The sequence below is a fragment of the Eurosta solidaginis genome, chromosome X, assembly GCF_040869045.1.
Source record: "Eurosta solidaginis isolate ZX-2024a chromosome X, ASM4086904v1, whole genome shotgun sequence".
Taxonomy (NCBI): domain Eukaryota; kingdom Metazoa; phylum Arthropoda; class Insecta; order Diptera; family Tephritidae; genus Eurosta; species Eurosta solidaginis.
Window position 1 is genome coordinate 65,408,961 of NC_090324.1, and position 72,089 is coordinate 65,481,049.

A 72,089-nucleotide genomic window follows, 5' to 3' on the forward strand; every position below is an offset into this window, starting at 1 on the left:
TGGACAGAAAAAATACCGCATGTGTGTCGATTTTAGGGCAGTTAATAAAAAACTAATAGCCGACAAATTCCCGCTAGCACGCGTGGATGACATTTTAGATAACCTTGGTAGAGCAAAATATTTTTCTACTTTGGACTTATACTCAGGTTTCCACCAAATGCCGTTACATAAAGATTCGAGAGACATCACCTCTTTCAGCACTGATCGTGGTGCTTTCCGTTGGAAGGTTTTACCCTTCGGTTTAAATGTCGCGCCTAACTCGTTTTCACGAATGATGTCCATTGCTTTTTCCGGTATTTCCCTAAGCCAAGGCTCTTTGATACGTAGACGATGTAATAGTCTTAGGGTGTAGCGAGTCTCACCACCTCAACAATTTGGCGAAGGTCTTTCAAACATGTAAAAAGTTTAACTTGCGTTTAAATCCCAAAAAATGCAATTTCATGCGCTCAGAAGTCACATTTCTAGGGCATAAATGCTCGTCCGAAGGACTGCTACCGGATGATTCGAAAATAGTTGCAATTAAGAAATATCCCAAACCGTGATAAAGACGCGGTACGAAGATTTGTTGCATTCGCTAACTACTACAGACGATTCATACCCAATTTCGCATCAATAGCAGCACCTTTGAACAGACTGAGCAGAAAGAAAGTAGAATTTAAATGGGATGACCAATGTGAAAGTGCGTTTGAAAAACTCCACAAATCTCTCATTTCCCCTCAAATACTGCAATATCCGTACTTCACAAAGGAATTTACCATTACAGTTGATGCGTCGAAGATCGGTTGCGGTGCCATTTTGAGCCAAAATCACAATGGCAACGACTTACCAATCTGTTTTGCTTCAAAATCATTTAATAATGCAGAACAAAAAAAGGCAATAATCGAACTGGAACTTTTAGCTATATATTTTGATATCAAACAATTTCGACCCTATGTCTATGGTACGCATTTTAACGTAAAATCAGATCATCGTCCTTTAGTTTATTTGTTTAACATGAAAGACCCCTCTTCAAAACTTTCACGCATAAGACTAGAACTATCGGAATACAATTTCACTATAGAATATATAAAAGGAAAATCTAATGTCGGTGCAGATGCATTATCTCGAATTTCAATTGATGAACTTAAAAACTCAACAAATCAAATTTTAGCGGTACAAACACGGGCAATGTCGAAACAAAACAAACAACAGCAACAAAAACATGAAGACATGGACGAAGAAATAAAATTACAAGTATACGACAAATTTTCATACAACTTTTCAAAGAAAATCCCGAGGATAAAAAGCCAGATAAAAAATAAAAAAACAATAAAATTTCGAATATAAATTTATACGCACATTTAAAGCATAAAAAACTCGAGTTAATAAATATTGCGCCTACTAGCAAAATAATTCATCTCGATGAATTCCTTTTGAAGCTAGAAAAAGAAGCTAGTATAAGCGGTATTAAACAAGTAGAATGGCAAAAAAATGATAATTTTTCAAATATTTTTCGATATCGAATCTAAAAGTTACCGGGAACAAAATTCTAAAACATTTAGAAATTATATTGACTGACCCCGTAGAAACAGTGACCGATAACGACAAAAAACTTAAACTGATGACAATCTACCATAACGATCCGATAACAGGTGGACATTTTGGAAGCAAAAAACTATACGCGAAATTACGTACTAAATATTATTGGAAGAATATGACACGTGAAATTGCAAAATTCGCAAAAAATTGTGAAAAATGCTTGGTAAACAAAATAAAACCAAAAAATAAAGAAAGAATGGTACTTACGCCAACTCCCTGCAAGCCTTTCGATATCGTCGTTATGGACACTATAGGACCATTACCTGATAATAAGTTCGCAGTTACCATTATATGTGACTTAACAAAATATTTAGTAACAATACTAATACCCGATAAAAGCGCTAAAACTGTCGCTTCTGCCATTTTCGAATGTTTTATTTTGATATACGGCACTATGAAATCAATAAAAACCGACCTTGGCACAGAATTCAAAAACGAAATATTTTCAGAATTAACAAAACTTTTAAAAATTACACATAATTTTTCTACACCATATCACCACGAAACAGTTGGCATGGTTGAAAGAAACCACCGAGTTTTTAATGAGTATTTACGGGCTTATTTAAAAGACAATTTCGATGATTGGGACGTTTATTTACGTTATTTCACTTTTTTGCATAATACAACGACAAACACTGTATTCGATAATAAGCTAACACCGTGTGAATTAATATTCGGAAAAAAGGCAAATTTGCCACTCGAAATGCAAAAAGATGAAATTGACCCAATCTACAATATTGAAAATTACGCGAAAGAAGTAAAATATCGTTTTCAAAAAACAAACTCACTCGCGGAAAAATACGTTAAAAAGCACAAGGTTCAAAACGAAACCGGATACAACCGCGACTCGCAGCCAATATCGGTTAAAGTTCATGACAAGGTTTTATTACAAAAAGAACCTCGCGATAAACATGCTAGCATTTACCAGGGTCCACACGTCGTAACAAAAATCGACGGCGTTAACATAACATATTTTGATAAAACAAAGAACAAAGAAAACACAGTACATAAAAATAGGATACGAAAAATTGTAACCTAAATAGCTTGAGAATACAAAAATCAATATTTTATTTTTTCAAATAAATAGTATTTTTCTAAACATACATTATAAACGAAATACATAACATTTACCTTGCAACAAAAAAAAAATATATATCTTAACTTTACTAGTTAGTATTAAACTCATACAATTTAATAAGTAGCTAGTAATAACAACCTACCTTAAAACGTAGAAATTTAAGTTATTTTAAGATGTGAACTTTATTTTGAATTATATCAAGTGTTTTGAACGAGCGAAATCGAGGAATGGATTCAGTAAAACATAAATTCGCTCATTCAAGGCAATTTACATCATCTGGGTCAAGAAGAGTTGGTCAAGATTGATCACCTTGACAAACTCTTCTTTTCCAAAGGGGAATGATGTAATGGAACCATGCAAATATATTTAAAACCTACATAGCATAATAGGGCCCTTAGGATATAAATAGTAATAGAACTAGCTTTAATGACATTCGCCGCAGCGCAACCGCAACCAAGTTAACGTGCTTTAAAAAGCTCTACGATAGGTAGAGACAAAAAAAATGAAAAAGAAAAAAGTCAAGTCAATTGGAGTGGTTCACGCGCGTCGGATGCCAATTTAGCTACTCAGCTAAAAGTCGTGATTAAAAGTTATAAGGTTTGAGAAATTAATATATATTTATAAATAAAAGAAAGGAGATTAATCATCAAACCTCCTTAAAGGAAATAAATTTAAAGTTTTTAATTAGTGCGTTTATGAGTATAAATGGCGCGTGGCCATTGCCCACAATCACACCGAGCTAAAGTGCAAGGTTCCAAGATGGAGCCTTTTCAGGTCTACCCTTCCCCCATGTCTTGAAGGGTGGACCGCAAATTATCTGGGTGGTCGGCAGGCATCGGTGCAATTCAGAAACGAAATATCAAAGCCAAGAAGAATCAAACAAGGCGTGCCTCAGGGTGGTGTCCTATCCCCACTTGTGCTCAATTTTTACATATCAAAACTACCTTCCAGAAGGAGTTACTATCGTTTCTTGCGCCGATGACTGCACAATAATAGCACAAGAGGCTATAATACGAATATTGTAAAGGAGTACCTATTAGGTAAAAAAGATATACATTTTATAACTCAAAATTAATTATGCAAAATCCAAAGACTGTATAATGTATAAATTTGATCTCATAGATTTAATCAAGACTGTAATAAATAAAATAACTAACTAACTAACAGGCCCGGGCTCAAAGATCGATGAGCATTGCAACAAAATAAACGGCTACCTCCCTGATCTCTCCAGTTTTTTCGCCTCGCGAAACCTGGCATTATAACAGCTAAATCATCCGCGACCCTATTTACAACTTGGACGTCCCAAATGTCGACCGTTTTGAACATCCACGTCGATGGCACTACGCACCCGACATTTTGGTGAGCACGCAGCCGCAATTGTTCCGAAAATCCAGAGCCGTAATAAAATCCTCAAATCCCTTGCTGGCAGTACTTGGGGAAAAGACAAAGAAACGCTCATTACCACATACAAAGCAATTGGCCAGCCGTTTTCGTGCTACGCGTCCCCTATTTGGTCGCCAAGCCTAAAAACTACCCACTAAAAGAAGCGACAGGCCTGCCAAAATACTGCGCTCAGAACCGCCGCGGGCTGTCTTCTTAGGTCCCCAGAACACCATCTACATAATGAAGCGAGAATAATCCCCATCAGGGAGAGAAATGAGATGCTAACCAAACAGTTCCTGTTGAATACCCGGAAACCTGGGCATCCCAACAGACATCTGATTGATGAGCCAGCACCGCCTAGGGATTTAAGGAGTCATCTCCGAAAGCATTTTGATGAAATACGGCACCTGAGCACTCAGCCGTATCAAGCAAAAAAACACAAGCAGGTCTTTGGTGAACTCCACAAACAGGCGTCGGACCTTTATGCCGGGAATTGCCCGGTGAATCCAGTACTCGGGGAACAGTACCCAAAACTTGCGGAAGAGGAACGCATACTCCCCAGGGAAACGCGAGTCACTCTGGCTCAACTTCGTTCTGGATACTGTAATAGGTTAAACTCTTACATATCCAGGATCAACCCCCACATACAAAATGTATGCCCCGCTTGCAATGTGTCCCCACATGACACCAACATTCTCTTTAATTGTAATGTGGAACCAACACCTCTAACGCCCCTGTCATTATGGTCCACCCCTGTCGAAACAGCAAGTTTCCTTGGACTCCCGTTAGAGGATATTGATGACAATTTATAATCGGTCGCGGCTATTAGGTGGGACGAAAAATTGCTACAACAACAGGTTCGTGCATTTCAAAATTCGATCTGCATGTGCTTATATGAAGCGGTTGAAAATGTCTAGATGGTCGAAAGGGAACATTAAATAAAATTTCACCGAGCAGAAAAGGGCTATTTACTATCCTTCTAATTAGTTTTACTACAAATAACACACCCACCATCTCTCTACGACTCCGTAACGTAGGGAGCTGAATAAGTTTTAAACAGCAGGAGTAGGGAGGCAGAATCCTCGAGAGGTCCCATCGTAAGTCCCTTAGCGCAAAAATCAGGAATTGCTTTTGAACCGACTCCAATTTGTCGCAGTGCGTCTGATAACGAGGGTTCCAGATTATCGAAGAGTATTCTAATATTGGCCGCATATATGGATAATCGAATTCTTTAGACCATCGTTTGACGAACGCCAAAGTCCCTTTGGTCCTGTTTACGCAACCTTCTATGTGCAATTTAAAGTCGAGTTTAGGGTCCATCGTAACCATAAGGCCTACAAAACTAATGACTTGGTTAATTGTGTAATCATCAATCTTATACTCGTAGGATTGGTGTGATTTCCTTGTAACGCACATTAACTTGCACTTCGGCAGGTTTAGTGAAATAACATTTACACTACACCATTCGACTAGGCTATTCTGATCCGATTGTATATTTGATCTATCCACAGGTGAGCGGATAAGTATAAGAAGTTTGACATCATCAGCGTACATCAAGTCAGTGATTGGGGATACCCTATTATCTAGTTGCTTTGTGACGATCGATTGAAAAAGTTTGGGTATAGCACTAACCTTTGCTAATCCTCGATAATTTAAAACGCATGATCTATTCCCATTTTTTTTAAAGTGTTATTATAAAACACTCTTTCCACTTTCTGGGAAATATCCCTTGCTTTAGGGATGCGTTAAAAAGACATGTAAGAGGTTTATAGAGAAATTCAGCACACGTTTTTAGCAGAAGAGATGGAATTTCATCAGGTCCGCTAGAATAGGAAATTTTTAGGCCCTCCATGTCTTAGTAAGTCTTCCGTATGAATATGCGGAACAAATGCTGAATTAAGCGAGGACAGTTTGAATGGATAGTTCAATGGCGCGGAGTCATAGGCAGTGGAGTAATTGATTTAAAGAAGGTGGCAAACATATTGGCAATCTCATTGTCATCATTAGAACTTAGATCGTTAAACTTCATTACGGTTGGAGACCTCTTAATTTTTCTTAATCTTTATTAAGTAATCCGCATAACATCTTCTCTGTAGTCTATTGTGCCTGTGGCGCAGAATTGAGTATGCCGCATAGTCAGTTTGCAGTTGAAGTTGGCGATTTTCATGTGGTTGTTGTTGTGTTTGTACCCACACAAAAAATTGTGCATCACCGTGGCGGTAGCCACGGTTATACCACACACCCGGACTTGGCATGGCGTAGCCCAGGGTTATTTTTGGTAATAGTCTAGTTGAGGGGTCGAATGCTTATACGCTACCAAAATATCGAAAGAGGTGTCAAACGACGCGTCTTGACATAAGTATTAATAATCCGAAGGCGGAAAATAAAAATTTTAAATCGTTCAAAAGATATTAACGAAAAACCGAAAAAAAGACCCGCGGGTACCTCCGAAACCGGGAGTGCGATGCATAGTATTTTTGCGCAGAACACCTTTCTGCGTTGGCGGCCTTCGGCTGCGCTTATATAAAATAACCCTGGGCTTCGCCTTGCCAAGTCCGGGTGTGTGGTATAACCGTGGCTACCGCCACGGCGATGCACGATTTTTTTTGTGGGTACCAACACAACAACAACCCGACAAATAAGATTTTAACCATGATAGGAAAACAGAGTGAAATGCAATGCATTCCAGTTTAAATAGTAAGATTTTATGAGAAACTTTATCGAAAGCCTTCGTGAAATCGGTGTATAGAGTATCTACCTGGCAACCGTTCTGAAATGCAGATGCAGAAATCAGAAAACGACACTAGGTTCGTAACAGTCGAGCGGCCAGCCACAAACCCATGTTGGCACGGCTCAATGACGCTTTTGATGACAAAAGTTAGCTTCTCTTTTATAATTTTTTCAAAAAGCTTCGAGCAAACTGTTAATTTGGCGATATGCCTATAATTAGCGACGTCATTTTTAATGCCAGCTTTAAAGATTGGACAAATGGACCTTTTTTTATACCTATCTATAAAAGTTCCGGAAGACAGGGATAAATTGAATATATGCCGAAGAGGTATGCACAAAGATAAACTACAGAACTTCAGGAAAAAGGCACAGAGGCCGTCACTGTCACATTTTAACGAGGGTTTAAGGGAGGACATAGCATTGCTGACGTCATCGCCGGAGATCACGAGGGAGCCAAAATCTAGGCGATCATAGAGCGCGGATCGCGAATAAGAGTCATTCAGATCTACAGTAGCATCATCAAAGTTTGATTTAAAGAAATCAGCAAACAGCTCAACTGTTTCTGGTAGGGAATGGGAGCTTACACCATTAAAGCTCATGCAGATCGGGATATTCGTCGAACCACGTTTGGAGCGGATAAAGTTCCAAAAGGCTTTAGGATTTTCTTTAAGCTCATTTTCGAGCCTACCCTTATAGCGATTGTAAAGGAATTTGTCAAGGACCTTAAATTGACGCACACTGGTAGTGAACTGTTCTCTGAGAAGGATATTATCTGAATCTGCCTTGAATAAGTTATTGAGTTTGTTACGCTTATTTTTCAACCTCTTAATAGTTTTATTATACCATGGTAATTTATGAAGCCTGGGCCCAAAACGAGGCAATATACTTTGAAATGTTTCAGTCAAATTCGATAAGAAAATATCATAACAAACACTGACGTCATTAGAGGGAAATATGTTTTCCTAGTTAATTTCAAATAATACATTGTTTAGCTCGCCGAAATCAGTAGATCGAAAGTTGAAAGAGGAATTATCTAAAGCAGGGATAGCATCAAAGTTATGTAGATGATAGCTATCGGTATATGATGGATAGACATACAGGAAAAGTACTCTCAGAGAGTTGATATATTAAATTCTCGTCGACGAATATAAGATCAAGTAACCTCGAGAGAGTATTAAATAAATTATTGATTTGAATCAGATTACAACTTAAGGTATTATCTATAAGGCTAATTTCATTAGAACGCGTGACATTGGTAGGTGTCAAAATTCAATTATTTTGAAAATCTGACCATACAATATCTGACAGATTGAAGTCTCCAAGTATACAAAAGTTGGCATCAGTATGAGTTTCGCATAAATTAACGATGTTCTCCACATGAGCATTATATAAGCCATCACCACTATTGGGCGGTATATACGAGCAACAAATGAAAGTAGAGCCAGACGAACTGGAAACACAGACACACAGCTGATCGAGCAACGTATCCTGATTATGTAGTTGAAACTTTAATGAATGCAGGCTTCTGTTAACTGCAATTAGGACACCACCACCTTTCTTTTGACCGGTGTTCGCGGAGTCTCTGTCTTTACGGAAAGTTAGGAATAACTTAGGGTCAAAGTACTCTTCATCAAAGAAGTCTTCGTTGAGCCACGTTTCAACGATGACGTATGCGTCGTAGTCCAAACGAGACGTAGATAAAAGAAAGTCTTTAGATTTGGTGCGCATGCCGCCAACATTCTGAAAGTAGACTCTCAGAGATGCACCCGAGACGAAGTTTGGGATGTCATAAGTGTTGCAATACATAGCACTAGGTAACCTTACGACACTATTTGGTTTCCTCCGTTTTTTGGAAAAAAAAAACGAAAAGGCTTTACAGTGACGTTAGAGGGCCACAAAGCAGCGTCGAATAGCTTGTTATAATCAGCTGATAAAACGCGCACTTTAAAAGAAACCCTGACAAAGGAGTTGATGTTAGCATCCCGCGTCACCAACTTAAAACAAGCCAAAGCAGAAGCATCAATTTTAATGTGTTCAGAGATGTATTTGACAATTTCCTCCTCTGTAACTGAAAGCTTGAATGAAGATAAATGAATCCACTTGTATGGTACAAAGATATCTAACTCAGCATTATTGTTATTGCCACTAACTACTGCTGAATACACTACTTTTTCTTTTGGTGCATTTATTCTAGGCTTCATTGTAAGGTGGGCATTTGATTGCAGAGGTGATTTATTAAGAGCGCTGGCAGCAGCATTGGCGTATGATGTAGCGGAAGAAGAGGCCAGAGTGCTAGTATTTGGTACCGCACTGTTAGTGGCAGTCATCGGATTGCTTGAATTTTCCATTTCTTCTCTGCTTGGAGTTGGCAGTAGACTTTACCCAATGTACAGGTAGAAGTAGAAATGTTATTAGTGCGGTACTTTGATGATTGTGTTTGTTCGTTTGTATGTGTAGGAGTGGATGGATGTTGAGAGATTAAAACAGTAGATTGATTATTTGAGAAAGCGTTTAGCATATCTGATTCATTAGAATAAGTAGATGTAGACGAAGAAGAAAATTTAGGCAGAGTACGACTATTGTTGGAAGAAAGACCGTTTGATATTTGCAGAGGATTTTATTGCAAACTGGCGACACATGAGTTGTTGTTGTGTATGATAGGACTAGACGGGGAAGTTGACGCATTGTTTTTGTTGTTGACATTCGGAGAACTTTCAGCAACGTTCAGATTGTTGTTGGATGATTGCAACGATTTCATTAACAATTCTTTGGGATAATCAAATTGTTTTGAAAAATTAAAAAATTTGTTATCAATAGCACTTGAGATGAGTTGAGCAGATAGCACAGAGTCAAGTGATTTGCAGAGCTTATCCGGCATATGAACGCACTCCTCACACAAGTAGAGCAAGTGACGATTAGATTTGATTAGTCTCACATCATATTCCGAGATATTTTTGCAACATGCACGATGAAATATTCTTTTGCAAAAACCATTACACGGCACGATATTCGAGTCAGATTTCGAAAAGCATTTATTGCACTTGGCACAACAATCGTCCATTATGACAAAATAAAATAGAAAGTAAAGAAAATAAAACGGGAGCGTGGTAAGAAACACGTCCGCACACAACGACGACTCGTTTTTAGTTTTAGTAACATATGGATCATCGAATTCTTTAGACCATCGTTTGACGAACGCCAAACACCCCAGCGGGTTAGGGGATCAGAATATACCCGCGGTAGGTATGCCTGTCGTAAGAGGCGACTAAAATACCAGATTCAAGGGGCTGTCTAGCGCAACCTTTCAGGTTTCCAGCGCAATATATAGCTTCTCCAAACCCAATTGTTAATCTCACCTATACGCGGCAAATCCTGTTTCACTAACAGACGAGGCTCTGGCGACCCCAAACTCCTCATGGAACTTGGGGGTAGGGAGGGAGGGAATGGCCTGAAGGTTTAATGTGGCCACATAAATCGTTCCCGAGATGGTCGGGCTAGCACCTTAATGGTGCTATGGTACCGGAGTGTACCGGATTTGTATCCGGCAAAGGACCATCACATCGATAACACTCCCCAAAGCCTTCGGGGAGCAACCTTATCGCTACAACAACAACAACAACGAACGCCAAAGTCCCTTTGGCCCTGTTCACGCAACCTTCTATGTGCAATTTAAAGTCTAGTTTAGGGTCCATCGTAACCCCAAGGCCTACAAAAGTAATGAATTGGTTAATTGTGTAATTATCAATCTTATACTCGTAGGATTGGTGTGATTTCCTTGTAAAGCACATGAAATTGCACTTCGGCAGGTTTATTGACATAACATTTACACTACACCATTCGACTAGGCTATTCTGATCCGATTGTAGATTTGATCTATCCACAGGTGAGCGGATAGGTATAAGAAGTTTGACATCATCAGCGTACATTAGCGGCTTGCAGTACTTCAAAACATTTGGAAGGTCTTTAATGAACAGCAGAAACAGCACTGGGCCAAGGAACACCAGAAGCAACATTTATAGCGTCTGACGTACAGTTATTAAATATAACTGTTTGTAATCCAAGATAGAAACAAAGGCGGGAAGCCAAAACGATCGAGTTTGAACAGAAGAAGTGAATGGGAAACTTTATCAAAAGCTTTACTAAAATCCGTATAAATTACATCAATTTTGCTATTAACCTTAAATCCGTTCATCACATGAGTTGTGAACTCAAGCAAGTTAGTCACGGTAGATTTACCCGAGCAAAAACCATGTTGAGACAAGTAAGTGATTGGGGATACCCTATGATCTAGTTGCTTTGTGACGATCGATTGAAAAAGTTTGTGTATAGCACTAAGCTTTGCTATTCCTCGATAATTTAAAACACATGATTTATTCCCATTTTTATAAAGTGGTATTATAAAACACTCTTTCCACTTTCTGGGAAATATCCCTTGCTTCAGGGATGCGTTAAAAAGACATGTAAGAGGTTTATACAGGAATTCAGCTCACACTTTTAGCAGAAGAGATGGAATTTCATCAGGTCCGTTAGAATAGGAAATTTTTACGCCTTCCAGATGTCTTAGTACGCCTTCCGTATGAATATGCGGAACAAATGCTGAATTAAGCGAGGACAGTTTGAATGGATAGTTCAATGGCGCGGAGTCATAGGCAGTGGAGTATTTAGATTTAAAGAAGGTGGCAAACATATTGGCAATCTCATTGTCATCATTAGAACTTAGATCGTTAAACTTCATTACGGTTGGAAACCTCTTAATTTTTCTTTTCGAGTTGACGAACTAATAAAACGACTTTCGATTAGAGGAAATTTTATGCTTAATCTAAGTAATTATTTTATTTATTTAAGTAATCCGCATAACATCTTCTCTGTTATGTGCCTGTGGCGCAGAATAGAGTATGCCGCATAGTCACTTTGCAGTTGAAGTTGAAGTTGGCGATTTTCATGTGGTTGTTGTTGTGTTTGTACCCACAAAAAAAATTGTGCAACACCGTGGCGTAGCTCAGGTAGTTTTGGTAATAGTCTACTTGAGGGGTCGAATGCTAATACGCTACCAAAATATCGAAAGAGGTGTCAAACGACGCGTCTTGACATAATTATTAATAATCCGAAAGCGGAAAATAAAAATTTTAACTCGTTCAAAAGATATTAACGAAATACCGCAAAAAGACCCGCGGGTACCTCCGAAACCTAGGGTGCAATCCATAGTATTTTTGTGCAGAACACCTTTCTGCGTTGGCGGCCTTCGGCCGCGCTTATAAAAAATAACCCTGGGCTTAGCCTTGCCCAGTCCGGGTGTGTAGTATAACCGTGGCTACCGCCACGCTGATGCACAATTTTTTTTGTGGGTACAAATACAACAACAACCACATGAAAATCACCAACTTCAACTGCAAATATATCCGGACAGAGATAAAATTTTTATTTTCCGCCTTCAGTTTATTGTTCTCGAGATTAATACGCGTCTTTTGACACCTCTCGATATTTTTGGTAGCGTATTAGCAGTCAACCCCCTATCCCGCTGGAGTAAACCGGGTCTTTTGACACCTCTCTCGATATGTTTTTACGCGTATTAGAAGTGTCATGCTGTCGTAAAGAATTACCGCTAAAGCTCGTCCCTAACAATTACCAAAAATTACCTTGGGTGGGTCCAACACCGGTTTGGAGACCAAAACTATATCCGCACAATATAATTATTTTCACAATTTTTTTTTATGGGTACAACAACAACCACATGACAATCGCCAACTTCAACTGCAAATATCTCCGGACAGAGATACAATTTTTCTTTTCCGCCTTCGGATTATTGTTGTCGAGGTCAACGCGGTCTTTTGCCACCTCTATCGATATGTTTGGTAGCGTATTAGCAGTCGACCCCTCAACTAGACTTTTACCAATGATCTGAAGGATTGCTTCATATGCATTTGAATATTTATTTATTTATTAGTCTACAAATTTAACAATTAATCAGACTAAATATAGTACGGATTACAGATAAATTACAGAAGCATACAAATTGAACTAAATTATATTATAAAATATGTATATACATTATTAAATCAGTTGTCGGGATGTCGAGAAACGGGAATTGATTATTAGTTCTGCCGGAATGGACGTGATTTCGAGCAGCTCATGTATATTTGACACATAACAAGTAGGGCTGCGATGTGTGGGAGGTTGGAAAGGACATGATTCCAAGCCACCCGCACAAAGTTATTGGAGCTGGTGATAAGGCGTGATTTCGAGCAGCTGATGTATATTTGACACACAACAAGTAGGGCTACGATGTGTGGGAGGTTGGAAGGACGTGATTCCAAGCCACCCGCCCAAAGTTACTGGAGCTCGTGATAAGAGTGTGAGGTTGGAAAGGACGTGACTCCAAGCCACCCACCGAAATCCAAACCAAAATTGCGTATTTAATGTAGTCAGCAGATATTTTTTTATTACGTAGAGTGTGTCACACGTATCAATGTTTTTGCAGTGCTTATTGAAGTCAGTACACAGGCAACGAAGAGGTTCGTGCATTTCGAAGCAATTTAGATTATATTTCGCTTCCCAAGGACGTCGGTTCTATGTACCGGAGCGACTCGGGATTTTTCCCCACCAAGGACTGCCATTTCAGTGTAACCCCATTTAATTTGTTGCTCTTTTGTGGCTCCTTGCTGTTCACATCCTCGGTCGTCCCGTAGTCTGAGCCTCACCCGTCACTTACTCCCAGATTGACGACGTCTCCCCCTATGCACTTCAGAATTCTGCAGTTAAACTGTAATGTATTAACTGGGAAGATCACGGAGATAGTCGACTTCATGAAGCGGCACAACATCCGCACTGCTGCGATTCAAGAGACTAAACTCACAGCAAGATCTGCATTGCAGACCTGTTCTGGGTATAATGTCCACAGAAAAGATCGCGAGAGCGGAAACGTGCAATATCATATATTTGATCCCGAAATCGACCGCAAGGACAGTGTCTTAGAACGTCAAGGATTATCTGTCCGGTCATGCTATTGAAATCTAGAAATCATCAACATCTACATCCCTCCTGTCACCTGTTGCCCCAGTGGATACCGCCCTGATATCAGCGGCGTACTCACTGGAAACAATTGCATTATCTTAGGCGATTTCAATGCCCATCATGATCTATGGCATTCAAACTTGCGGGTGGACAGTAGGGGCGCATCAAATAGAAGAAACGACGTTCTGCACTATAAACGGAGAAGCCCCCACACGTATGGTAGGAAGCTGTCACAGTTCGCCGAATATTTCAATCGTGAGCGCAGAACTCGTAAACTGCATCAACTGGCAGCCGATGGTAACATTGGCATCCGACCACCTGCCTATACTCATTCCGCTCGAGCGTCCCGCCGACTTCATCGGAGCAGAAAAACGCACTTTCTTTAACTTTAAAAAAGGAAAGTGGGACGAATACAATTCCTTTACAGACAGCCTTTTTGCTGCCCTCCCTATCCCAACTGATGCCCGACAAGGGGAGCGTGCTTTCCGCAAGGTCATTGAATCCGCCTCGGCTCGTTTCAATCCCGCCCGTAGAAATCCCGAAATTCGGCCCCACTTCCCGGCGGAGGCCGCAAGTTTAGCGAGAGAACGTGACCTTATAGGACAGCTCGATCCCGGCGACCCCCAAATAAGGGATATAAACCAACGCATCACATTGTTTATGGATGAACACAAACGGGCGAAATGGGAGGAGCACCTAAGCGGTGTAACCTCTCTGCCGGTGTAGGTAAGCTTTGGTCCACTGTAAAGTCCCTATCGAATCCGTCTAGGCACAATGATAATGTTTCCATCGCCTTTGGCGACAAAGTGCTGTCGGATTCGAAAAAATGCGCGAGCGCTTTCTGCCGACAATACATAATGCATTCTACGGTCGACAAGAATAGACGGAGGGCCAACAGACACGCACGTAAACATAAGTTCAGCACGTCACCAATTACCATCACCGCCAAAGAGGTTGAGGATGCCATCGGTCATGCTAAACCATCCAAAGCAGTGGGCCCAGACGGCATAGCCATGCCGATGCTTATAAGCCTAGGGACAGAGGGTTTCAAATATTTAGCACATGTCTTCAACCTGTCTCTTTCCACCCTTGCCATACCCGAAAAATGGAAAATGGCCAAGGTGGTACCGCTACTAAAGCCTGGGAACCCAGCTAACATAGGAGAGTCATATCGCCCGATATCTCTCCTATCGCCAGTAGCCAAGACGCTTGAAGCCATTTTGCTCGCCCACTTCAAACCAAATTTGCAGCTAGCCCGTCATCAGCATGACTTTAGAAAACTCCATAGCACCACCACCGCGCTGAATGCCATTAGCACCCAGATAAATTGTGGTTTAAATCAGAAGCCCCACCATAGAACAGTACTCGTAGCGCTAGACCTATCAAAAGCTTTTGATCCGGTCAACCATGGCATGTTACTGCAAGACTTGGAAGGGTCTACCCTTCCCCCATGTCTTAAAGGGTGGACCACAAATTATCTGGGTGGTCGGCAGGCATCGGTGCAATTCAGAAACGAAATATCAAAGCCAGGAAGAATCAAACAAGGGGTGCCTCAGGGTGGTGTCCTATCCCCACTTGTGCTTAATTTTTACATATCAAAACTACCTTCGCCACCTGAAGGATTTACGATCGTTTCTTGCGCCGATGACTGCACAATAGTAGCACAAGAGGCTATTATACGAATATTGTAAAGGAGTACCTATTAGGTAAAAAAGAAATAAATTTTATTACTCAAAATTAATTATGCAAAATCCAAGGGCTGTATAATGTATAAATGTGATCTCATAGATTTAATCTAAGTCTAAAGACTGTAATAAATAAAATAACTAACTAAACGGTCCGGGCCCAAAGATCGATGCGCTATGCAGTGATCAGGATCTACATTTTGGTGAGCACGCAGCCGCAATTGTTCCGAGAATTCAGAGCCGTAACAAAATCATCAAATCCCTCGCTGGCAGTACTTGGGGAAAAGATAAAGAAACGCTCATGACTACATACAAAGCAATTAGCCAGCCGATTACGTGCTACGCGTCACCCATATGGTCGCCAAGCCTAAAAATCACCCACTGGAAGAAACTATAGGCCTGCCAAAATACTGTTCTCAGAATCGCCACGGGCTGTCTTCTTATGTCCCCAGAACACCATCTGCATAATGAGGTGAGAATACTCCCCATCAGGGAGAAATGAGATGCTGACCAAACAGTTCCTGTTGAATACCCAGAAACCTGGGCATCCCAACAGACATCTGATTGATGAACCATCACCGCCTAGGGGCTTAAGGAACCATCTCCGTAAGCATTTTGAGGAAATAAGGCACCTGAGAACCCAGCCGTATGAAGTGAAAAAACACAAGCAGGTCCTTGGTGAACTTCATAAACAGGCGTCGGACCTTTATGCCGGGAATTGCCCAGTGAATCCAGTACTCGGAGGAACTTGCGAAAGAGGAACGCATACTACCCAGGGAAACGCGTGTCACTATGGCTCAACTTCGTTTTGGATTCTGTAATAGGTTAAACTCTTACATATCCAGGATCAACCCCCACATACAAAATGTATGCCCCGCTTGCAATGTGTCCCCACATGACACCAACCATCTCTTCAATTGTAGGGTGGAACCAACGCCTCTAACACCCCTTTCCTTATGGTCCACCCCTGTTGAAACGGCAAGTTTACTTGGACTCCCGTTAGAGGATATTGATGACAATTTGTGATCGGTCGCGGCTATTAGGTGGGGCGAGCATTGCTACAACAACAACAACTTGGCAAGGCGAAGCCCAGGGTTAATTTTTTATAAGCGCGGCCGGAGGCCGCCAACGCAGAAAGGTGTTCTGCGAAAAAATACTATGGATCCCACCCACGGTTTCGGAGGTACCCGCGGGTCTTTTTTCGGTGTTTCGTTAATATCTTTCGAACGAGTTAAAATTTTTATTTTCCACCTTCGGATTATTAATACTGATGTCAAGACGCGCCGTTTGACACCTATCTCGATATTTTTCGTAGCGTATTAGCAGTCGACCCTTCAACTAGATTGTTACCAAAAATAACCCTGGGCTACACCATGCCAAGTCCGGGTGTGTGGTATAACAATGCACAATTTTTTTTTGTGGATACAACACAACAACAACCACATGAAAATCACCAAATTCAACAGCAAATATCTCCGGACAGAAATAAAATTATTGTTCTCGAGATTAATACGCGTCTTTTGACACCTCTCTCGATATTTTTGGTAGCGTATTAGCAGTCGACCCCTCAACTAGACTATTACCACATCTTTTGAACGACTTAAATTTTTTATTTTCCGCCTTCTGATTATGGTTATAGTCTAGTTGAGGGGTCGACTGCTAATACGCGTCAAAAAATATCGAGAGAGGTGTCAAAAGACGCGTATTAATCTCGAGAACAATAATCCGAAGGCAGAAAAAAAATTGTATCTCTGTCCGGAGATATTTGCAGTTGGAGTTGGCGATTTTCACGTGGTTGTTGTTGTGTTAGTACCCACAAAAAAAATTGTACATCACCGTGGCGGTAGCCACGGTTATACCACACACCCGAACAGAAATAGATAAGCAAAACATTTTTACAAAGGGCTAAAGGGTTACAACGAGCTCCCATTGGAAATTAAAAACTACAATGAAATCTTAGTTTTTAAGGCAAAATTATATGAATTTTGTAAAACTCTACCTATAGGATAGAATAGTACTATTTGTATCTTGATATTTAAAATTTATTGTGAAATCAAAAAATATGTAAACATATTAATAATAAATATCAATCTATCTATCTATCTATATATCTTGAACTAGGCTTTAAGCCGTAATAAATAAATAACTAACTAGTCTAGTTGGGGGGTCGACTGCTAATACGCTACTAAAAATATCGAGAGAGATTTCAAACGGCGCGTCTTGACACCAGTACTAATAATCCGCAGGCGGAAAATAAATATTTTAACTCGTTCAAAGGATATTAACGAAAAACCGAAAAAAGACCCGCTGGTACCTCCGAAACCGGGGGTGGGATCCATAGTATTTTTGCGCAGAACACCTTTCGCCAACTTCAACTGCAAATATCTCCGGACAGAGATAACATTTTTCTTTTCCGCCTTCGGTATTGTTCTGGAGATTAATACACCTTTTTACACGTCTCGATGCTTTTTGACGCGTATTAGCAGTCGACCCCTCAACTAGACTTCTACCCTGCACCCACCCAGGGTAATTTTTTAGAAAAACGTTTTAAAGAAAAACTTTATCCGTAAAACTGTCCGGAGATATTTGCAGTTGAAGATGGCGACTTTCATGTGGTTGTTGTAATGTTGGTGTACCACAAAAAAAATTGTGAATATGTGTTTTGCGTGGATATAGTTTTGGTCTCCAAATCGGTGTTGGACGCACCCTGGGTAATCGTCTAGTTGAGGGGTCGATTGCTAATACGCTACCAAAATATCGAGTGAAGTGTCAAAAGACGCGTATTAATCTCTGGAACAATAATCCGAAGGCTGAAAAGAAAAATTTAATCTCTCCCGGAGATATTTGCAGTTGAAGTTGGCGATTACCATGTGGTTGTTGTTGTCTTCGTACCCACAAAAAAATTTGTGCATCACCGTGGCGGTAGCCACGGTTATACCACACACCCGGACACGGCATGGCGTAGCCCAGGGTTATTTTTTAAAAGCCAGGCCGGATGCCGCCAACGCAGAAGTGTTCTGCGCAAAAATACTATGGATCCAACCCGCCACGGTGATGCACAATATTTTTGGGGGTTCTAACACAACAAACAACAACATGAAAATCGCCAACTTCAACTGAAAATATCTCCGGAAAGACAAAATTTTTCTTTTCCGCCTTCGGATTATTGTTCCCGAGATTAATACGCCTTTTTACACCTCTCTCGATATTTTTTGACGCATATTAGCAGTCGACCCCTCCACTAGACTATTGCCTTTTTATTTTCCGCTGTCGGATTATTAATACTGATGTCAAGGCGCGTCGTTTGACACCTCTCTCGATATTTTTGGTAGCGTATTAGCAGCCGACCCCTCAACTAGACTATTACCCCGCGGCCGAAGGCCGGCAACCCAGGAAAGTGTTCTGGGCGAAAATACTATGGATCCCACCCTCGGTTTCGGAGGTAGCCACGGGTCTTTTTTAGGTTTTTCGTTAATCTTTCTTAATTTTAGTTTTCCGCCTTCGGATTATTAATACTGATATCAAGACGCGTCATTTGACACCTCACTCGATATTTTTGGACACGTATTAGCAGTCGGGGTAATAGTCTAGTTGAGGGGTCGACTGCTAATACGCTACCAAAAATATCGAGAGAGGTGTCAAACGACGCGTATTAGTCTCGAGAACAATAATCCGATGGCGGAAAAGAAAAATTTTATCTCTGTGCAGAGATATTTGCATTTGAAGTTGGCGATTTCCATGTGGTTGTTGTTGTGTTCGTACCCACCAAAAAAATTGTGCATCACCGTGGCGGTAGCCACGGTTATACCACACACCCGGACTTGGCATGGCGTAGCCCAGGGTTATTTTTTATAATCGCGGCCGAAGGCCGCTGACGCAGAAAGGTGTTCTGCGCAAAAATACTATGGATCCGACCCCCGGTTTCGGAGGTACCCGCGGGTCTTTTTTCGGTTTTTCGTTAATATCTTTTGAACGCGTTAAAATTTTTATTTTCCGCCTTCGGATTATTAATACTGATGTCAAGACGCGTCGTTTGACACCTCTCTCGATATTTTTGGTAGCGTATTAGCAGTCGACCCCTCAACTAGACTATTACCGCAGTCGGCCCTTCAACTACACTATTACCCCATCATTGTATCTTACCAACTTATGCCTTATTTCTACTTTTATAGCGGCCGTATAGATATTGCATATAACTTTGGTTCACAGCCAGCAAATAAGGTTGTTAACACTTAGGACTTCACTTCACATACAACTTAATAGTACATATTAATCAAGATATATGTACCATAGAAAAAGTTATTAATGTTCAAAGAAGATTCTTATACTGATTTTCAAACAATTGCTTTTTTCGTTACCAGACCTCACCAAACCAACTAAATAATATTATGCAGTGAAGTTGATATATATAATTTATCAGAAGATGTGGGATTTGACGCAAAATCACCTAGCGGCTGATAACTTACGCTCTTCTCCATATCTCATTACATGAACCTGCCCACAAAGTGAATTTAACGGGTTGGATTTTATATAAGGTGCAACGATTTTCAAACATTTGTTGATTTGTAGGGGTACTGAAAATCACAAAAATACCATCCGGAACTCTAGGAAACTCTTAGTTTAAGAGAAAAAAGCTTTTAAATTCCGAAATTTGGTAATATTACAACTTAAGTTTTGCACCTAAAATTCGCGTCCAACGAAAGTAGTACTCAAAGAGGCGTATTTTTGTCAAGATTCATAATACAAAAACAGAAATTATATTTATCGCTCGCTTAAAAGTTATTCGCGAAAAACCGGTCGGTATTATTGTCGCTTCTTTCGTTGTTGCAATTAAACCACAGATGACATCATGGTTCAATTATGTAAAGGTTGGCTCATCTCATCAGCTGATTTTATTTATGTCATTGCATGGTCGAAGGGATTGTCAAAAGGAGATGGCAAACTCAAAATGAAACCAACACATTGGCAACATTTTACTTACACATACAAAAACTGATAAGTTTTATGTTTCCATTCCATACCACACGCACCAACACCAATAGACAGATTTTGACAATTTGAACAGACATATTTTGTTGCTTTACAGATGAGCCAATCTGTATATAGTTGAACCATGGATGACATGATATGAAACTTCTCGCTCTCTGAGAGCGCGTGAAAATGTGCATTTTTTTTTAATATTGGCCATAGATACCATCATGTTCAAAATCAAATTTGGGCATTTCAGAATAACTTTGGGGTATTTTACATGGTAAAGGTTTAATTTGTAATTTTCACTGAAAACTTACTCAAGATTGTCAAATGGGATATCAAAAAACTCGAATTTTTGTCAGGATTACAAATCCGAAGAAAAAATAACTATTTTTCACCTGTGGAAAATTTATCAGTGACAACACCTTTCATCGAAGGGCTGCACACGAAACGGGTTTTGATAGCAGCTTTCGATTGGAGAAAAAGTCAGCTTCTTAGTCTTCGCATTGATGTAAATGGATGCATAAAGGCCAGGTTTTTGTGGAGCGTTGCAACATTCCACTTTTGACAGCTGAGATAAATTGTAGGTATATGTATAGGTTAACGCAACATGTATAATTAACAGCCTTTTGCGGACGACAACGCAGATACTTCACCAAGTGATCTAATTTCGTAATTTCTTATAAATTTTTTGCGTTTTTTATTGTATGTGGATATACATATGTATGTTCATTGTTATCTTATGGCGGTGCCAGCGCAACAAAGCAAAGCAACGCAATCGAAATATATTATTTCATATTTTTTCACTTATCTACCACAAAATATTTCTACAAAACTTTGCCTTTTTTATAAATTTTAATAAGTTTTTATCTCCTTACTTGCTGATTTTTTGAAAATAATGAAACCGAAGGGATTTCTTGGAGTTTTTTTTTTTGGTAGTTTAGGCAACTCTATAGCCAACTGATGTTCAAGACCCTTTCTTGGAAACGAACGAACTTTTGTTTACAATCGAATGAACTTCAAGACCCGTTCCTGGAAACGAATTGAGAGAGAATAAAAGTTTTGTATCATGTCATCAGTGAATTAAACAAACGAAAACATATGAAGGTGGTGAATAGTGTTGCCAGCTCCGCAACAGTAAAAGTTAGTTGTGTTTTTCTGTGGGAGAACATTATAAGGTGGTGGCAGTTCGACATAAATTGCAAACAAACATACACTATCATTGTATTTTGTTTTTGTAATTCTTTCTTTATCTTTATCTTTAAGAGCGGTACGATCACAAGCGGTACAGATCACAAGTAATTACCTAAGGAAAATTTAGCATTTTTCTAGCGTGAAAAATGGTAGTATTGAAGTGATTTTGGCGTTTAAATATCCACGGTTAATAGTGAAACAAGCAAGAAGAAGAGCACATAAACAAAAGAAATGTAAAGAATGTCACTTTCCTTATAAGTGTTCGTTTCTCCGCCGCCGTGAAATTCGCTATGCGCTTTTTGCGTTTTGGCGCTGCGGCTATTGTTATTTTCATTTCTGAAATGAAATAATAATTATTTATTGCAGAAAAATTAAAAAAACCATGTGCTTAGCTTATTTTTCCAGTTTGTTTACCCTTTTTCTTCAAGAAATATATGGCACTTGACATATTTCTTGCGGAAACCGGTGTTGCCGTATGCAAATTTTATGGAAAAATAGTAGTAAATTGGCGTACTAAATTTGTTGTAAACTGCGTACTACCTCAAGAAAATTTACCACAAGGAATTTTCTTGAGCATTTCTTGAGCGTTTTGTTATGGTCCACTTGGGAGATCCACTCTTGGAACGCACCAGTTAGCGAGTGATAGGGAACAAGGTGGGATTCACCCACACTCATGTCTGGCTGGGGTGGTTAAAACAACATTTTGTTAGTTTCTTGCGGGTGGCATCGCCAAAAATTCCCACCACATTGACGAATTTTCAATAACACCTGGCTCAGTGGTGTAGGTGGCTCATTTCATCAGCTGATTTTATTCGTTTCATTGTACTGGCATAGAGATTGTCAAAAGCAGAAGGCGAACGCAAAATGCAACCGATGCATTAGCAATTATGCACCGCCGTGGTGGTAAAGTTTTACCTAATTTAGCGCACAACGTTCCCACAGGGCACAAAAGTTGCAAAGTTCTACGCTTTCTCTACGTTCTATTCACCTAACATCAACACAAAGGGTTGACTGCCGGAACGCGACATGTATAAAGCCGGAGTCATTGGTGCCGTATGGCGTATCGCTGTATCCGTATCCCTAACGTAATCATCTTTTTATCGTTAACGGTAAACCAAAACCCAATTGGTTGGCTACGATACGGTTACGATCTTAGCGGCACCAATAATCGATTGCATTGATTCTCATAAGGTTGGTCGAATTAGCTGTTAAAAGGTTACCGATACGGTTGCCGATAAAGCACCAATGTCTCCAGCTTAATGCTGTAGGCATGAGTTAACCATAACAACGAACCAATCGATAATCGCCGCCACAGTTAGATAACTGCGTTCTTGTGTGCGGCCATTTTGGAAAGAAAGAAAAAAAAAGGCAGTAACTCATCGAATGAAAGTGATGATAGCGAATAATAACATACCCTGCAAAAATTGTTGGATTACGTGTTCCATTTTCTTCATGTTGGAGTACTCTAACAATACTCCTTTGCAATGCGTTTGGGGCCCATCAGCCGATCATTGCTCGTTTTTTAACGACCGTGCTCACGACACGATGACGATCGAACAGAGTTGATAATAAAATTTTACTATGGCAACTCTGATAAATTGCAACCGTGCAATGGTTTTATGTATACATACTATAGTATGTATAGAGAAATATTAGTATCTTTATTCACGCAAATGCTAAATAACATAAGAATATTCGTAGTATAAAATATAAAAGTTGTATTGCCCCCCTTCATTTACTTTCATTTTATATTAAATTCACTTCGATAATTCTTTCCGACACAATTCCTCTTTAGTACTTTGGCATATGATCCTCTGTGGGTGCTCCATATAGTACTTCAGTGAAAGTACTTTGGAAACTACTCCCACGTATGTACTCTATGTAATACTCACAAACAAAGCGAGAGTGGGACCACCTACTCCTCTCCTAGGACATCGCAATGTTAATTGGAGCAAATTGTTTTATATGAATACAGATTAGTTTTGGAACACTCCTAAAGGGGTATTCCTTACACTATTTATGGATTACTCGCGTTTTTTGAAGGGTAATTATAAAAGATAACCTACCCTATAACTTTTTGTTGGATCAGGTTTTATTTAATTTAAATCTATTGTCTTTTCCACTTTGTATGATACTTTACTTTTAAGTTTTTGTAATAAGTAATTTTCACATAATTAATTTAATTATTTACATTGTTATTATTATTATTGTAATTCACTTTTACATTCCTGACTGGTACTATAAAATAATTTTAACAATTTTTGTTGTTATATCGGCCTACTGATTTGTAAGATCGCGAGTTTGAATCGAGCTCAAGGCCTAACAATAATTATTTTATCATTATTATTGTTATAATATATTTTTTCTTAATTGAAAAAATTTTTAAATTAGAATAGAAGAAAGAAATATTTAGACAACTGCCAAAGCTCGTTGTATAGATCCATTTCGGGAACTGCTAAATTCCTTCATCGGCAACGTTTAGGCGCCGCTGCTATAACCATTCAGCCACCACAGCGGTTTTTTGTTTGTCTTCATTATTCCTACTTCAATTCTGGTTCTTGCCAATTGATATTCACAGCACTGCGACATCTGTTACAGAATAGTTGTGAAAATTGCACTTTGTTTATGGCGATGATGCCATAGTGTCATATTTTATTGACACTTTTTCCCCGTGCTCTGGGATGTATTAACAATTTTTGTTGTTATATCGGCCTACTGATTTGTAAGATCGCGAGTTTGAATCGAGCTCAAGGCCTAACAATAATTATTTTATCATTATTATTGTTATAATATATTTTTTCTTAATTGAAAAAATTTTTAAATTAGAATAGAAGAAAGAAAAAATTTAGACAACTGCCAAAGCTCGTTGTATAGATCCATTTCGGGAACTGCTAAATTCCTTCATCGGCAACGTTTAGGCGCCGCTGCTATAACCATTCAGCCACCACAGCGGTTTTTTGTTTATCTTCATTATTCCTACTTCAATTCTGGTTCTTGCCAATTGATATTCACAGCACTGCGACATCTGTTACAGAATAGTTGTGAAAATTGCACTTTGTTTATGGCGATGATGCCATAGTGTCATATTTTATTGACACTTTTTCCCCGTGCTCTGGGATGTATTAACAATTTTTGTTGTTATATCGGCCTACTGATTTGTAAGATCGCGAGTTTGAATCGAGCTCAAGGCCTAACAATAATTATTTTATCATTATTATTGTTATAATATATTTTTTCTTAATTGAAAAAATTTTTAAATTAGAATAGAAGAAAGAAAAATTTAGACAACTGCCAAAGCTCGTTGTATAGATCCATTTCGGGAACTGCTAAATTCCTTCATCGGCAACGTTTAGGCGCCGCTGCTATAACAGAGCACGGGGAAAAAGTGTCAATAAAATATGACACTATGGCATCATCGCCATAAACAAAGTCCAATTTTCACAACTATTCTGTAACAGATGTCGCAGTGCTGTGAATATCAATTGGCAAGAACCAGAATTGAAGTAGGAATAATGAAGACAAACAAAAAACCGCTGTGGTAGCTGAATGGTTATAGCAGCGGCGCCTAAACGTTGCCGATGAAGGAATTTAGCAGTTCCCGAAATGGATCTATACAACGAGCTTTGGCAGTTGTCTAAATTTTTTCTTTCTTCTATTCTAATTTAAAAATTTTTTCAATTAAGAAAAAATATATTATAACAATAATAATGATAAAATAATTATTGTTAGGCCTTGAGCTCGATTCAAACTCGCGATCTTACAAATCAGTAGGCCGATATAACAACAAAAATTGTTAATACATCCCAGAGCACGGGGAAAAAGTGTCAATAAAATATGACACTATGGCATCATCGCCATAAACAAAGTGCAATTTTCACAACTATTCTGTAACAGATGTCGCAGTGCTGTGAATATCAATTGGCAAGAACCAGAATTGAAGTAGGAATAATGAAGACAAACAAAAAACCGCTGTGGTGGCTGAATGGTTATAGCAGCGGCGCCTAAACGTTGCCGATGAAGGAATTTAGCAGTTCCCGAAATGGATCTATACAACGAGCTTTGGCAGTTGTCTAAATTTTTTCTTTCTTCTATTCTAATTTAAAAATTTTTTCAATTAAGAAAAAATATATTATAACAATAATAATGATAAAATAATTATTGTTAGGCCTTGAGCTCGATTCAAACTCGCGATCTTATAAAATAATTTTGTAAAAATTATAGTGCCAGGATAAATACTCATCAAATAAATACAAAATATGTATATACATATGTACAGTCACTCACATAAATAAGTAGACACCCCTTTTTGGACAGTTCTTACAATTTTCGCTTTCGAAAATTTATTTTAACTAATTTCCCATAAGAAAATTTGTCACGATCTATAACAAAAACTAAATTATATTTAAAAAATGTTTGAAAAATTTGACGAATTTTCATAAAGAAATAAAATTTTTTTTTCCGAATTTTTAGAATTTTTTAAAGTATTGAGATTTGTAGTCCATTCAATTTAAGTACAATAAAGTAATATTCTTAAGTCCTTTAAATTTTTTTGGATTTATGTCATTTATTCACATGAGTTACTGTATATGATATAAGCAAATGTATGCATATGAACATATGAAGTATAATTTTGGAAAAAAATAAAAAAAGAACATATGGCTGAAAAAAATGAGTAGTTGTAATAAATTACTGCATATGAAACGGAAAATCTCATAAAATAATTTTGTCCAGCTAGCTTGTTCTACACGAAACACTGTGCATTGGTCACAGTGGAACAACGTTATCACCTCGACCGCGCAACCACAACCGCAATCCCATCGGCAGCACCAACCAAAGGCGCAACAACTAATACCATAAACGGCGCCAACGTAATCGCGCCAATAACCACCACCATTAGTCGCGCGCAACCACCAAATAGGCGGTCACGATAACAACATCGCACGCCACAACCACGGGCGCTAATACCACCAACTTTAGTACAACAACATCAGCAGGGCCGCCGCATATAGACCTGCTGCAACCGCACTAGTAACAACAACCAGCAGGGCCGCCGCATATAGGCCTGTTGCAACACCAGCTTTAGTAACAACAACCAGCAGGGCCGCCGCATATAGGCCTGCTGCAATACCAGCTTTAGTAACAACAATCAGCAGGGCCGCCGCATAAAAGCCTGCTGCAACCACCTAGCTGTAACAACATATACCGGAAATGACAGCATATTACCAACGTAAACAAACACCCAATTTACCAACCACAAGCGGTGAGTTCGTTCCGTATTACGGACAAACTAAGAATGTGAAAATTTATTAGTTTTTATTATCATTTATTTATTTATAAGCGAATAAGTAGTTGTATACGGCATTCTTTATAGAAAACATATATTTTAAATAGCGATGCGTAAAATATTACATTTATATTTTTGCATCCAGCTTATGTGATGTAAGCGGACTATGCAACCTTCCAAGCCTGTCATGGTAAAGCTCGTTTACGATAGATTTAGAAATTCAAAGCCCTTAGCACGAACTCTATTCCGCTGAGGTCATTGATTGTGCTGTAAAACTGGTAGGGATTAGCAGATTTCTAGACCGTCTTGGCAATTTAGTACATGTTGGAAGAAGATTTTGTTTGAGCCGAACAAACTCACATAAGCAGGGAGTTGTTAGTTATAATTACTGCACTTTATGCTGCTTCAAGTTAATTTTGTTGCGATAGGTGATCTTTTATGAATCTCTTCTGTTATTACCATTTATGAAATTTAAGAACATGTCATTACATTTTAGCTGCACAGACAAGTGCTTCCGGTTTAGCTATAAGACTCGCCAAAACTTACCTCAGGTATTGTCGGAAGCCTAACTCTGAATAGTGGGACAAAGGTCTTTGTTTTGTTCTGAATCTAAGACATTTGACGTATTTTCCCCCAGCATGTGGGTAAATGTAATAATGAAGCAGGTGATTGAGCAAGCTATAAAACGTCAGTAATAATACGGTATACGATAAGACCAATATTCATACATTATTAAATTTTTTTAATCTTATGCCTCATAAAGGGATAAACAAAGGTTGCAAGTAAAAGCGATTAGTTAGCTTTAGTGAACTGTTGTGCGGCAACGGCATAAACGCAAACCAGTCCAAGTAAATTAACCTGAAATAAATTAAAATGGAATTAAATAGAAATACGCTACACTGAATTAAACTAAGTAAGATAAAAGCACTTGCATTAAAATTAGCTAAATCTTCAAAAAAAACCATAGATTACAATAGAGTCAGGTAAGATAAAATAAGCAAATGTAGTATCTATTGGATAAAATTAGAAAGTAACAAATATATATTACTACGTACTACATATTGGGTAATACATAAACTTGAAAATTTCCATTTGCCTTAGGGTTCCCTTATCATAATTTTGAATAAGCCTTAGTATAGGCTTAGTACGATTATATCAGAACGTTTGTCTTACAAAATCAATATCAAAACAGACTAGTAAAGTTTCTCAGGTTACACCTTTTTGTCCTTTTTCTGATTAAGCCTTTTAGTCCACTAATAAGACGGGAAGAAGATATATAATCAAATCAACTATCAAGGATGAGGCAGTTTTTTTTGATGTTGATTTTATAAGATTGACCCTTATATAATATAAATCTTTGCCTAATACTGTTAAGTATATATATTTTAACTACGTTTTCAACTATAATGAACTTCAAATAAAGTTGTAAATATAAATGGGAATGCTGAGGTTTTTCCTTATTTAGAAGGCACATAGGGAATGCAGGTAAGGGGCCACCGAAAAATAGGTGCATATTTTCAGTATCATTGATGTCCAATAGTTTTGAATAGGCATGATAGGAACTTTTTTCCTGTAATGGTGCAGGACAGCAAGGGTGGCAAGAACCCAACCCAGCCGACATGACTAGCCACAGTGCACCCCCCAGATCATGCCGATTGCCTTCCTTGCTGCTCCCATAGAAATTGCGTAAACCATAACAGTTTTTTCTTGTGATCTGCGTACCGCTCTTTATTCTTTAATCACACACGACAACCAATGGTTATATTTACAGCGCATGATATCTTACACACTCACATTTTAAATAAAAATTTATAATATTGAAAACAATCCATGTAGGCCTTCATAACGGGTTACCTGGTTAATAAATGATAATTTTACACAACACATACAAATACTCAAAAATAAAATAATCCTTAACCAGTTAAGTGGATAACCAAGCTGAATATAACCAGAGAATATTTGAATAAAAACAATATTCGGAGTATTTAGAATAGATGAAAAACATATACAATTCTGAAAACCTAAAAGTTAGGTTACCTGCGTCACGGCTGTGACACCGAAAAAACTCCTGGTACGCCACCGATTATCTCGGAGGGCGCCGCCTCCATATCGTAGCCATCACTGCGTTTTAATATGCCCTCGGGGGTCTTACTCTCCAACACATTGAATAAATAAATGCACTCTTGTTTCTAAATTATAAAATTTATTTTATTTTATTTTTTTCAATATTTTCGCGTGCACACTTCGAGCTGGTCGAAATTATATTAATGGCGGTGAAACATGAAAATGCCGATGTTGGCACTCGTCATTTTCATGTTTCACCCCACATATATCGTATTCTCTCTTACATGCTATATTTCAATGGCTGATAATATATTACAATTTTTTGTTCTTTTTGTTTTACGTTATTCCCAATAAAATACGTCATTGTGAGCGACACTAATGCGATGTTGCCAGATGAAAGAATAAAAGCTAATTTGGGGGATTTTATCCTTACATCACCCTTTTTGGGGAAAAGAAGGATTGATAAACTGATCAGTTTTGTCACATTCTTCTTTGGCCATAAACTTATAAAAATTGTTGCGAACAAACGAATATATATTTATATTAGGGTGTTCCTCCCCTTTTTAATTCGTTGGTTCGGAACCATTTTCATTACTGATTATTACAAATGAATGAATTTGATTTTAATTTATTAAATTATGTTGTTTGTTGTTCTTTTTTGTTGTAGATATTTACATTTTAATATATATTAAATTTGTTAAAGTTTTACATTTTTAATCTTTGCTGCTTTTGAAATATGTTTTTTTCTGTTTTTTTTTTGTTTTTTGTTTGAACTGAATAACACCGACCACTTTTTATGCAATGGGTTTTTTTGTTTTTCTTTGAATATACAAAACTTGTGTTATTTTACTTTTTTTTTGTTTAAACAGTTTTTGAGCCTTCGTGGCTGCTTAAATGCTAGTAGGAAAATTTTGGACTTATTTTTCAATCAAATTTACGGTTTATTGATTGAAGTAATGTTAATTTACTTTACTGAGGCGGTTTTTATGTACCACGTTTTCTTTGTTTTTAACTTCATCGAAAATAGTTACGTTGGGTTCGTTAATTTTAGTTATAATAAACGGATCGTGATAAATATTTTCGTGTTTGTGATGTGGTTCTTTCTGTAAAAGTACTTTATCTCCGATTTTGACAACTAAAGGTCGTGCCGTTTTATCCTACAGATTTTCACTTTGTAATTTATTTTTATTATTCAGATTTTGTGCCATTTTGTGCGTTTTCTGCATCCTAAACTTAACTTCTTTGGCATAGTTTTCGACTTTGTAAATTGGGTCAATTGTTTCTTTTGTCAATTCATTAGGCAAAGTTGCCTTTTTCCTAAAAACTAACTCGTAAGGCGAAAATTGGTTTTCGAAAACTGTGCTACTCGCAGTGTTGTGTAGGAAAGTAAAATATTTTAAATAAACATCCCAATCAGAAAAAGTGTCTTTTAAATATGCACCTAAGTATTCATTAAAAACTCTATGATTACGTTCAATCGTGCCAACAGTTTCGTGATGGTATGCAGTTGAAAAATTATGTTCAATATTTAGAAGTTTAGTTAATTCTTCGAAAAACTCATTTTTAAATTCTGTACCTAAATCTGATTTTATGGCATTCATTGTGCCGTAAGTTAAAATGAATCCTTCAAAAATTGCTGAAGCTATTGTTTTTGCCGATTTGTCTGACACAGCTACTGTTACCAGGTATTTAGTAATGTCGCAAACCATGGTACGTGCGAACTTGTTACCATATTTGGACTCAGGCAGGGGTCCTATTGTGTCAATTACAAGTATATCGAATGGTTTACACGAAGTTGGTGTTAAAACAAGTTTTTCTTTTGTTTTAGGTTTAACCTTGTTTAAGAGACAACTCTTACAACTTTTGATATATTTCGATATAGTCTTCGAGTCATGTTCTTCCAATAAAATTTTCTTCGCAGTTTTGCGTAAAGTCTTTTCATTCCGCAATGTCCACCAGAAACGGGATCGTTATGGTAAATTTTCATTAGTTTTAATTTTGTATCTTCATCTGTTACTGTCTCCACTGGATCTGTTAATATAATTTCTAATGATTTTAAAATTTTATTTCCAATATTTTTGAAATTTTTAATAGTATAATGTTCGAACATTATATCGTTTTTAGGCCATTCAATCTGCTTAATTTTGCGTTTGCCGGCTTCTGATTCAAGCCTCGAAAGTAATTTCTCTAAAGTCATTATTTCGTTAACAAGCTCAAAACTAAGTAATATGCTGTTTCCACCAAACCCAAACACCGTGTTTGCCAGTTTTGGGTTTGATATAGTTGTCAACTATTTCCACTGCATGTTTGAGGTAAATTGTGTTCAAACTGTCATTCGCTTGATTGTTTATTTTGTTGTGAAGTTTGAAGTTGAAAAAATTATATTAATTACAATAAAATTAAAAATGGTTCATAAAATTCAATTTATTATGATGATTGTGTCATTATTTTTTAAAATAATAGCGAAGTGACAATGAACTATTTAAAACGAAAAGTTCTTTATAACAAAATGCTATTGACTACAGCTGCATGTCCCAACGAAATTATAATATGCTCGCAAAGTGTATGGAGTTTGGTATGTTAGCAACTTCAATATAGAATTTTTAGGTTTAATAAATAAATTTCAGGAACATTCAAGTACCTTTTGGGAGGTGGACTGCCAGAAGAACGGCCCAAAATTTTTTAAGGAAAACTTTAGAATGACACGATACAGCTTCGACAAGTTGTGCATTCGCCATCAAAAAATGAAGAAGAAGGACACAAATTATAGGAATGCGATCCCTTTAGAGAAGCGTGTTACAATTGCTTTATATGCACTGGGATCTTCCAGTGAATATAGATCGATTGCAAATTTGTTTGGAGTAGGCAAAGCTACTGTTTGCAAAATTTTAATTGAGTTTTGCAATTAAGTCTGGGCGTGCATGGCGCCGAAATATTTCAAAAGCTTCCCCCTCACAATGACTGGGATAGAGCAAGGAGTAGCAGACTTCAATGCAATGGGTTATCCACAATGTATTGGAGCCATAGGTAAGCAAATTAATAACAACACGGAAAACACTTTAAACCGCAATTCGTTATCTAATACAGATGGTTGTCACATAGAGATACACCCTAAAAAAGAAGAAGCTGTCGACTACTACAATTATAAGGGTTGGTATTCCGTAGTGCTTTTGGCTTTGGTGGACGCAATATACCGATTCATGTACATCCACTGTGGTAGCCCCGGAAGATGTAATGACTCAAGTATATTTGAGCGGTCGTCTCTCAAGCGGGAGCTGCAGGAATGTGCACTTCTCGACGAAATGAGCTGGTATCATGGGCGCACAAAAATACCAGTGCATATTATAAGCGACTCCGCGTTCCAACTCACACAATATGTCATGAAGACATATCCGTACAACATCGAAAACTTGGCTGGACAGAAATTGTTTAATTATAGGTTATCCAAGTGTCGACGAGTTGCTGAAAATGCTTTCGGCCATTACAAAGCCAGGTGAATATATGTACATAATAAAAACGGAAATCGCTTTCAGTCCTAATACAAATTTCTTTATATTTTAGGTTTAGGAGAATTGGAAAAGGTATTGATAATCATATCAAAACTGCAAATGTCGTAATTTCTGCAGTATGCGCTTTACACAATTTTTTGATCGACGAGAAGGACCCTGTCCTAGAAAATTGGCTTGTGGATATGCAGCGAGATGCCAGGCGCAGCCCTCAAGGTCACAATAATTTAAATGACAGATCAGAAGGAGAGGTTATAAGGAACAGATTAATGGAATATTTCGGTAAGATTGCTTGTACAATTTATCCACTTACGTTTGTTTCTTTGCTGAAATGCACAGTATCATTAATTTATTTAGAGAGGTCCTTAAATCAATCACCTCATTAGAGAACCATTTCTGTGCTGATGATGTGGGCAAGTTGAGGCCAGCTGTGACACCCTTGTGTAAACCCTGAAAGCAACTCGACAGCTTTCTCTGGGCTTTGGCGTTAATGTTGTTTCGGTCGCTGTTTTGCTCAAAAATGTATATGTTCTTAGGTAGACAGATCTAGACTATGAGCCAACAGGCAGGTGAAAAACATCGACACACCCTATTCCTGCTCCCTTACAACAATAATGACCTGTGGCTGAACCCAAATCGCTCTCAATACGCCGTTCGTGATGGCACTTGATCTCTAGCAATCCTTTCTGGTGTCATTTCACCCCTATTTAGCTTGCCACATATTAGCAAAAAATATTCTCAAGTAAGCTAGCATAGAATATGTATGAATGCGCCATAGGCTATATGCATACACACACACACATTCTGGGCTTACCTATGGATGTGGGACGCACCGTTGTGACGAGCTACGTAACCATCAACGCCGGTTGCTTGCTTGGTCACTAACCGCAGGTTAAGTTTAAACAAACTAACTACAAAAACAATAAAAATAAATTATATACAAAGATATGTTTACATATATCCGGACTGGAACTGGACATTCCCAAAAAAATTTCGGCTGATTTAAACTGTCTGTTCGCATGAACTCTTTAAACCAGCTTGGTGTCGACAGAAAGCTATTTTTAGGTTTTTCTACATTTTGGTATATTTAATACATTTGTACATAAGTGTGAAGGTGCCACAATTCATATACATTTTAATTCTATATATAGTGTTGTTCAAAACAAAAGCAACAATTCATATACATTTTAAGGCAATACATAGTGTTGTTCAAAATAAGAGCATAAATTCAATGCAAATATGTAACTGACTATATTTTTTGTGATAATGAATTGGCATAAACGATTGTTTTTAAATATAAAACAGCCATTGGCAGGTAAATTATTTTTAAAACATTTACTAACTTAAAACAGTTAAGTTGAGTTAAGCACTAGTAGATATGCTCAGAAGGACAAATGGAGAACCAAAAAGAAATAATGAAAAGGAAAATAATAGCTGGACCACTATGACATATACTGGAAAAGCAACATATAAATTGGCAAACTTCTTTAAAAAATACAACATTAACACAGCATTCAAAACATCGAACAATCTAGGGCGAAAACTAAGAACTAGCATTAACTCAGAGGATCCGTTTAGCAGCCACGGCGTATACAAGCTTACCTGCGGATGCCAGCATAGTTACATAGGACAAACAGGACGGCAAATAAGAACGAGGTTCAGATAACATATTAGAGATTACAACAAAAAAATACGGAATCCAAACATTATACCCGAGTCTAACTTCGCGAATCACATGGTCGAGAATAAATGTTCCCCAGCAAACATCAACAAAACAGTTAGGGTTCTTCACATACAAGGAAAGGGCCGACGTCTCAACGTACTCGAAAACATGGAAATCTACAAACAGAAAACATTCGACGGTAGAATAATAAACGAAAAGATAAACACAATTTCTGACACAATATTCGAGCCTTTAAAACTTGTTTACAGGAAACAACTTAATCACACAGGTACAACTGACAAACACACAACAACAAATAAACACAAAACAATTAACACACCAAAACAAAAAACCGACAAAGAAGGTCAAACGACTAAAATCACAGATTTCTACCTACCCCAGTCAGCCACACAAATCGATTAGTAAACCACCCTCGGTTCTGAACGAACACACAGCACATACCCATACCTAAATATACACAAGCATCAATTTGACAATACCTGCTCATATACCTACGAACTATAAATACAGGACAAATGACAACAACAGATCAGAACGAAAATCGACACTGATGATGGCACAACGCCGAAACCGGTTTGTCTCCAAACCAAATTTGACAAGGGATGACGGAAAATCGTTCCAATATACATCATTTATCCACCCTGTCGGAAAATCAACCAAACAAGATAAGTCAGTTATTGCTTGTCAGGCTTTTAACTTGAACGCGAACGGACTACTAACAATTTACAAGCGACGCCTACTGAAAATATATAAAGCAAAGGCGAGCATTTGGTTCAACAAACAATGCCTGGAATTGAATGTTACTCCGAAATTCGCAAAAATAACAATAAATGCAAATACCAAATCTAGCAGGAAAACGGTTAGAAAAGCGGAAAAGGATTTTTTAAAATATGAGTTGGAAAGCTTATACTCGAAGAAGGATGAGATAAATGCCGAGTTATTATCTATCCATTTAAGATTGGCAGAACAACTACCTACGACTGCATTAATGGAATGTTTCGACCTCATTAAGACAGAGGTCGATCAGGAACTACAACAAAAATACAGGTCGCTGAACCGAAAATTGGACAAGCTGGCAGGACGACGAGAGGGTAACCAAAACCAAAACACTCACCAGTTTCATGACAAGTTCGTTAACCTCACAACAGTGGCCATTACCAAGGAAGAGGCACAACTTCTCGAAAAGGGCCTGAAGCACAATATCATGGACCAGAATACAGTAAGAAAAATGGAGCAAGCGATTGTAGATGCGGAGATCGCAATATCATTGATCCCACAGGAAGAACAGGAGCACGCAAGACACATGTGCAGGGAAATCATAAAAAAGGAGGTGAAAGCACAGGAAGGACAAAAACCGAATACAGAGGAGAAAACAATAAAGAATCTACGGCATAAACTAAGGAAAAACAATATTGTCACAACGAAAGCGGACAAAGGAAACACCACTGTGCTAATCGAAAAAGAGCAATATGTATCCAAAACCGAGGATCTCATAGAGGAAATGAAATGTCGTAGAATGAGAGAGGATCCCACAGATGAATACCAAAAACAAATCAAAGTTGCTATAAAAAATGCAACAAATATAGTAGATTCTAACATGGCACATAGATTGGTACAAATGAACCCTTCGGCTCCTCCACTGGTTGCGCTACCAAAAATCCACAAGCCAGACACGCCAATGAGGCCCATCATTAATTTTAAATCGGCACCATGTTACAAACTGTCCAAATATTTAAAAACGATATTGATAGATACTCTGGAGCTAAGGAACGAATATGCAATAGCTAACACAACAGAACTAATAGAGAGACTCGAGACCGTAGAGCTAACAAGAAACAGCAAATTGGTATCTTTTGACATAAAAGATTTATACCCATCTATACCACTATCGGAGACTTTGGACATAGTTAGCTCAACAATAGTTCATAACACAAAAAACAAAGTGAAAAGTATGCAAATCACAAATACGCTAAGAACCACTTTACGTCAAAACTATTTTAATTCAACAATAAAATATATAGACAAAACAACGGTCTTGGAATGGGAAGCCCCACATCAGCAATTCTAATGGAAGTGTTCATGCAAAATCTGGAAGAAAAGTACATACAGGAGCTGAAGTCCAAATTAGGCGTGTCATTTTATGCTAGATACGTGGATGACATAATATGCGTTTTAACTACTAATAACGAAGAGCTCGTACTGGAGTACCTCAACAAACAGCACGGCAATATAAAATTTACAATGGAAACCGAAAAAGACGGAGGAATCAACTATCTAGACCTCACGCTAAATATTGATAAAGAAGCCAAAAGATTTAACTATGACATATATAGAAAGTCAACGGCCACCGACACAATAATACACAATACCTCAAATCACCCTCAACATCATAAAAATGCAGCATTAAGGCACTTGGTACATAGACTTGAAAGAACTCCTCTTACACAAGAGGCATATAAGAGAGAACTTGAGGTCATATATAATATCGCTGCAAACAACGGATATAAAAAAGCACTAGTAGATAAGCTCAGAAGGACAAATGGAGAACCAAAAAGAAATAATGAAAAGGAAAATAATAGCTGGACCACTATGACATATACTGGAAAAGCAACATATAAATTGGCAAACTTCTTTAAAAAATACAACATTAACACAGCATTCAAAACATCGAACAATCTAGGGCGAAAACTAAGAACTAGCATTAACTCAGAGGATCCGTTTAGCAGCCACGGCGTATACAAGCTTACCTGCGGATGCCAGCATAGTTACATAGGACAAACAGGACGGCAAATAAGAACGAGGTTCAGAGAACATATTAGAGATTACAACAAAAAAATACGGAATCCAAACATTATACCCGAGTCTAACTTCGCGAATCACATGGTCGAGAATAAATGTTCCCCAGCAAACATCAACAAAACAGTTAGGGTTCTTCACATACAAGGAAAGGGCCGACGTCTCAACGTACTCGAAAACATGGAAATCTACAAACAGAAAACATTCGACGGTAGAATAATAAACGAACAGATAAACACAATTTCTGACACAATATTCGAGCCTTTAAAACTTGTTTACAGGAAACAACTTAATCACACAGGTACAACAGACAAACACACAACAACAAATAAACACAAAACAATTAACACACCAAAACAAAAAACCGACAAAGAAGGTCAAACGACTAAAATCACAGATTTCTACCTACCCCAGTCAGCCACACAAATCGATTAGTAAACCACCCTCGGTTCTGAACGAACACACAGCACATACACATAACTAAATATACACAAGCATCAATTTGACAATACCTGCTCATATACCTACGAACTATAAATACAGGACAAATGACAACAACAGATCAGAACGAAAATCGACACTGATGATGGCACAACGCCGAAACCGGTTTGTCTCCAAACCAAATTTGACAAGGGATGACGGAAAATCGTTCCAATATACATCATTAAAACAGTTATATTCAAGCACAACAATAAAAAAACACATTTTGCCTAGTATGGAAGAGTGCCAAACTAGAGCAACAAACCCAACGAACCTTCCTATTTGAGAAGGGGAATACATCTTGATTGGTTTTGAGTAGCGATCTCAGCTGTAAGTCCCCATTGATGTTTCATAACTGGCTATAATTGTTTGTTGCATGAGAAGCTTTAATTGAGTACATTTCGGCTTAATAGCCCATGGAGGGTCTCGAGGGGACTCAAGGCTTTTTATTGAGCAAATTAAAGCTTCCCATGCAACAAGCAATTATAGCCAGTTATCAATGGGGACTGACAGCTGAGATCGCTACTCAAAACCAATCAACCTTGGGCTTAAAGATGTATTCCCCTTCTCAAATAGGAAGGTTTCGTTGGGTTTGTTGCTCTAGTTAGGCAAAATGTGTTTTTTTTTTGTGCTTGAATATACCTGTTTTAAGTTAATAAATGTTTTAAAAATAATTTACCTGCCAATGGCTGTTTCATATTTAAAAACAAACGTTTATGCCAATTGATTATCATAAAAAATATTGCCAGTTATATATTTGCATTGAATTTGTTTTTCCGAACACTGTATTTAAGTGAACAGCGTTTTTAAATTAGTTCCGCTCCAAGAAGCTAACGATGCTTTGCGACAGCATCTCGATCGCAGCCACCTTATTTTTCTCAATTTCAATTAGATCAGCAGTCAATTTATTGTTTTCTGCCATAGCTGTTTTGATAGTTTCTTTCAACTCGCTAATTTTTTGATTTTTCTTCATTACAGGTGTGGAGGCTTCGCTGAGAGCTGGAGACGATGGTTCGGGAGACGAAGTGGACGAACCGGCTGTGGATGCCGATGTAACCGACTCGGGTCTGGTTATTAATTAGAAAAAAATTGTAGTAATTTATATATATATAAGGGAAAATATGTGTTTTATATATACATCGCAATTGTTTCAAAAATACAAAATCAGAACTCCTGAACATTTTTAAATTTGTCACTTCTAATAAGTGTGCACTCAACCATCGATATGAAAAAAGCTTAGTGTTACCCTTGGAAAGGTATTTCAAAAACATACATGCCGAAGTTGTTGATTACACTGAAACTTATCTTTTTTCAAAAATAAAACTATAAACTAACAAATTTAAATACCTTTCCAACGGTACCAAGATCTTTGAAATTGGTGGAGCCATTCCGTAGTAATAACAGCTTAAAGTACCTATCACCGTCATTTTTCAAAAATTTCGATTTCTGCCCTCTATATCTAAAAAAATTCAAGATATAAAAAAATGTTAAATACAAAAGTTGTAGAGAATTTAATTCTCTACATTATTGATAATATAAATAATAATTAGCGCAAAACTTCTAGAAATCGAGATATTTACAAAAAAAGGAGAAAGAATTGATTTTTGTGAGCTTTGACCCCTGAATTTAAAACTTGTGGGCATCCAATTATTGTCGAATTTTGGGATAGTTTCAGGATGCCATAATGCAAGTTTTCAGGCGATAATGTTGTGGGTATCTCACATTCGGAGGTGAACGCCCTATAATGACTGGCCTATTAGAGATTTTTGGTGATCGTTTTAGCGACAGCTACTACAAGAAGCGACCAGCGTGGTGTGGTGGTATCGTGCTCTGCCTACCACACCAAAGGTCCTGGGTTCAAGCCCCGGGCAAAGCAACATCAAAAATTTAGAGTTTTTCAATTATAAAAAATATTTCTAGCGGGATCGCCCCTCGGCAGTGGTCTGGCAAACAATCAGAGTGTATTTCTGCCATGAAAAGCTTCTCAGTGAAAATTTACCTGCCTAGCAGATGCCGTTCGGAAACGTAAGACAGGCGCACAAAAATTCAATACTGCGTTCATTGCCGTCACCACCGATCAGTATGTACATCACACACGTAATAATTATACCAAGACTTTAATTTGTCAGCAGACTGTTAAAACCCGTTCAAAAATATGGAAAGAGATTTGCTTAACCCCAGTAAACCAAAAAGCGTTTACGAAAAATGTTATTTCTGGGAAGAGATATTTTTATAGCATTTTACAAATATTAATGGCAATATCTGTCTCGATTAATAAAGTTACCTCGTATACTGTCCATAACAACAGCTTCAACATTGTCGTTTCCTATAATGCGATGAACACGTTCGTAGTGCTTCCAAGAAGCAGGCGAACAGCCTGTTCCTTGGCCTTCTTTGCATTTGCTGAAAAAATTTTCCACATAACACTCAATGTGCAAATATGGATAATGTTCTAAGACCGTGGCCGAGCCCAAAAAAAAAAAAAATAGCTAAAAATCCGAAAGTGGTGCCCAGAGATGCATTTTGGTCCCAGGATATCGAATCCGAAGGCGAAAACCTGATATATCTGATACTCCTCACAATTTTTTTTTGCTGTGTACAACAAAAATACAACAACCACATGAAAACTTCAATTTTGTTTTGCAAATATCCCGAGAAGTATGAGAGATATCGGGTATCCGCTTTCGGATTCGAGATCCTGGGTCCAAACAGCGTGTTTGGGTATCACTTTCGGATTTTTTGCTATTTTTTTAGGGCTCGGCCATGGTCCTAGAACATTACTCAAATATGTACATATATTTAGTAATGGTCTAGGACAGCGGCTGACTCTTGAGAAGTTAGTAGTTGTATGGAACCCGATATCTGTAATAATTCTCAAGAAATGTGCAAAAGAAGGTTGTAAGTTGTCATGTGCTTGTAGTATTTTTAAAGAGTCAGCGGTAATTCTATACGACAGCATGACACTTCTAATACGCTAAAGACGCGTCTTGAAATCAGTATTAATAATCCGAAACAGGAAAAGAAAAATTTTAAGTCGTTCAAAAGATATTAACGAAAAACCGAAAAATTACCCACGGGTCCCTCCGAAACCGGTGGTGGGATCCACAGTATTTTTACGCAGAACACCTTTCTGCATTGGCGGCCTTTGGCCGCGCTTTTAAAAAATTACCCTGGGTGGGTCCAACACCGATTTGGAGACCAAAACTATATCCGCGCAAAACACTTATGTTCACAATTTTTTTTGTGGGTACCCCAACATTACAACAACCACATGAAAATCGCCAATTTCAACTGCAAATATCTCCGGTAATAGTCTAGTTGAGGGGTCGACTGCTAATACGCTACCAAAAATATCGAGAGCGGTGTCCAAAGACGCGTCTTGACATCAGTATTAATAATCCGAAACGGGGAAAGAAAAATTTTAAGTCGTTCAAAAGATATTAACGAAAAGCCGAAAAATTACCAACGGGTCCCTCCGAAACCGGGGGTGGGATCCACAGTATTTTTGCGCAGAACACCTTTCTGCATTGGCGGCTTTCGGCAGCGCTTATAAAAGATTACCCTGGGTGGGTCCAACACCGATTTGGAGACCAAAACTATATCCGCGCAAAACACTTATGTTCACAATTTTTTTTGTGGGTACACCAAAATTACAACAACCACATGAAAATCGCCAACTTCAACTGCAAATATCTCCGGACAGTTTTTCGGATAAAGTTTTTCTTTTACGGTTTCGGATTATTAATACTGATGTCAATACGCGTCTTTGGACACCTCTCTCGATATTTTTGAACGCGTATTAGCAGTGTCATGCTGTCGTATAGAATTACCGAGTCAGCTGCTGTCCTAGATTACTACCCCATATTTCTTACCTGTATCTCATTGTAAAATTGTGTATTTTATATTTTATGTCGATGGAACGAATGTCGCCAACCAATCCTGCCAATGACTGGGCCATTTCTCCATATATGTGAGAGTTTTTGCGTGGCCCACGCAACTCGCTGGCCTCCTCCTCCCATAGGTCTATAAATTCCTCGTCTGCCGCAGGCGTCCATAGTATTTTATTTTTTTTTATTAATTATGTGTGTCATATTTGTGGTTTTACCGCTTTTTAACTTTTTTAATTTTTTAACATTTTTGACATTGTCACACACATTGACATTGATATTGACATTGACACATTGGCAATCGCAAACAATGTTGCCATGACTTCGAGAAGAATGTGAAAACAAAAGAGAAACAATTGGCATAAATGAACATTATTGCCATCAGTTAATAATAAAAAGTATGAAAACCCAAATCAAACACTCTTTCAAAGATGGGTTTCGATTTTTGTATGGAATTTGACAAGTGTTTAGACTTGTGTTTGCCCTTAAACACGCTCTTCGAAGGCAAACACGGTGTTTGCATTTGGTGGAAACATGATATAACTCGAGTTTCTTATGTTTAATATGCGCAAAATTTCTTAAACTTGTTGTGTTATTATTTTTATCGTAATAATTGCAGATCTTATTCGTGGAACTTTTTTTGAAAAATTAAATGAAAATTTGTCGTAGACATGTAAAGTACGTTGTTTTTCATCGTTTTTGTCTGTTTTCCTATATAAATTTTTTTCGTTTGCCTTTTTTGTCATTGCCCTTGTCTGCACCGCCAAAACTTGTTTGTTAGCTTCTTTAATCTCATCGATAGTGATGCGCGATAGTGCATTAACACACACGTTTGATTTACCCTTTATGTAAACTATAGTAAAGTTATATTCAGATAGTTCCAGTGTTATTCTTGAAAGTTTTGAAGATAGGTCTTTCATATTGAATAAGTATACTAGAGGTCTATGGTCTGATTTTACAATGAAATGGGTGCCATAAACGTATGGTCGAAATTGCTTGATTGCAAAGTAAATAGCTAAAAGCTCTAATTCTATAATGGGTTTTTTCTGTTCGGCTTTATTAAATGCTTTAGAAGCGAAACAAATTGGTAAATCACTACCTTGTTGTTCTTGACTCAAAATAGCGCCACATCTAGTTGTGGAAGCATCAACAGTAATAATGAATTGTTTGGTAAAATCTGGATATTGAAGTAATTTTGGTGAAAGTAACGCTGCTTTCAAAGATAAAAATGCTCTTTCGCACCCAACATCCCACACAAATTCAACTCTTTTTCTGCTTAATCAATTCAGAGGCGCTGTCAGAGACGCAAAATTAGGTATAACTCGTCTGTAATAATTTGCAATCGCGACAAATCGTCGTACAGCGTCTTTATCAGTCGGTTGTGTATACTTTTCAATTGCGTTTATTTTAGAGTCGTCTGGCAACAAATCTTTGGCTGAACATTTATGACCAAAAAATGTAACTTCTGGTCGTAAAAAGTTGTGTTAATTTGGGTTAAGTTTGAGATTGAAAGACCTACAAGTATCGAAAACTTTTGAAAGATTTTTAATATGGTGTGCTTCACTACAACCTATGACGATAATATCGTCGACGTACAAAAATGCGCCATTGGGTGGTATACCCGAAAAAGCTATTGTCATCATTCGTGAGAATGAATTTGGTGCTATGTTTAAACCGAATGGAAGCACTTTCAATCTAAATGCGCCGACCGACATGCTGAAAGAAGTAATGTCACGTGAGTCAGGATGCAAGTGGATTTGATGAAATCCTGAAAAAAGATCTAATGTGGAAAAATACTTTGCTCTACCGAGATTGTCTAAAATATCGTCAACTCTAGCTAGTGGGAATTTATCAGCAATGAGTTTTTTGTTTACTGCGCTAAAATCTACGCACATATGTTAAGCTTTTTGACCATTAGTATCCTTCTTTGTGACTACAATCAAAGGAATATTGTAATTCCAATAACTGGGTTCAATCAAATCGTTGTCCAACAATTTATTTACTTGGCGATTTATTTCTTCGCGTTGAGAGTATGGCAATCGATAGTTTTTAACATATACCGGCTCGTTTTCTGTCAGTCTTAATTTTTGTTCGTAGAAGTTATTTAAAGTCATTTTGTCCGTGTCAAGAGCGAAAATGTCGGCATTATCTATGCAAAGGTCAATTAATTTACTATGAGCATGTTGAGGTATTTGATTTTTTAAAATTGAAATAAGTTTTCTCGTACGTTTGTCTTCTATGTCTGTCTTGTTAATTGTATAAACATTATAGTTTGAAAGTTTTTCTGTCCGAATACTTTTTCTTTTCGCATACTTTATATCATCCGTGGTGTTTATGACTTTAATTATAGGGTTACTGGAATTAACAATGCACCTAGCTGTGAAAACACGTTTTTCAATTTCCTGCGAGTCCACGAAAAGTGGTTCGGGTGAATATCCTAAATCAAAAAGTCTGAATATTTCACATCTTGGAGGAATGATACAACTGTCGATTTCTGTTCCGTGTAGGATTGGTATCGCGACTTTTTCATTACCTACGCAAAAGGAAATACTATTTTTTTCATAATTAATAATGCATTTGTTAATTTTCAGAAAATCTTTATCCAGTATGCCATCGGATGGAATATTAAAGTCTTCATTTACTACATGTAAAGTATGTTTAATAGAAAAGTTAGAAAAATTTAAATTTGCTGTGATTTTACCTAAAGTAGAAACTGAATTAGAAGTGACACCGGTAATGTTTATAATGTCGTTCGTATTTAAGGAAATATTTCTGTCTAAACATGATATCTTTATTAAAGAAATATCCGCTTGAGTGTCTACTAGGAAAGAAACAAATATTTGTGACTCGTTAAGTTGTAATTCAATGAAATCAGAGTAATTTAAATTTAAACAATAGATGCCTATTGGCATTAGTTCGTCCTCCCCCAGTGTTCGCTCCCGAGGGACACGCGCGTTTAAAGCGCGAACGTTTGCGTTTCTACCTCTACCATTGGCTGCTCTCGAGTTGTTACCTCTATTGTTACTATTGTTTGAATTAGAATTTGTATTTGAACGCGTATTATTATCTATATATTAATACGCTAACAAAATTTCCATACGATCAATTCACAGGCTGTTTCGCATACTTAGCATACGTAAAATCATATAAAAGTTATTTGAATCGATTCGTATTGATCAGCCGCAGTGCATAGGCCTAATTTTGTTAACAAATATTACTCTATTTGTTTATAATTAATAGAAAACGTTTTTTGTATATTCGAACAATTCATACAAATATCGTAATTCATTATCGTGCACAAGCGCGCCATCTTTGGGAACAATTATCTAAGTTTTCTAATGCGAATTTCAAAGACCTAAACCTTTGTGGCATACCTACCTGCTAATTTTCTACTTTAACAATTATTCGATTTAAAAAAAAAAATTTCAATTTATTTGTTGTCACTGGAAAAAATTTTTCCGTGAGTTGAGGAAAAATGTTTTAAAGACTGGAACATTAATTAAATAATAAAGAACGTGTTTTTATATAAAAAATACATTTGTGTAATAATTCAACTTTACAATTGGTGACCCCCGACAGGAAACATGTTTCATACACCGAATAGAGGAAGTGAAGCCAATAATGGGGCGGGAGATTCGTTAATTTCTGATCTGCAACAGCCGCCAACAGCATCACCGCAAACACCCGTATATCAAAGGAATATTTTAGATGAGCCGACTCCAGCATTAGAGGTTGCACGTGTGTCCGTTAAAGTTCCGCCATTTTGGAGAACAAATCCAGCTCTATGGTTCAAGGAAGTGGAGAGCCAGTTTATTACGGCTGGAATATCATCAGATGCAACAAAATTCCACACCATTGTAGGATCAATCGAAGCGAGTGTGCTTAGTGAAGTCAGCGATCTTATTCTAAACCCACCTGAAAATAACATGTACGAAGCATTGAAATCTCGGTTGCAGGAGCCGTCATGGATTCGGAGGAAAAGCGATTAAAGAAACTGCTGCCTGACATGGAACTGGGTGACAGAAAGCCTTCTGCAATGTTACGTGAAATGATTGACCTGGCTGCTTGTAAATTATCTGATGAGTTGCTGAAATCTCTATGGATGCAGCGTCTTCCGAAACAGTCACAAGCAATTTTATCTGTAAGTACTGAAAGTTTAAGTAGACTCGCCCTTATGGCAGATAAAATATCTGATACATCAGATGCTTGGGAGATAAATAGTGTTTCCAAGACTCCTTCCATAAATCATGATTTGGAATTACGCATTGAAGCTTTGACGAAGCAAGTTGAGCTACTTTCACATCGCTCTCTAAGTCATAGCCGTAATAACAACAAACGCGTTAAACAAACGAATTCCTCAAGAGCAAGAGAAAGTAAGCCTTTTTGTTGGTAACATTATAAATTCGGTGAACGTGCTAAAAAGTGCGTGCAGCCATGTAATTATACTTCACGTTCAAATAATATTTCGGAAAACCATTACGCCCTTCGTCTAAGGTGACGGATGGGGTTGGCCAAGAAGTATGTCGCCTATTTGTTAGAGAAAATTCATTAAACACAGAATTTCTCATTGATACTGGCGCAGACGTCTCGGTGTTCCCTGCTCTTTCCAGTGAAATGTTGAATGGACCAGCACTTCAGCTATTTGCTGCAAATCAATCTTCAATAAAAAACTTTGGAAACAAAACATTAAAATTAAGTTTGGGCCTAAAAAGAAGTTTTCGGTTAACTTTTATATTAGCAAATGTTAAGAAGCCTATAATCGGCGCCGACCTTCTCAACCATTACGGATTAATAATTGATCTTAAGAATAATAGAATAATAGATAACGTCTCAAACTCTATTAGTAATACGATTTCACATATTGGGTTATTACCACCTTCAATTAAGTCAATATTTGAAGACTCTGTTATATATCCATTACTTGAAGAATTTAAGGATCTTACCGCATCGCATGATAAAAATACACCAATTAAACATTCTGTAACGCATCACATTCAAACATCTGGCCCACCTATTTATTCTAAAGCTCGTAGACTATCTCCTGAGAAATTAAAAATTGTTAAGCGTGAGTTCGATACTATGTTAAGCAAGGCATATGTAGGCCATCAAAAAGTTGTTGGGCTAGTCCATTACACATGGTACCCAAACCTAATGGAGAAAGGCGACTTTGTGGAGATTATCGGCGGTTAAATTCTGTGACAATTCCAGATCGTTATTCCGTTCCCCACATACATGACTTCGGTTTTCTTCTTCTTGGTGCAAAAGTTTTCAGCAAGGTTGATTTAGTTAAGGCTTATTACCAAATTCCGGTTGAGAGTTCTGATGTTGAAAAAACAGCTATAATTACCCCAATAGGATTGTTTGAGTTTCCTCGTATGCCGTTCGGTTTGTGTAATGCTGCGCAAACTTTCCAACGCTTCATCAATCAAGTTATTCGCGGACTAGATTTCTGTTATGCGTATATAGACGATATTCTGATTGCATCGAAGAATATAGATGACCATGTCAAGCATATTAAATCTCTATTTGAACGGTTTCGAGAGTTTGGAGTTATTATAAATACGTCGAAATCCATTTTAGCGGTACCCGAAGTTCAATTTCTTGGATACTTGGTTACAATCAATGGCTTGCAACCCTTACCTTCTCGAGTTGAGGCTATAAAAACTTACAAAATACCTGAAACAACTATCGCCGTTTCATTCCCAAAGCCGCACAGTATCAATCAAAATTACATACACTATATAGTGGAAATAAAAAGGGTGATAATAAGAAAATTCAATGGTCCCCGGAACTTACTGCAGCTTTTCAAAACTGTAAAGAGCAGTTATCTGGTGCAACAATTTTAGCGTATCCCTCGCTTAATGCGCCAACATCTTTGTGGGTTGATGCATCGGATACTGGAATTGGCGGTGTTTTACAACAACAAATACATGGTAATTGGAAGCCCATCGCTTTGTACTCTAAAAAATTAACTAGCACGCAAATGAGATACAGCGCTTATGATCGTGAGCTTTTAGCAGCATACTCGGCTTTAAAACACTTTCAATAATTTTTAGAGGGTAGACAATTTGCTATATACACAGACCATAAGCCCCTTATATACGCATTTTTACAAAAGCCAGAAAAGGCATCACCGAGGCAGTTAAGGCATTTAGATTACATTGGTCAGCATACTGTCGATATTCGCCACGTAGCCGACGCCTTATCTAGAGTGGATGCAATAGCAATGCCATCGCCGTTAGATTATAAAGCGTTAGCACTGGCTCAAGAATCTGATTCAGAATTGAACAATTTTTTAAGTTCAGCGGACTCTTGCCTTGAGTTAAGAAAAATGAAAATTCCAGAAGTTAATGTTGAAATCTTTTGTGATGTCTCTACAAAAAACATACGTCCGTATATTACACCAACATTTCGAAAACCTCTCTTCGAAAGTATGCATGGACATTCTCATCCCGGAGTGCGAGCGTCAGTAAATTTACTCCGAAATCGTTTTGTTTGGCCATCAATTTCCAAAGATGTAGCTAAATGGACTAAATCATGCATTGCTTGTCAAAAATTTAAAGTTAATCGCCACGTAAGAAGTCCTCTTGACAATTTCACACCCCCATTAGACCGTTTCAAATATGCCAGTATAGATATTGTTGGTCTATTGCCATTATGTAAACAGTATAGATACATCCTTACATGCATAGACAGATTTACACTTTGGACTGAAGCAATACCGCTGGAAGACATTACTGCTGACTCCGTTGCTTATGCATTTTTTTCTGGATGGGTTTCTCGTTATGGTGTACCAGCTCATATTATTACTGATCAAGGACGACAATTTGAATCTTTACTTTTTCGAGAATTATCTAAAATTCTTGGAATAAGAATAACGCATGCAACTCCATATCATCCACAAAGTAATGGCCAAATTGAGAGATGGCATCGTACTTTTAAAGCTGCGCTAAAATCCCAAAAATCGAATAACTGGGTTAATTCACTCCCTATTGTCATGATGGGTTTGCATGCAAATATTATACAGGATATTGGTTTCTCCCCAGCTGAAATGGCATTTGGAACAAATTTACGACTTCCTGGAGAAATATTTAATAACAAAAAGGAAAACAAATACTCTACACAATGGGTGAAAGAATTTTCTGAAACCATGAATTTTTTAAAAGCCAGCAGTTCACTGCGACATGGGAAGAAAAACGTATTTGTACATCCAGAATTAGGTACCTGCTCTCATGTGTTCATAAGGTGTGACGCAGTTAAAAAACCTTTACAGCAACCATACGACGGTCCATTCAGAGTAATTTCTAGAACCAATAAAATTTTCAAGATTCAAGTATATGGAGAAAGTAAAGTAATTTCAATAGATCGTTTGAAGCCAGCTTTTCTTTTGGATAATCAAGAAAATGTTGAGGAAGATTGTATACGTTATATTCCTCGTAGAGTTACTTTTAAACTAAATTAATTATTCGTTTTAAAAAAAAAAAAAAAATTCAATTCATTTGTTGTCAGTGGAAAAATTTTTTCAGTGAGTTGAAGAAAATTGTTTTAGAGACTGAAACATTAATTAAATAATAAAGAACGTGTTTTTATATAAAAAATACATTCTATATATTAATACGCTAACAAAATTTCCATACAATCAATTGACAGGCTGTTTCGCATACTTAGCATACGTAAAATCATATAAAGGTTATATGAATCGATTCGTATTGATCAGCCGCAGTGCATAGGCCTATTTTTGTTAAAAAAATTGTACTCTATTTGTTTATAATTAATAGAAAAAGTTTTTTGTAAATTCGAACAATTCATACAAATATCGTAATTCATTATCGTGCACAAGCGCGCCATCTTTGGGACCAATTATCTAAGTTTGCTAATGCGAATTTCAAAGACCTAAACCTTTATGCACAAGCGCGCCGTCTTTGGGAACAATTATCTAAGTGTTTAATGTGAATTTCAAATTGTATGTATCCCGCTAAATTCGAAGGCACAAATGTTTCACCTGCATACAAATATGGTTTCCCATTGTTGCCGCTTACCTATAATAGCCTCTACCAAAATCCTAAAAAAATGTTCCAAAATAATTTATAGCGTACCAAAAATCTTAAATATAATTAATTTTTGGCCGGCCCATTTTTTGTAGCCTACGCGTAAATCCATAAGTCTTTATTTAACAGGCTCTTTGTTTTTTATTTTAGTTGTTTTCAAAAAAAATGAAATCACAAATAATGAGTTAACTTTTGTTGAAACTAACTAATTTATTTATAACAATTAATGGGAAATTTGCTCGAAAATGTTGTGGCATTTGCAGATTTAATCCTCATTTTAGATAAAGTACGTCTTATAGTGAACAAAAAAAAAAAAGTTACAAAAATATAACATTACATTTTTTATATTACCTTTTATGCTGATTACGAAACAAAAAAACGTCCCAAAAACTTTTTTGATTTTAGGTCAGAGCGGCAACCGGCATTATAGCGGCCGTCTTGCATAGGCGGTATATTACCCACTATCTAAATATTAATACGCTAACAAAATTTCCATACAATCAATTGACAGGCTGTTTCGCATACTTAGCAAACGTAAAATCATATAATTCATTATCGTGCACAAGCGCGCCATCTTTGGTACCAATTATCTAAGTTTCCTAATGCGAATTTCAAAGACCTAAACCTTTATGCACAAGCGCGTCGTCTTTGGGAACAATTATCTAAGTGTTTAATGTGAATTTCAAATTTTATGCATCCCCGCTAAATTCGAAGGCACAAATGTTTCACCTGCATACAAATATGGTTTCCCATTGTTGCCGCTTACCTATAATAGCCTCTACCAAAATCCTAAAAAAATGTTCCAAAACAAGTAAGGAAGGCTAAGTTCGGGTGTAACCGAACATTACATACTCAGTTGAGAGCTGTGGAGACAAAGTAAGGGAAATCACCATATTGTAAAGGGAACCTAGTGTAACCGTGGAATGTTTGTATGACATGTGTATCAAATGGAAGGTATTAAAGAGTATTTTAAGAGGAAGTGGGCCATAGATCTATAGATGGACGCCATTTAGGGATATCGCCATAAAGGTGGACCAGGCCTGACTCGAGAATTTGTTTGTACGATATGAGTATCAAATGAAAGGTGTTAATGAGTATTTTAAGAGGGCGTGGGCCTTAGTTCTATATGTGGACGCCTTTTCGAGATATCGCCATAAACGTGGACCAGGAGTGACTATAGAATTTGTTTGTACTATATGGGTATCAAATGAAAGGTGTTAATGAGTATTTTAAAAGGGAGTGGGCCTAAGTTCTATAGGTGGACGGATTTCGGAATATCGTTATAAAAGTGGACCAGGCCTGACTCTAGAATGCGTTTGTACAATATGGGTGTCAAACGAAAAGTGTAATAAGTGTTTTAAAAGGGAGTGGGCCTTTGTTCTATGGGTGGACGCCTTTTCGGGATATCGCCATAAACGTGGACCAGGGGTGACTCTAGAATGCGTTTGTACAATATGGGTATCAAATGAAAGGTGCTAATGAGTATTTTAAAAGGGTGTGGGCCTTAGTTCTATAGGTTGACGCCTTTTCGAGATATCGCCATAAAGGTGGACCAGGGGTTACTCTAGAATTTGTTTGTACGATATCGGTATCAAATGAAAGGTGTTAATGAGTATTTTAAAACGGCATGGGTCTTAGTTCTATAGGTGGACACCTTTTCGAGATATCTCCATAACGGTAGACCAGGGTGACTCTAGAATTTGTTTGTACGATATGGGTATCAAATGAAAGGTGTTAATGAGTATTTTAAAAGGGAGTGGGCCTTATATGTATAGGTGGATGCCCTTTCGAGATATCGCCATAAAGGTGGGCCAGGGGTGACTCTAGAATTTTTGTGTACGATATGGGTATCAAATGAAAGGTGTTAATGGATTTTTTAAAAGGGTGTGGGCCTTAGTTCTATAGGTGGACGCCTTTTCGAGATATCGCCATAAAGGTGGACCAGGGGTGACTCTAGAATTTGTTTGTACGATATGGGTATCAAATAAAAGGTGTTAATGAGTATTTTAAAAGGGCGTGGGCCTTAGTTCTATAGGTGGACGCCTTTTCGAGATATCGACATAAAGGTGGACCAGGGGTGACTCTAGAATTTGTTTATACGATATGGGTATCAAATGAAAGGTGTTAATGAGTATTTTAAAAGGGAGTGGGCTTTAGGTCTATAGGTGGATGCCTTTTCGAGATATCGCCATAAAGGTGGGCCAGGGGTGAGTCTAGAATGTTTTTGTACGATATGGGTATCAAATGAAAGGTGTTAATGAGTATTTTAAAAAGGCGTGGGCCTTAGTTCTATAGGTGGACGCCTTTTCGAGATATCGACATGAAGGTGGACCAGGGGTGACTCTAGAATTTGTTTGTACGATATGGGTATCAAATGAAAGGTGTTAATGAGTATTTTAAAAAGGAGTGGGCCTTAGTTCTATATGTGGACACCTTTTCGAGATATCGCCATAAACGTGGACCAGGGGTGACTCTAGAATGTGTTTGTACGATATAGGTATCAAATTAAAGGTATTAATGAGGGTTTTAAAAGGGAGTGGCCCTTAGTTGTATATGTGAAGGCGTTTTCTACCTAAATGTGGACCAGGGTGATCCAGAACATCATCTGTCGGGTACCGCTAATTTATTTATATATGTAATACCACGTACCAAGATTCCAAGGGCTTTTGATTTCGCCCTGCAAAACTTTTTCATTTTCTTCTACTTAATATGGTAGGTGTCACACCCATTTTACCAAGTTTTTTTCTAAAGATATATTTTGCGTCAATAGAACAATAAAATTACCATGTTTCATTGCTTTTTTGTATTTGGTATATAATTATGGCATTTTTTTCATTTTTCGTAATTTTCGATATCGAAAAAGTGGGCGTGGTCATAGTCGGATTTCGGCCATTTTTTACACCAATACAAAGTGAGTTCAGATAAGTACGTGAACTGAGTTTAGTAAAGATATATCGATTTTTGTTCAAGTTATCGTGTTAACGGCCGAGCGGAAGGACAGACGATCGGCTGTGTATAAAAACTGGGCGTGGCTTCAACCGATTTCGCCTTTTTTCACAGAAAACAGTTATTGTCCTAGGAGCTAAGCCTCTACCAAATTTCACAAGGATTGGTTAATTTTTGTTCGACTTATGGCATTAAAAGCATCCTAGACAAATTAAATGAAAAAGGGCGGAGCCACGCCCATTTTGAAATTTTCTTTTATTTTTGTATTTTGTTGCACCATATCATTACTGGAGTTGAATGTTGGTATAATTTACTTATATGCTGTAAAGATATTAACTTTTCTTTTAAAATTTGAATTTAAAAAAAATTTTTTTTAAAAAGTGGGCGCGGTCGTTCTTCGATTTTGCTAATTTTTATTAAGCAGACATAAAGTAATAAGAGTAACGTTCCTGCCAAATTTCATCATGATATCTTCAACGACTGCCAAATTACAGCTTGCAAAACTTCTAAATTACCTTCATTTAAAAGTGGGCGGTGCCACGCCCATTGTCCAATATTTTACTAGTTTTCTATTCTGCGTCATAAGCTCAACTCACCTACTAAGTTTCATCGCTTAATGCGTATTTGGTAATGAATTATCCCACTTTTTCGATTTTTCGAAATTTTCGATATCGAAAAAGTGGGCGTGGTTATTGTCCGATATCGTCCATTTTAAATAGCGATCTGAGATGAGTGCCCAGGAACCTACATACCAAATTTCATTAAGATACCTCAAAATTTACTCAAGTTATCGTGTTAACGGACAGACGGACGAACGGACGGACGGACATGGCTCAATCGAATTTTTTTTCGATACTGATGATTTTGATATATGGAAGTCTATATCTATCTCGATTCCTTTATACCTGTACAACCAACCGTTATGCAATCAAAGTTAATATACTCTGTGAGCTCTGCTCAACTGAGTATAATAATTTTTAGCGTACCAAAAATCTTAGATAGAATTAATTTTTGACCGGCCCATTTTTTGTGGCAAATTTTACCTACACGTAAATACATAAGTCTTTATTTAACAGATTCTTTGTTTTTTATTTCAGTTGTTTTCAAAAAAACATGAAATCACAAATAATGAGTTAAGTTTTGTTGAAACTAACTAATTTATTTACAACAATTAATGGCAAATTTGCCCGAAAATGTTTTTGCATTTGCAGATTTAATCCTCATTTTAGATAAAGTACGTCTTATACTGAACGAAAAAAAAAGTTATGCTAATTTATTTTAGTTCTTATTTTATTTTATTATATATTCTCTTATTTCAAATTGGTTTATTATTATTTAACTGCAACTTGACTGAATCGGAAAATTTCACGTTTTATATTAAACGAAACAAAAAAACGTCCCAAAAACGTCTTTGATTTTAGGTGAAAACAGCAACCGGCATCATAGCGTGCATAGTCAGTATATTACCCACTATCTATATATTAATACGCTAACAAAATTTCCATACAATCAATTGACAGGCTGTTTCGCATACTTAGTATACGTAAAATCATACAAAAGTTATTTGAATCGATTCGTATTGATCAGCCGCAGTACATAGGCCTATTTTTGTTAACAAATATTACTCTATTTGTTTATAATTAATAGACAAAGTTTTTTGTAAATTCGAACAATTCATACAAATATCGTAATTCATTATCGTGCACAAGCGCGCCATCCTTGGGAACAATTATCTAAGTTTTCTAATGCGAATTTCAAAGACCTAAACCTTTATGCACAAGCGCGCCGTCTTTGGGAAATTTATGTATCCCCGCTAAATTCGAAGGCACAAATGTTTCCCTACATACAAATATGGTTTCCCATTGTTGCCACTTACCTATAATAGCCTCTACAAAAATCCTAAAAAATTGTTCCAAAATAATTTAAAGCGTACCAAAAATCTGAAAATAGAATTAATTTTTGAACGGCCCATTTTTTGTGGCAAATTTTACCTACACGTAAATACATAAGTCTTTATTTAACATATTCTTTGTTTTTTATTTTAGTTATTTCAAAAAAACATGAAATCACAAATAATGAGTTAACTTTTGCTGAAACTAACTAATTTATTTATAACAATTAATGGAAAATTTGCTCGAAAATGTTGTTGCATTTGCAGATTTAATCCTCATTTTAGATAAAGTACGCCTTATACTGAACAAAAAAGAAAAAGTTACAAAAATATAACATTATATTTTTTATATAGCCTTTTATGCTAATTACGAAACAAAAAAACGTACCAAAAACTTTTTTGATTTTAGCACAGAGCTATTTGTTTATAATTAATAGAAAAAGTTTTTTGTAAATTCGAACAATTCATACAAATATCGTAATTCATTATCGTGCACAAGCGCGCCATCTTTGGGAACAATTATCTAAGTTTGCTAATGCGTATTTCAAAGACCTAAACCTTTATGCACAAGCGCGCCGTCTTTGGGAACAATTATCTAAGTGTTTAATGTGAATTTCAAATTTTATATATCCCCGCTAAATTCGAAGGCACAAATCTTTCACCTGCATAGAAATATGGTTTCCCATTGTTGCCGCTTACCTATAATAGCCTATACCAAAATCCTAAAAAATTGTTCCAAAATAATTTATAGCGTACCAAAAATCTTAAATAGGATTAATTTTTTACCGGCCCATTTTTTGTGGCAAATTTTACCTACACGTAAATACATAAGTCTTTATTTAACAGATTCTTTGTTTTTTATTTTAGATGTTTTCAAAAAAACATGAAGTAACAAATGATGAGTTAACTTTTGTTGAAATTAACTAATTTATTTATAACAATTAATGGCAAATTTGCTCGAAAATGTTGTTGCATTTGCAGATTTAATCCTCATTTCAAATAAAGTACGTCTTATACTGAACAAAAAAAAAGTTACAAAAATATAAGGTTACATTTTTGATATTGCCTTTTATGCTAATTACGAAACAAAAAAAACGTCCCAAAAACTTTTTTGATTTTAGGTCAGAGCGGCAACCGGCATCATAGCGGCCGTCTTGCATAGGCAGTATATTACCCAGTATCTATATATTAATACGCTAACAAAATTTCCATACAATCAATTGACTTGACATACTTAGCATACGTAAAATCATATAAAAGTTATATGAATCGATTCGTATTGATCAGCCGCAGTGCATAGGCCTATTTTTTTTTTAACAAATATTACTCTATGTGCTTATAATTAATAGAAAAAGTTTTTTGTAAATTCGAACAATTCATACAAATATCGTAATTCATTATCGTGCACAAGCGCGCCATATTTGGGAACAATTATCTAAGTTTGCTTTTTAACAAATATTATTCTATTTGCTTATAATTAATAGAAAAAGTTTTTTGTAAATTCGAACAATTCATACAAATATCGTAATTCATTATCGTGCACAAGCGCGCCATATTTGGGAACAATTATCTAAGTTTGCTAATGCGAATTTCAAAGACCTAAACCTTTATGCACAAGCGCACCGTCTTTGGGAACAATTATCTAAGTGTTTAATGTGAATTTCAAATTTTATGTATCCCGCTAAATTCGAAGGCACAAGTGTTTCACCTGCATACAAATATGGTTTCCCATTGTTGCCGCTTACCTATAATAGCCTCTAACAAAATCCTAAAAAATTGTTCCAAAATAATTTTTAGCGTACCAAAAATCTTAAATAGAATTAATTTTTTGACCGGCCATTTTTTGTGGCCAAATTTTACTTACACGTAAATACATAAGTCTTTATTTAACAGATTCTATGTTTTTTATTATAGTTGTTTTCAAAAAACATGAAATCACAAATAATGAGTTAAGTTTTGTTAAAACTAACTAATTTATTTATAACAATTAATGGCAAATTTGCCCGAAAATGTTTTTGCATTTGCAGATTTAATCCTCAGTTTTAGATAAAGTACGTCTTATACTGAACGAAAAAAAAAGTTACAAAATATAACATTAAATTTTTCATATTGCCTTTTATGCTAATTTATTTTAGTTCTTATTTTATTTTATTATATATTCTCTTATTTCAAATTGGTTTATTATTATTTAACTGCAACTTGACTGAATCGGAAAATTTCACGTTTTATATTAAACGAAACAAAGAAACGTCCCAAAAACGTCTTTGATTTTAGGTGAAAACGGCAACCGGCATCATAGCGTGCATAGTCAGTATATTACCCACTATATTTATTGTTAGGCTAACTTTCTTGGATTATATATCCATTAATCGGATGCTTAGATCCCATAACCCTAATTTTTTGTGTCGCTTAAAGTTATGAAATCAATTTTACTTTAGTAAATATGTTTGCGTGAATAACTTTAATGTTTTTGTTTGTTTTTCTTTTCTTTCTAATTTATTCTGCTTTGTTATATCTTAGTATTGTATTGTTCACAGACGATAATTTAATGGTAGATATGGTCATATATATTCATGAAACGGAGTGTTTACAAATTTAATACAAATTAATTACGTCCATAGATCTCAATGGGAATTCCAACATTAAATATCCGAACATTAGAATCTTCATATTTCCACAATGATCACACTAAACCCCGGAAAAAGTCTAAGTGCACTTATTGCGTTTTTATATGGAACTGTTTGTTCACTTCACTTAATTTTTTCGCAATTTAAGTACTTTATTTTTTTCTTTAATTAAACATTTTTTAGTAAACTCTGCTTTCTTTCTCATTACATAATTTTTTTATATTTTTATTTTATTTTTTATGAAGGTATCCTCTATTCTACTCGAAATTTGTGTTTTGTGTCACCCTTACATATTAGATATGTATTTATACAAAATTAAACGGGTGGCGTGAAATAGGTTAAATTCCTTTAGCAAATTTCTTCGTTTTTAACTAAAAGTTCGTGTTTTTTGAATTATGACACTATTGAAGTAAATGGGCGATATATGTATATGGGTTATATAGGCCTACTGGGGAACCGAGCTCCCAAAACTAACTTCGGTAGCGCGCCAACGGGGAACTTCCGGGTGGTGTGGAAAAGCCTATTTTTCAATTCAATTTCAAGTAATTTCACCATAATTCTATGTCAATTTCATTTGATTTTACATAATTTTTATATTTTTGTTTAAGGAGCTCCATACCAAACCACGTTATAATTACACGTGAAACGTTTGTAGAAAATTTAAGAAAATACAATCAAAGAGTACAAAGTCTTAGATCAAATTAAAAATTTTAAAGAAAAAGTTAAGTAAGTTAGACCAGTTTGCTATATTTCCAACACTTGATGCGATGCATAGACTGAGTTGAAAAATACACGTTGGTCGAATTTCGACCACAGGCGATACTAGTTTGGTAATAAACCAAATATTTATTTTATTTTTAAAAATTTATATTTTGTTTATTTTTGAGTTTAGATATTTTCCAACTAATTAGAATTTTCTTTTTTTGAAGTTATTCAAAATTTTAAGTTAACACGAAAACTCAATTAAAATTATTTTAAAAATTAAAGTAAAGAGTATAAAGTAGTTAACACTATATTTACTCCCCCTCCAAGAAAATTTGAAACAAACAAATTATTAATTAATATTAAAAGTAACCTTTTTTTGTTTTTTGTTGTTTAATGTATTTGTATTTAAATTAGTGTTAATAAGTATGTTTGCTGGTTTAAGTAAATCAATTGAAATATTTTTAATAGTATTTTTGTATTGAATTGTAAATGTTTTATTTTTCTTAGAGATAACTTTAAAAGGTCCTTCATAAGGTGATTCTAAATTAGATTTATGAAGAACTTTAACAAAAACATACTCACAATTTTCTAATTGTTTAGGAACGAAAAAATTTTCTTTATTATGATGAAACACTTTAGAACGAACAAGCGAAAAATATTCTCTTATTTTATGAAGAGCGTCATTAGAAAAATCATGTTCTTTATTACTATTTGAAATAATTAATTCACCAGGTATTCTAAGTGTTTGGCCATAAACAAGTTCAGCAGATGAACATTTTAAATCTTCTTTAATAGAAGTTCGTAAACCAAGTAGAATGAATGGTAAAATGTCAGACCAATGAACCGAGTCGTTTGATGCTATAATTGCTGCTTTTAAAGTTCGATGAAATCTCTCTATCATGCCATTTGCTTGGGGATGGTAAGGAGATGTATGAATTTTATGAGAACCTAAAAGTTTAGTTAATTCCGTAAAAAATTTTGAGGTGAATTGTGAACCTTGATCTACTGTAATATTCAATGGTATACCAAATCGTGGTATATAATTTTGAATAAAAGTTTTTACTATAGTATTTGTTGAAATATCTTTAAGTGGATAAGCTTCAGGCCAACGTGAAAATCTATCAATAATTGTTAAAATATAAGAATTTTCATTTGAAACTGGAAGAGGTCCAACAATATCCATATGAATATGTTCAAAACGGCCTGATGGTATTTGAATTTTTTGGATAGGAGATTTAGTATGTCTTGAAATTTTGGATTTTTGACAATTGATGCAAGATGAAGTCCAATCGTTAATCTCTTTGCGCATGTTAGGCCAATAATATTTATTTTGAATTAATTTTCTAGTTGTTCTTATACTTGGATGAGATAATGAGTGAATTTTGTCAAATATAATTCTTCTCATAGAATGTGGAACATAAGGTCGAAAAGGTTGTAGAGAAACATCACACCATATGTTTAAATTAATAACTGGAATATGAATTTCTTTTAAATTATTTTTAGAATTTTGATCAGAAATGGTTTTTTGTAGAAATGTATCAGTTTGCTGTTCTTTATATAAAGTTTCTAAATTTATATCTTGAGTTGAAATTGCATTTATTTCTGGAATACGGGAAAGTGTGTCGGCAACTATGTTGTCTTTTCCACGTATATATTGAATATCATTTGTAAATTGAGCAATATATTCAAGATGACGTAGTTGACGAGGAGATCTATCTACTTTAGAATTTAGAACATGAATTAAAGGTTTATGATCAGTATAAATTGTAAAAGTTCTACCTTCAAGAAAATGTTTAAAATGTTTAATTGAATTATAAATTGCCAAAAGTTCACGATCAAATGTTGAATATTTAGTTTCTGTTGTAGTTAATTTTCTTGAAAAATAAGCTAAGGGTTCTAGTATATTATTGCTAGTTTGTTGAAGAACTGCTCCAATAGCAACATTTGATGCATCTACTGCTAATGATAAAGTACCATTTTTGTCGAAATGTGTAAGTAAAGTATTTTTAGCAAAAAGTTTTTTAACATTTTCGAAAGCTGTTGTGGTTTCATTTGTCCAATTTAATTGTTTAAGTTTGTTTTTAATTGCATGTGTTAACATTTCATGCAGAGGACTAAGTTCTGTTGCTAACATTTTAATATATCTGTGATAGTAATTTATCATACCTAAAAATTTTTGTAATTTATTTATAGAAATTGGTTTTTCAAAATTTGTTATGATTTCAATTCTATCGAAAGATGGTTTAATACCTTCGCCTGAAATTTCGTAACTTAAAAAATTTAATTTATTTACACCGAGAGTACATTTTGAAGGTTTGATATTTAAATTATATTCTTCAAGTCTTTTGAAAACTGATTTTAAATGATTTATATGTTGATCTTCAGTATCACTGGCAATAAGAATGTCATCAATGTATGTAAATACAAAATCGAAATCAGAAAATACTTCATTAATAAAGCGTTGGAAAGTTTGAGCACTGTTTCGTAAACCGAAAGGCATTCTTACGAATTCAAACATTCCAAAAGGGGTAGTTATTGCAGTTTTATGAATGTCTTCTTCTGCCATTGGAATTTGGTGGTAAGCACGCACAAGATCAATTTTGGAAAAAAAATTGTTTGTTTTTTAAATCAATTGTTAAATCGTGAATATGTGGTAAAGGATACCGATCTGGTGTAGTAATAAAATTAAGTCTTCGATAGTCTCCGCAAGGTCTCCAATCATTTGGTTCTTTTTTAGGAACGAGATGAAGTGGAGATGCAATAGGAGAATTTGAGGGTCTGCATATACCCGTTTTAACTAAAAATTCAAATTCAGCTTTAGCAATTTTAAGTTTGATTGGATCAAGACGTCTGGGTTTCGAAAATGGTAAAATACCTTTTGTTTCTATCCTGTGAACCGTATGGTGTTTAACTTTTTTAGTATAATCTGGTTCACAGGTAATAGATGGAAATTCATTAAGTAATTTTGAAAACTTATTTTCGACAATAGGAATTTTGAGTGAGAAAATATCAGAAAATCCAGAAGATCCAGTAACTTTAATTTTTGTAGTAGAATCCATTATTTCTTTATTTTTAATATTGACAATAATTCCGAATTTTTCTAAAAAGTTTGCTCCTAAAATGGGTGTATCAATGTTCGCAATAATGAATGGAAATTCAAAATCTCTTCTTAAACCTAAATCAATTTTAAGTAGTTTTGTACCGAAAGTTTCAATTGAAGAACCGTTTGCTGCAGTCAAAGTAAGATCCGAATTTCTTTTATAAATTTTAAATTTAGAAAAAGGAATAACTGATACAACTGCACCGGTATCGATAAGAAAATTAAGTTTATTGAATTTATCAAATATGAATAGGCGACGAGTAGGTTTAATAATAGTTCCATTATCCGTCACCGTCATAATGGATCGTTTCAGTTTAAATTTTGTTCGTAATTTGAATTATGATTTTGATTAAAATTGCATGGGGGTATACATTTGAGAGCGTTATTCTTAAATTTTTTGTGATACCAACAAATAGTTGTTTGTGAATTAAAATTACGATTGTTTGAAAAATTTCTTGATCCTGAAAAATTTCGAGATTTAGATCTATTTCTATCTTTAGATGTTGAACGGATTTGTAATTGATTAATATCATTAGAAATTTTATTTAAATTTTGAAAAATAGCCGTGGTTAATTCAGTTAAATTTTTAACGCATTGTTCTAAAATATTGTTATTTATACTTGAGACTACAGGAGATTTGGAAGAATGAGGTTTATTGATTAAATCAAAAAGTTTGTCAGCTAAAATAATAATTTCATCTCTGTTTTGATTATTATTGGAAGTCAAATGAATTTGTATTTCTTGTGGTAATTTACGAATCCACAATTTAAAGAGTAATTCTTGGCTAACTATGGAGACAGAACCTATAAGTGATTTCATAAATCTGAATAATTCAGATGGTGAACGATCACCAAGTTCAGTTTTTGAAAATAATTGTTCTAATCGTTTTTCTTCGCTAAGAGAAAATCTTTCACATAGAACTTTTTTGATTGTATCATATTTATTAAAAAGAGGAGGAGGGTTAATAACATCTAAAATTTTAGATATAGTATCTCGTTGAAGAGTAATTAGAACATTTTGAAATTTTAAATTATCATCATTGATATTGTTAATTTCAAATTGTCCTTCAACAAGCAAAAACCAGGCATCAGGACAATCTTGCCAAAATTGTGGTAATTTAATAGATTTAGTAGAAGGAAAATTTGTAAAGTTATCTTGTGTTGAAGTATTTTGTGTTGTTTTAGAGATGTTGTTTTGTGTTGTATTAATGTTAGAATTTTGAGTTGTATTGTGAGTCATGATGTTATTTGTATGGTTGATATTTTGATTTTCTGAATTTGTAAAATTACGAGTTCGTATTGGTGAACGTAGAACCATATGAAAAGAAATTTAAATGAAAAATTTGAAAATAAGAAAATTTTTAAGAATTTTTTGGAAAGGGAGTTAACAATTTAAATATAATATTTATTTTTATATACAAAAAAAAAAATTTAATAAATTTAAATAATTTATATAAAATAGTTAAAATATAAAAATAATCTTAAAATAAATTTGAAAATTTAAAAGGTTTAAAATTATAAAATTTTAATTTATATTATAGTTGCAAAATTTTTAATTTAATATTAAAATAAAAATTGTACTTACATAAAATTAAATTTAATAAAAAAATATTAAAATTAATAAATAGTTGATTGATGATTGTAAAGATTTTAAGCGAATCAATTGCGTAAATATATCGTTGTTGTTGTTTATGCAATGGCTTTGTTATGCAATGGTTTTGTTGTTTTCTCTATATATATCTTCATTTTTATGGTGGTGTCTTCATTTAAAATCCGTTTTTGTGTATTGCGCGCAAAATTGTTATAGTAGCTCTTGTTGTTGTGGCGTGAATGATCTAACCGTTGTTTTAAAGATCATTATGTTGTAAACGTGGTTATAGCTATTATAAGATTTTTTGGCACATTAAATTGCACAGCTATAGTTTCGTTAAATGAAGCACAAGTTATTCACTATTTATTTTATTAATAGTATTATTTAAGTCAGTCGGTCGTTGGTATATTTAGGTATCGCAAGGAGAATTCACTTAGGATTTGCAAGAAATTCCAACAGTTTCGAAAATATTTATTTGTTCAAACATTCTGTGTGTTTATAGTTTGCTTATTTCACTTCACTTTTTTACTTTAAAAAGCGTTTAACGTTGGTACTAACAACTAATGTTTATATTAAACTATTAAACTAAATGCATCCATATGTTTTTAGTTTCGGCTGTAGTTCACTTAGACACCTGTGTTAGAGTTTCAAACTATTCTGATTGTCTAACATAACCATTCACTTTCACTTAAAGTTTCTTATTAGTGGCGAAGGCTTTTGTGTTTTGCCATGGATTCAGAATGCACGTCGCTGCATCAAATAAAACTCTAACGTTTTGTATGTCCTTTCGTTAGCTAGGATTTAAAGTTCGTAATGGTAAGATCGCCAATATATTTGGTAATAAACCAAATATTTATTTTATTTTTAAAAATTTATATTTTGTTTATTTTTGAGTTTAGATATTTTCCAACTAATTAGAATTTTCTTTTTTTGAAGTTATTCAAAATTTTAAGTTAACACGAAAACTCAATTAAAATTATTTTAAAAATTAAAGTAAAGAGTATAAAGTAGTTAACACTATAACTAGTATTTAGAAATACACGTTGGTCGAATTTCGACCATAGGCGATACTAGTATTTATTATTAGGCTAACTTTGTTGGATTATATATCCATTAATCGGATGCTTAGATCCTATAACCCTAATTTTTTTGTGTCGCTTAAAGTTATGAAATCAATTTTATTTTAGTAAATATGTTTGCGTGAATAACTTTAATGTTTTTATTTGTTTTTCTTTTCTTTCTAATTTATTCTGCATTGTTATATCTTAGTATTGTATTGTTCACAGACGATAATTTTATGGCAGATATGGCCATATATATTCATGAAACGGAGTGTTTACAAATTTAGTACAAATTAATTACGTACATAGATCTCAATGGGAATCCCAACATTAAATATCCGAACATTAGAATCTTCATATTTCCACAATGATCACATTAAACCCCGGAAAAAGTCTAGGTGCACTTATTGCGTTTTTATATGGAACTGTTTGTTCACTTCACTTAATTTTTTCGCAATTTAAGTACTTTATTTTTTTCTTTAACCCTCTAGCCGGCAAGCCCGCCTTTAGGCGGGGTTAGATTAAACTGGTAAAACATGTGTACTCCCAATTTTTTCGTACCATTTTTAATGCATCATGATCGCTAATTATTAGATCAATGCGGCTGCCTTGATTTTAAAACTGTAAGTGTTAGCAGGGTGCCGCTATAATCATTCTAGTTGGAAAAATAGAGTGCACTGACTACAAATATTATTTTTGCAAGAAGTGGTTTTGGTAACTATAATATAAGTGATAAAACATGTTTCGATCGTCAAAAAAAAATTATTGGTAAGTAGACTAATTATTAAAGATTGAAATATGTGAATATGATGTGGAATTATAAAAAAAGATTATAGTATTATTGGCCAAAACGTATAGTCTGCCTAAAGGCGGAGTTGCCTGTTCCGCTGTTTTTTTTTATAGCGAAAATCATACTAACCATACGTTTGTTCTTCAGTAGACGAACTTATATTACTGAAATGGATTACTCCAAAAGGCTCAAGTTGTCACAGTTGGCTGATGAAGAAATTGCAGAATTCATGGAAGCTTTAGGTGACGACGATGGCCGTTCTGAAGTTGAGATAAGCGAAGACGGGAGTGAAACTGAAGAGTAAGTTATATCAGATAGGGATTTTGAGCAAATTGATAATTACATTCAGGAACTACGAAGTGCTTCTACTAGTGACTTTCTCGCAAAAACTACTAACCGAATGCAGCTCATATGAAGATGATGTGTGCTTTGCGACAATACATGCCAGCTAAACCACACAAATATGGAAAAAAGTTATTTGCCCAGGCGACTCATACGGGTTCGCGTACAGCTTTGAAGTTTGTAAAGGTGCAGCCGACAATGATGTATTTGAAGGCGTCCCTGATTTGGGGACAACCTCAAATGCCGTTGTTCGTTTGTCACAAACGATCCCTGATTTTAAGAACTACAAATTGTATTTTGATAACTTTTACACATCGCTTCCACTTTTGGGTTACCTGCGAAGTCGAGGAATTCTATCCCTAGGTAGGAAGGTGCCAATCGAATTCCAACCTGCAAGCTGTCTAAGGATAAAGATGTTTGCAAAAAATATCGAGGTTATTCAGAAGAGTTTCTGGGTACTGCTTATGGTATTGAAATAACTACTGTTGTATGGAAGTGCACAAAAGCCGTTGTCTTGGCTTCAACATACGCAGGTGTAAAGCAGTTTAGAGAGGCATCTGATGGAACGCCACCAAGAAAGACAATTAGATACGACAGGAAGGATAAGCAATATATTTAAATGGCCTGCCCTAACATTATTACACAACTATCATATGGGGGGAGTTGATCTCATGGGCGCTTTACTAGGACGCTATTCGGATGAAAACGAGGAAGTGGACGCTAAATATATTTTATCACCTTATAGATATGGCAATGGTATAGGCATACCTGCTCTATCGTCGAATTACCGCAAATCATCAGCTTACAAATGTGAAACTCCAGGATTTTCGAGTTGAAGTAGCTAAGATACTTTGTAGCTCTCAAAAACTTTTAAGGAGACCAGTGGGGCGACCAGCTAGTGCTTCTCCAAGTGACCAATGGAAGCCGAATAAAAAAACCAACGCACCACCGATTGATATTCTTTACGATGGCATTGATCATATACCTGATTCTTTGGATCGGAGCAATAAAGGATGTGCAAAATGCCCGGTTGTAAATCAGAATCTGAAATATTTTGCACAAAATGTAATCTTACGTATGCTTATCAGCTCAAAATAAATATTTCCAACTATTCCATAAACAATAACTCAATACTCTTTTAACTTTTTTTGTTAATAAAAATACATAAGAAAATTCTTTCTCGTTCATTTCAAGTACCCGTAAACAGGCAGGTCCGCCTAAAGGCGGGGTGGGGTTTTTCAGCCCTGGGGGGAAAATTATTAACTGTTTTGGCAATCTGACATCAAATTCGAGTTTATCGCACTGGAATTAATAGGTATGAATTTTTTCATTGAAAACAAAAATTGGCCGGTTAGAGGGTTAATTAAACATTTTTAGTAAACTCTGCTTTCTTTCTCATTACATTTTTTTTTATATTTTTATTTTATTTTTTATGAAGGTATCCTCTATTCTACTCGAAATTTGTGTTTTGTGTCACACTTACATATTAGATATGTATTTATACAAAATTAAACGGGTGGCGTGAAATAGGTTAAATTCCTTTAGCAAATTTCTTCGTTTTTAACTAAAAGAAAATACAATCAAAAAGTACAAAGTCTTAGATCAAATTAAAAATTTTAAAGAAAAAGTTAAGTAAGTTAGACGAGTTTGCTATATTTCCAACACTTGATGCATAGACTGAGTTGAAAAAAATACACGTTGGTCGAATTTCGACCACCGGCGATACTAGTATTTATTATTAGGCTAACTTTGTTGGATTATATATCCATTAATCGGATGCCTAGATCCCATAACCCTAATTTTTTTGTGTCGCTTAAAGTTATGAAATCAATTTTATTTTAGTAAATATGTTTGCGTGAATAACTTTAATGTTTTTGTTTGTTTTTCTTTTCTTTCTAATTTATTCTGATTTGTTATATCTTAGTATTGTATTGTTCACAGACGATAATTTAATGGTAGATATGGTCATATATATTCATGAAACGGAGTGTTTACAAATTTAATACAAATTAATTACGTCCATAGATCTCAATGGGAATCCCAACATTAAATATCCGAACATTAGAATCTTCATATTTCCACAATGATCACACTAAACCCCGGAAAAAGTCTAAGTGCACTTATTGCGTTTTTATATGGAACTGTTTGTTCACTTCACTTCATTTTTTCGCAATTTAAGTACTTTATTTTTTTCTTTAATTAAACATTTTTTAGTAAACTCTGCTTTCTTTCTCATTACATAATTTTTTTATATTTTTATTTTATTTTTTAGGAATGTATCCTCTATTCTACTCGAAATTTGTGTTTTGTGTCTCACTTACATATTAGATATGTATTTATACAAAATTAAACGGGTGGCATGAAATAGGTTAAATTACTTTAGCAAATTTCTTCGTTTTTAACTAAAAGTTCGTGTTTTTTGAATTATGACACTATTGAAGTAAATGGGCGATATATGTATATGGGTTATATAGGCCTACTGGGGAACCGAGCTCCCAAAACTAACTTCGGTAGCGCGCCAACGGGGAACTTCCGGGTGGTGTGGAAAAGCTATCTTTCAATTCAATTTCAAGTAATTTCACCATAATTCTATGTCAATTTCATTTGATTTTACATAATTTTTATATTTTTGTTTAAGGAGCTCCATACCAAACCACGTTATAATTACACGTGAAACGTTTGTAGAAAATTTAAGAAAATACAATCAAAGAGTACAAAGTCTTAGATCAAATTAAAAATTTTAAAGAAAAAGTTAAGTAAGTTAGACCAGTTTGCTATATTTCCAACACTTGATGCATAGACTGAGTTGAAAAATACACGTTGGTCGAATTTCGACCACAGGCGATACTAGTATTTATTATTAGGCTAACTTTGTTGGATTATATATCCATTAATCGGATGCTTAGATCCTATAACCCTAATTTTTTTTGTCGCTTAAAGTTATGAAATCAATTTTATATTAGTAAATATGTTTGCGTGAATAACTTTAATGTTTTTGTTTGTTTTTCTTTTCTTTCTAATTTATTCTGCTTTGTTATATCTTAGTATTGTATTGTTCACAGACGATAATTTTATGGTAGATATGGTCATATATATTCATGAAACGGAGTGTTTACAAATTTAATACAAATTAATTACGTACATAGATCTCAGTGGGAATCCCAACATTAAATATCCGAACATTAGAATTTTCATATTTCCACAATGATCACATTAAAACCCGGAAAAAGTCTAAGTGCACCTATTGCGTTTTTATATGGAACTGTTTGTTCACTTCACTTAATGTTTTCGAAATTTAAGTACTTTATTTTTTTCTTTAATTAAACATTTTTTAGTAAACTCTGCTTTCTTTCTCATTACATAATTTTTTATATTTTTATTTTATTTTTTATGAAGGTATCCTCTGTTCTACTCGAAATTTGTGTTTTGTGTCACACTTACATATTAGATATGTATTTATACAAAATTAAACGGGTGGCGTGAAATAGGTTAAATTCCTTTAGCAAATTTCTTCGTTTTTAACTAAAAGTTCGTGTTTTTTGAATTATGACACTATTGAAGTAAATGGGCGATATAGTATATGGGTTATATAGACCTACTGGGGAACCGAGCTCCCAAAACTAACTTCGGTAGCGCGCCAACGGGGAACTTCCGGGTGGTGTGGAAAAGCCTATTTTTCAATTCAATTTCAAGTAATTTCACCATAATTCTATGTCAATTTCATTTGACTTTACATAATTTTTATATTTTTGTTTAAGGAGCTCCATATCAAACCACGTTATAATTACACGTGAAACGTTTGTAGAAAATTTAAGAAAACACAATCAAAAAGTACAAAGTCTTAGATCAAATTAAAAACTTTAAAGAAAAAGTTAAGTAAGTTAGACCAGTTTGCAATATTTCCAACACTTGATGCATAGACTGAGTTGAAAAAAATACACGTTGGTCGAATTTCGACCACAGGCGATACTAGTGGTTATTATTCTGGTATCTATTTCCGCTATAGTTCCTATATCTTTGAATATTATTGCCGTTATAATTGCTGTTGTATGCAAATGAATTATTGTTTATATAACCAGTATAGCCGCGGTTTTGGTAAAAGCCTCGATAACTACCACGTGAATTTCTGAATGTGTTGTTACCACGTGATCGGAAAACTAAAACCTGACGTTCAGTTACTTCGTTGTTTTATTCTACTATTAATTTTGCTACCACGTCTTTCGGATCAGTAAATGCCGTTGAGGCTAAAATGGTTTTTACTAAATTGGATTTTGCATTTAATCGACACACGTTAACAGTTTGTTCGACTGCCATTTCATGAGCTTTCGCTTGAGTGATCCCTTCAATAATAAGAGACCGCTCAAGCGAGTCAGCTAAATCTTCAACTTTTTTCGCAAAATCTGTATAATTATTGCTATTAACGTGCAACGCTGCAATTTTTCCTGCTACAACTTTCGAGTTGTCCGGTTTGATCCTATTACGTAGAGCTGTTTTAATTTCGTTGACTGAAGTTACCTGTGTTGGTATTGCTTCACGGGCTTTACTCTCAAGTTTTGATTTTAAGAACGCTATAAAAGTATCATTTAAATCTGCAGTAGCGAATTGTTCAAGTAATGCAATTTTGTCTATAAAAGAATCAAGTGCTAGGGGATCACCCCTGTAGTTATCTCTAATAGAATTAGCACAAGTGTTAATAAAAATTCTTTATCCTCTGGTGTTGCCATCATTTGATTGTTAGGATCTGGAGCTGAATTAGCAGAAGGTGAGGCCACGTTTGTACTATTTGGATCGTTAAGATCTGATTTTGAAGTAAAAGAAGTTGAAATTAGTTTTGCGCTATTTGAATCGTTAAGATTTGAATCTAAATTAGAAGTTGAATTTTTAATGGAAGAATTTTCGAAGCCTGGAAAATCTGTTGACAAAGAAAATCTATTTTCCTGGTTTATGACTTCTTCTGTCGAGGATGAAGCTAAACTTCCGTAGCTTGAGGCTGAATTATCGGAATCGGATTCTGAGTCTGAATTTTTTTGCACTTCTAAGGTACATATGTAGTTATCAGAATAGCACAAATAATTCAGTTCAAACTATGAAATTAATGAAGTATTTATTTGAATGTCTGAATTTATATTTGCAGTTGAATTATTGAGGAAAAGATAGAAGAAAACAAATTTTATAAAAGGGAACTGATTTGCAGGTGAATAGTCACTAAAGGAGTATTTAACTATTTATTGGAAGAATTAATTAAAACTGCAGTATTTGTATGAAAAATCTGTAAAAAGTAATTGAATTTAAAATTTCTCAAAAAAAATATATGGGTATGAATTGTTAAAAAAAATCTCAAAAATGTGATAATCACGGACGCACCGCTTTATTCAAAAAAATCTCAATTTGGTTTTTCACGGAACCACCGCATGTAATAAAAAAATCTTAATTGGTTTTTAACGGAACCACCGCACATTGTCAAAAAAAAATTTCTTGGTTTTTAACGGAACCACCGCACAAAAAAGATTAATTGGTTTTTTCGAAAACCACCGTAATATCAAAATCGAAAATTTATATGAAATGCTATTGAAACAAGTATATTATATGAAAACCGAACGCAATGCATTTAATGGGACTATTAATTTTTATATACGTACATATATATGTTAAAAGAAAAACCGTAAGCAAAAAAATTTAAATACATTCATATATATACTTAATTGTCGCTGCTGCTAGTTTCCGTTACTGCTGCTGCTGCGCTGGCAGACCTGAATCGCTGCTGGTGTTGTTTCTGCTGCTTGTTTCCGTTACTGGTGCTGCTGGTGGTGGTGACAAAATGGCGTTGTATTTGGTGGAGTGGTTTTCCGCGTCCCGTTATGTCTGGCGTGGCGTGGCGTGGCTTTAATTACAGCCCCGCTGGTTTTACCACGGTTATTACTTTACTTTGGTCAATTAGATTTAGGAATTGTAGTCTTATTAAATTTGCTTTTAGAAGTTAGTAGTTTTGAAATTTTGGTTTATAAATTGTAGTTTTAATAAATTTTATTAGAAGTTGTAGTTTTAATGAATTTGATTTTGACGATTCTTAAGTTTGCTTTAGAAATTGTAGTTATATTGAGTTTGGTTTAGAATTGTAGCTTTTGATTTAGAAAATTATGAAATTTGCTTTATTAATTTGATTAAATTAGATTTAGAAGTTGTATTTTTATTAAATTTGATTTAGAAATTGTAGATTTAATGAATTTGGATTAGAAAATTTGTTAAATTTGTTTTGGAAATCGTAGTTTTATTAAATTTGGTTTAGAAATTGTAGTTTTAATTTATTTGATTTGATATTGAGAATTGTATTTTAGTTTTATTAAATTTGATGTTGAAAATTGTATTTTAGTTTTATTGATTTTGATACACCACGCACTTTATCCTAGCTTTCGCACACCACGCACATTATCTTTTCACCGCTAGCCAAAGACTCTCCTTATTTTTAAAAAAATTTTACACACTAACCACCAGTCCTTCGTCAAAAATCCGGTTGCCTGCAGGGGCTCCAGCCTCAAGGTCGCCATGTGAAAACCTAAACCCACGAATTATCTCGGAGGGCGCCGCCTCCATACCGTAGCCATCACTGCGTTTTAATATGCCCTCAGGGGTCTTACTCTCCAACACATTGAATAAATAAATGCACTCTTGTTTCTAAATTATAAAATTTATTTTATTTTATCTTTTTCAATATTTTCGCGTGCACACTTCGAGCTGGTCAAAATTATATCAATGGCGGTGAAACATGAAAATGCCGATGTCACTCTTGGCACTCGTCATTTTCATGTTTCACCCCACATATATCGAATTCTCTCTTACATGCTTTTTTCCAATGGCTGAGAATATATTACAATCTTTTGTTCTTTTTGTTTTACGTTATTCACAATAAAATACGTCATTGTGAGCGACACTAATGTGATGTTGCCAGATGAAAGAATACAAGCTAATTTGGGGGATTTTATCCTTACACAATGAAGAAATAGAGAGAGAGGTATACAAATCATTTGGCAAAGTGTTGCATAACTTCGAGTTTGAACCGGGTTGTGTTTTCAAACCTCTAATCGCTATTGGTAGATTATTCCAAAGGCGAACTGCGAAAACAAAAAACTGTCGCTCGGTAACCGAGCAAGTATATTTCATGCTACAGATAGCGAGTGATCGAGAGGATCTCATGAAACTAAAACGCTCCTTCAAATAATCTGGCTCATGTGTAACTATGACTTTATGTAACAAAGCCGTGTATTTTTCACACGCGTATACGTTTACGTTTGCGCGTGAAAAAAACGCCTATCCTCGCTTAGATAATGCTTAGGAGACCCATCTAGCCGCAGTGGTTAAATAACTACAGCTACAGCACAGGGTGTACCGAAAAGCAGAGACACCACCCTCTGATGGCCATAGGGTATAAAATATAGCTGAATCAGTTGCGATTAATTGTGGACACACATAAAATACATAGAATTAGCGTAGAGTGTGAAACAAAGACACATATTTCAGTTACATCTGAGTATAATGCGTATTGAAATTTAGTAGGACAAATTTTATGCGCAGCAATTTCAGAGGTGTATTTAAAGTTTGTCGCTTAGCAGTCCATATAAAGCTTAAGCGTAAACGTATATAGAAGTAAAAAAAAACACAGC

General features: G+C 35.6%; 1 pseudogene; it reads left to right on the plus strand.

Moving 5' to 3' along the window:
- The first annotated feature begins 31,487 nt into the window (after positions 1-31,487).
- Positions 31,488-38,526, plus strand: LOC137234982 (uncharacterized; annotated as a pseudogene).
- The last annotated feature ends 33,563 nt before the right edge of the window (positions 38,527-72,089 follow it).